The 72,089-nt window shown below is 41.3% G+C and overlaps 2 long non-coding RNA genes across 2 annotated transcripts; both read left to right on the top strand.

Annotated features, from left to right (window-relative positions):
* Positions 1 to 39,343: 39,343 nt before the first annotated feature.
* LOC120532177 lies at positions 39,344 to 40,233 on the top strand. The gene is made up of 3 exons (XR_005634238.1): positions 39,344 to 39,390; positions 39,694 to 39,758; positions 40,184 to 40,233. It is a non-coding gene; the product is annotated as an uncharacterized LOC120532177 (long non-coding RNA).
* Positions 40,234 to 51,823: 11,590 nt separating this feature from the next.
* Positions 51,824 to 55,257, top strand: LOC120532176. The gene is made up of 6 exons (XR_005634237.1): positions 51,824 to 52,148; positions 52,896 to 52,960; positions 53,609 to 53,809; positions 54,188 to 54,276; positions 54,357 to 54,518; positions 55,013 to 55,257. It is a non-coding gene; the product is annotated as an uncharacterized LOC120532176 (long non-coding RNA).
* The last annotated feature ends 16,832 nt before the right edge of the window (positions 55,258 to 72,089 follow it).

The following is a 72,089-nucleotide window of genomic DNA, read 5'->3' as shown; positions in this document are numbered from 1 at the left end:
GGATTCAGAGTGTGGAGAAACTCTAGAGACAGCGTGTGTATTAACTTGTGGATTTTTCTGTGAGTATTTGGTGGCAGCGTCACAAAGTTGGTTCGGCAAGACTTTATTAGCTGCGGAGCTCAGCTCAGAGCGAAATGAGGTGAATGGGAGGGGAGATGATGACGTGACTCCCCCACCCGCCTTAACTGTCAATCCCCCCACAAAGACAGTCTCTCAGAATTTGCATAAGCACAGCCCTTCAACAGCAATTTTAACTTAGTTACAAAGTGATCAAAACTCTCGTTTATATCCTGTGTCCTCTCATTAAACTTGTATCCCGCATTAGCCATGGGCATGACAAACGCCAGCGGCAGCCTGTCTATGAACTTAATTTAAACTTTAGATTTACACCGTGCTTTGTTTCCAAAGTAGCTGCACTCATGAATATGGTTGTATGTGTCAGTCGCTCGCTTCTTATTGTTTCGCTGCCTTCTCAATTGTATAATGCATGTTTTCTTCTGCGCTTTTTGGAGCTCTTCCTTGTTTTCTACGTTGACAGTTCATGTGATTACGTGGGAGGCGTGATGATGTCACACAAAACTCCGCCCCCCACGGCCATCAAGCTCATCTCCATTACAGTATATGAAGAAAATTAGCTTCCAGTTATAACCATTATGCGTAGAATTTCGAAGTGAAACCTTCCCAACTTTTGTAAGTAAGCTGTAAGGAATGAGCCTGCCAAATTTCAGCCTTCTACCTACACGGGAAGATGGAGAATTAGTGATGAGTCAGTGAGTGAGTCAGTCAGTCAGTGAGTCAGTAAGTCAGTGAGGGCTTTGCCTTTTATTAGTATAGATATATATATTGTAAAAGATTCAAAAGCAGACAGCATAAAGGTTTGGGGTTTCCGGCCCCATATACTGTAGAAATATCCACAATTCAATAAACAAACTAAGGTCAAAATATGAACACAAATTGTTCATATGCGCGACACTGAATGATGGCGTCGGCGGCCATTTTATGAAGGAGGAGCCGGAAGTGGAGGAATGCTGGGAAGGAACCGTGCGGGAAGATGGGATCGATGACTTCAGGAACAATGGAGGAGGAAGGGCGGAAGTAACGTGCTGCGGGAAAATGAGGCTTATGGTGGCGGAGCAAAGGAGAAAGGTTAGTCCCCTGCCATTCCCTGCCGGCGAATGTCTTCCCAAGTGTGTTAAGATCTGTCCGCGGTCTCCTACTCGCACATGCGTAACTATATATATATATATATATATATATATATATATATATATATATATATTGTCACAGACGGCTGGGGTTCTTACCTGGCTGGGACGCCTAGAAGGTCCGGAAGGTGGCAGTAAAAGCTTCCGGGTCAGGAGGACACAACCGCCCTGGAGCAGTGTGGTGTTATGGGTCCACAGCTCGTTGAGTAAAGGCCATTTTTAAATAAATAATCATTGTGCTCGCGGCTTAGCGAGGGACGTTATAGTGAGCGCGGACGATCCGTAGGGTGTGGGCGTTTCTCACCTAGTGCACAGGTGAGGAACTGCCCACATTCATGATTGTCCCGTGGCTAATGCTGCAGCTGCTGTGGCCCTCGTCATTTTAAAAAGAAGAGCGAGTCGGTTTTAAGGAGGAAAAAGAAAGAAACGATCGGAGAGGGAAAGGAAAGGAGAGGACGGAGGTTACCGGGAGCAGGAGAGGAAGCAGGTCGGTGAGAGAGAGAGAGAGAGCGAAGAGCGAGCGGACGGGCGAGCCGAATGAGCGCGTGGGCAGTTGCGTTGAAGCTGGGTGTTAGGCCGACACCCAGACGTTTGTGTTGATGTACGCCCCGCTGAGCGATCAGGTAGCGGGAGTGACCAGGGAAGGCGACTGGCCGCGGAGAGGCCATTGAAAGGCAGCGGAAGTCGGGAGACTTGGTGGTGGGAATCCCCAACGTGAGCGACCTGGCCGCTTGTGGGAAATCAAGTTCTCCGGGACTGGGATGAGTGCCATACCGAAGCCAGGGATCGGGAGGTCTCCAGTCTCGTGCGTGTGTTTCAGGAGGGCAGCTGCAGAGAGCGTCTTGCCTGCTGCGATGCCCAAACGGGATTAGCAGGTGAGACGCTAACAAATGATGCACCGGATTTGTTTGTTGTTGGTTTTAAGACTGCTTCCTAAAAGAAGATTTTAACCTCCGATTTTAAGGATTGTTTTTTCTATTTATTGGTTTTACTCCACGTTTTCATTTTGTGGATTATTTATTGTTTGAAACTGCACTATTTATTGGAACACTGTTTTTGTTTTGTTGATTTTTAATAAAAGCACTGTTGCACTTTTTGCACCACCCCTTGCTCAAGTGTTTATTTGCCTCCACTGACTAGCTCACTCGGTAACATTATCGACGGTGTTGGGTTCAAGAGTTCCCAAAATCAGATGGGAGTGTGGAGCCAGAACCCACATCGTCACAAGCAGGAGAGGACCACGGGAGAGGAGGAGAGACTTTCCAACTCGTTGGGACCCGTGGCCACCGCTAGGGGGCATCTTAATGCTTCCTAGAACCTGGGAGAACATTACTTTCGCCACACTTGGCAAGATGGCGGAAGAACCTGCCAGGGACACCCGGAGTGCTTCCGGGGCAAAGGGCAGCCCTTCCGCCACACCAGGTAGTGCTGCCGGAAGATCGTCATCAGCCACCTGGAGCACATCCAGGCGGGAATAAAAGGTGCCACCTCCCAGCAATCTGGGAGCTAGAGTCTGGAGAGGGAGCAGGACGAACCTCCCAGGAGGAGATTGGCGACCAAGGACTGAGAGAAAGAAGGATTGTTGGGTGATTATTGCTGTTTGCATTGTGTGGTGTTTCGGGACTGTGTTTATTTGTGAATGAATAAATGTGTGACTTTTATAAAGATGTGGTCTCCGACTGGTGGTGTCTGGGCAAGTCTCACTATATATATATATATATATATATATATATATATATATATATATATATATATTCAGCCCTGGGAGATAAGAAACAAAAAAAATTAGCCCTAAAAGAGTTAATACCATTGACTGGACCCCCACCCCCCACCCCTCTCACTTGCTTGACCTCAAACTAATAGAACACCTCTGGGTGGAACATTATGTTTCAGTCCATGTGACGCCACTAGGTTGCACCTCAGACTGTCCAGGAGCTGAGTGATGCCCTGGACCAGATCTGGAAGGAGATCCCCCAGGACTCTATCCGTCATCTCATTAGGAGCATGTCCCAACCAGAGGTGGGTAGAGTAGCCAAAAATTGTACTCAAGTAAGAGTAGCATTACTTCAAAATAATATTACTCAAGTAGAAGTAAAAAGTAGTCATCCAAAAAATTACTCAAGTAAGAGTAAAAAGTATTTGGTGAAAAGACTACTCAAGTACTGAGTAACTGTTTGAACATAATAAATTATTTATTTTTAGAAATGTTGTAATAAGACAGACAAAAATATAAAATAATGTGCAAATTCTGCTATTTTCCAAATAATAAAATAAAAAAATGAGTAAAAATAAATAACATCTTTACAAAATAAAGATGCACAAATAAGTTCCAAATCTCAGTTTTTCTCAACAAAGCTTTTGAAGCCAATACCTACAGTAGGTAACACGTATGTTTGAAAAGTGCAAACTACTTACAGTGACAAGATATGCTGTACACTGACAGTATAATATAATATTATAATATTATATTCACTTTGTGGTGTAGTGGGTCCATGGCTTTAAAAAAAAAAAAAAAAAGGCCAGTTTCAAATCCATAAAGCCGTGTCACTCTCTGTGGGCGCAATTGCACGACCGCGGGGAGTTAATGAGGTAGTTGGAGCAAGTTGCACCTGCACGTGTGGGTGTGATCATTCTAAATTGCTTCATTGGCATGTGATTAAGGCCCACGGAGACGGGAGTGTATTGTCACGCTTGGGTCACAGATTTGCACAGAGACACAGGAAGTCGTAGAAACAAGAAGGATTTTTATTCAAACACTGCAAACACATGAGCTTAAACGTGCTCCATGACAAGTCAGAGATGACAGTTCCGCTAGAAGCAGAGAGAGAGAGAGAGATAAAAGCAAACAATCAATTCCAAAATCGACAGGCGCTGCGCAAGGCTTTTAAGTTAGCGGAGTATCGCGTGAGGCTTGTATTACGCGTTATAGCGCAAGTGAGAAGGTAAGGAGCAATGTGAGGGTAGTCTGTGTTTCAGGGGTATTCCCAGGGGCGTCTTTGTCCTCTTGGGGTGCGATCACCCCTCCAGCTTACGCCCTCCCCCTCAGCTTTATTCACATTCTCGTGAATCAAGCAACTCTCTGTACCAGGTTCAGGTTCATGTAGTCGTGATAATATACTGTATCTGCGTTGACGTGTTCAGAGCCTGGTCGATGTTTCACTGTGAAGCTGTAAGGTTGTAAGCCCAGAAACCATCTCATGAGGCGAGAGTTTGTGTCTTTCTGTCTGTACAACCATTGAAGTGGAGCATGATCAGTTACCAAAGTGAAGTTTCGCCCCCACAAGTAATAGTGAAGCGCTTCCACAGCCCACCTAATTGCCAAGCATTCTTTCTCAATTGTAGAATAATTACGCTCCCTAGGAAGTAATTTCCTACTCAAATATGTGATTGGATGTTCTTCTCCATCAAAAATCTGTGACAGGGCTGCGCCTATACCAAATGCACTTGCGTCTGTTTGGAAGACAAAATCCTTTGTGAAATCCAGGTTCCTTAGAACCAGATAAGAAGACAATGCTTCGACACGGGGCATCGGATAAGCATTGAATTTAGAGACCTTATTCAAGCGTCTGAAATCGATACAGAACTGAACTGAACCGTCTTGCTTTGGGACTAATATGACTGGGCTGCACCAGTCACTTTTACTTTCACGAATTACACCCAGTGTCAGCATCTTTTTTACCTCTTTGCGCACAATATTTCGTCACGCTTCCGGAATCCGGAACGGCCGCATCTGTACGCGAACGCCAGGTTCAGTGGTGATTTTATGTTTTGTAATGTTAGTCTTGCCTGGTAAGTCTGAAAAGACATCAGTGTTTCGTTCTATCAAAGTTAACAGTTCTGTCCTTTGCGTGTAAGTAAGATCGTTACCAAGGAAGTGTTAACCTCTTGTCGGTCGTGCCATTCCTTCAAGAGGTTAATGTGTAAAATCTGGAATGGTTTGCGCTGGCCTCGTATTCTAACCTTGTAATTTACCGGACTCACACGCTCCTCAATAATGGCGGGGCCCTGCCATTTAGCTAAGAATTTGTGTGGATCCGAGAGAACCAGTACCAAAACACGTTCGCCAGGTTTGAATTCACGGAGCTTACTGTGCCTATCGTAAAGACGCTTCTGAGTTTCCTGTTCTCGTTGTTGGTGTTCCACAGCAATAGAGGAAAGCATAGAAATTCTGTCTTGCAACGAAATTAGTCGATCTGCAAAGCTTGGGCCTTGGGCTGCTCTCTCGTTCCCTATCCATTCCCCACGTACCACATCCAGGATGCCTCGCGGCTGCCTACCGAATAACAACTCGAAGGGACTCAAGCCAGTGGACGCCTGTGGTGATTCTCGCACCGCATACAAAACAAAAGGTAGGACAGTGTTCCAGGTTGTGGGATCATTATGAGCAACTAGCCTGATCATCTGTTTCAAAGTTTTGTTAAATCGCTCGGTTAAACCATTTGTTTGAGGATGGTAAACAGTAGTACTCAGTTTCTTAATAGCAAAGCTGTCACACAATTGTTTCATCACGCGAGAAGTGAAAGGTGTGCCTTGATCAGTTAAGATTCCTCTAGTGATACTAATACGAGTAAAAGTATCACATAGTGCTTTGGCTACAGTCGAAGAGTTGGCCTTTTTCAGCGCAATCATTTCTGGATATCGTGTAGCATAATCAACCAACACCAGCAAATATTGGTACCCATCCTTAGTCTTAGGTAAAGGTCCCACAATATCTAATCCCACATGCTGAAAGGGAACTTCCAATATGGGCATAGGACAAAGGGGAGCCCGAGGAGGCTTATAGGCAGAGACGATCAGGCAGTCTGGACATGAAGTACAAAACCGTTCAACATTTTTTATTAAGCCAATAAAATTGTTTTGATAACCGGTCTCTAGTTTTGTCGGCACCAAGGTGCCCCCCCAAGATGTGTGAATGTGCCAGATGCAAAACAGTTTCCCTATGTGCTTCAGGTACCACCAGTTGTTCAATAAATTCCCACTATAAATGATCTGAGATCACTCTGAAAAGACAACCGTCCTTTTCTATAAAGTGCGGGGTTTTCACACCCACGGAATCACGCTCTTGGTAATAAGAGTCATTAGCAGAGCGAGCCTGTTTAAATGCATATTCTAATGAGCTATCAGTATGCTGCAAACGCACAAAATCTGATTGTTCGTTAATGTTCGGTTTGTGTTCGGAGGCGTTTGCAATCTGGGAAGATGTAGAAGGACCAGCCCATTCTGGAAGATTGTCGGGGGTGACCTCCTCCGTCTCGCTGGAGAGATCGGGTTCAATATCTAAGTTGGGCTCTAGATTTTCCCCGGCCGCTACCAGTTCTTCGTCTTGGTTTTCTTCTTCTCCCCCCCCCACTAAGTTCATTAGTGGACTGGACTACTGGTCCCTTACATTTATTAATCAGTTTTGGAAAAAGGGCATTTCTCCGTCCTATGAGTAATGGCCAAGGGCACGAGTCTGAAACGGCAGACCAAACCTTAAAGTGGCGACCCCTATAAGTTAAAGGAAGAAGTAAAGTCTGATAATCTTTAACATCACCATGTACACAGCGTATTCTTACAGTCTCACAGTCTCTAAGGCATTGTTCATTAAGACAGTCTCGTCTCACAATACAAAGGTCACTTACCGAGTCTAACAATGCTGAGATTTCTCTGCCCCCCAATTTCACCGGGATCAACAAGCCATCTTTTCCATCCGAAGAATATGTAATAGTTGAGCAACAAACCTCGGCCAGTCCAATCTCCATTGAATGAGCTGGAGACAAGCGACATTCTCTTGCCAAATGGCCGAGTTGATCACACCGGAAACATCTACGGTCGGCTCCGCATCCGAAATATCCTCTGGGACGTCGACGTCCTCTGTAGTGTCCACGGTTTCCTCGGCCCGCTGTTGCCGCTGTCTCCCCAGAAACAGGCGTCTCATCTACGACTGGATTTCCCGGGGACCTACCTGACCCCATTCGATTTTCAGGTCCTGCAGTTTGTCGATCGAAGCGGACTTTCATTCACAGGTTGCAAAGCAGCACAAAATCCACCGCTCTTTCTCCAAACAGACTGTGAACCCTCCAATCGTCTGGACATAATCGTTAATGATTTAATATCATGACGTAGAAATTCATCTCGAAGAACTGCAGGTATGCCGGCCAGTAATACTGTATATTCACAACAACTGTTTCCATCACGTCTCCTTCAAACCAGCAGTGCACTTTATGTATCAAATCTTGAATTTGCAAACGGATTGGGTCATCCATGTTTAGCTTCCAGTCTTAAAGTGCGTAACTTTTAGACCTCTGAAATAAGTCTTCGGCAGCATCCATCTGTGCAACCACTCCTGGTACCACTTGTCACGCTTGTGTCACAGATTTGCACAGAGACACAGGAGGTCGTAGAAACAAGAAGGATTTTTATTCAAACACTGCAAACACATGAGCTTAAACGTGCTCCATGACAAGTCAGAGATGACAGTTCCGCTAGGAGCAGAGAGAGAGAGAGAGATAAAAGCAAACAATCAATTCCAAAATCGCCAGGCGCTGCGCAAGGCTGCGCTGCGCAAGGCTTTTAAGTTAGTATCGCGTGAGGCTTGTATTACGCATTATAGCGCAAGTGAGAAGGTAAGGAGCAATGTGAGGGTAGTCTGTGTTTCAGGGGTATTCCCAGGGGCGTCTTTGTCCTCTTGGGGTGCGATCACCCCTCCAGCTTACAGTATATACGGGTCAGCACAAAAAAAGAAGGAGGAATCAAAGAGAAAAGGAGAAAAGAAAAGAGGTTAAAAGACATGAAAGGCAGGCTTGGGAATGACGATCTGGCCACCTTGAGGGAGGAAGCAGTGTGAGCTAGAGCCCCATGAAAGAGCATTAGCGGTGGCGCTCTAGGGGCTAGTTCGCGCCACTGAACATTCGAGTGGAGTGTGGCGAGCAAGACAGGTGCCCTCCCTAGGCTTCCAAGGTGTGACAATGTGAGTGCGAAGGAAGAAGGGAGGAGAGCCGAGAGTGAACAGGAGCCCCGCATGACTAAAATGTCTCTCACAAGCTGCAGACACAGGAAGTTTGTGTGTGGTCATGTGACTGCATGGCTACATCTGACTGGTGAAACACAGTCATGTGATTATTGTTGCTAAGTCTGATTGGTGAAACGTAGTCATGTAATTATTGTTGCTACATCTGATTGGTGAAATAGTCATGCAGTAGATCCACTGGCGAATTCTCTCTAGCAAAAATATAGTGTAATGTGTAAATGGAAAACAGTAACGAGTCGAGTGTTGCTCAATGTAGCAGAGTAAGTGTAGAGTTTCTTCTTCACAAATGTACTCAAGTAAAAGTAAAAGGTATGGTGCAGTAAAACTACTCTTAGAAGTATAATCAAGTAAATGTAACAGAGTAAATGTAATTCATTACTACCCACCACTGGTCCCGACATTGTCAGGCATGCATACACGCACGTGAGGGCCATACAGACTACTGAGTACAATTTGGAGTTGCTGCAATGAAATTTTGGCAAAATGGACTCGCCTGCCTGCCGCATCATTTTTTCCCTTTGATTTTCGGGGTGTCTTTGAATTCAGCTCTATCTCTATAGGTTGATCATTTTCATTTCCATCCTTTATTTCCTAACACATCACCATATCAGTCCATAGCAGTAGAAATAGCCAGCAGGATTTTTTTCCCATTGAGATCGGATGTGTTTTCAAAGTGTTTGTTTAATATTTTCTGAGCAGAAATATATATATAGTGTGATAGACAGCCAGGAACCCAGACCCGCCAGGATGCCTGGAGGAAAGAGGAACCGGGAGAGCGGCACTTCTTTTCCCTGGGTACCTGGCCTGTCCTTGATCCCTGGGGGACAGCACTTCTGGGACACCAGGAAGTGCTGACAGACCAGTGAATGTTTTATGCCCAGAGTGCTTCCAGGTGCAAGGCCAGCACTTCCGCCACACTGGGGAGTGCTGCCGAAAGTCATAAACGTGTGTGTGGTGGACGCTGCGTTGTTGTGTCTGTCTGTGGCCGGGCTATATATATATATATATATATATATATATATATATATTGTAAAAGATGCAGAAGTAAACAGCATAAAGGTTTGGGGTTTACCGGCCCCGTATATTGTAGACAATCCACAATAATTAAATCAAAAAGCAGGTCAAAATATAAACTAAACAGTTCATATGCGCGACGCCGTATCATTTTATTAGGGAGGAGCCGGAAGTGGAGGAATGCTGGGAAGGAGCGTGAGGGAGGATGGGATTGATGACGTTAGGACAAGATGGCAGAAGAAAGGCGGAAGTACTGTACTGCAGGTTAAAACCTGGGTTATGGTGGAGGAAGGTCTTTTCTCCTATGAGGAAGCAGAGGGAGAAAGTTAGTACCCCGCCATTCCCTGCCGGCGAATGTGTCCCCAGGTGCGTTTGAATCCGTCCGCGATCTCCTACTTGCGCGTCCGTGACATGATCCCCCCCCCTTAGCCCAAGACCGTCAGGTCGGGTGGACCTAACCGAGAGGTCGTGAATACGAGAGAGGGCATCGGCATTGGCCTGAAGGGTGCCTCGCTGATAAGTGACAGTGAACTTATATGGCTGTAGGTCCAGAAACCACCTGGTGACCCGCAGATTCGACTCTTTATGGAGGGACATCCACTGAAGAGCAGCGTGATCAGTCACCAGAGCAAATTAGTGACCCAGCAGGTAATAACGGAGATGGGTCACTGCCCACTTAATGGCCAAGGCCTCCCTCTCCACTGCCGCGTACCTGGTCTCCCGGTCCATCAGTTTCCAGCTTAGATACATTACAGGGTGTTCGACACCATCGACGCTTTGGCTTAACACGGCACCCAGGCCTGTGTCCGAAGCGTCGGTCTGGAGAATAAAAGGGAGCCCAAAATCGGGTGTCCTCAATACAGGTGCCGACGTTAGGGCCTTCTTTAGGTCACTGAATGCGTGTTGCGCCTTATCGGTTCACACCTCGTTTAAGGGAGCGCCCTTCTTTGTCATAGTGGTCAAGGGTGCTGCTCTTTCGGAGAAACGGGGAACGAACCGGCGGTAGTACCCCACTAGCCCCAAGAAAGCCTGCACCTGCCTCTTGGTATTCGGACGGGGCCATTCCAAGATGTCTTTAACTTTTGAACACTGTGGTCTCACCTGTCCCTGTCCCACTAGGTAGCCTAAATACTTGGCCTCCTTTAAGCCAAAATAACACTTCCGAGGATTGATGCAGAGGCCGGCTTTAGCTAGTGTTTTGAGGACAGCTGTGACCTGCAATAGATGCTCCTCCCAGGTGCCGGAATAGATGACGATGTCATCCAGGTAGGCGGCACTATAGGACTGGTGGGGCTTCAGCACTCTATCTACCAGACGTTGAAAAGTCGCCGGGGCCCCGTGCAGCCCAAATGGGAGAACCTTGTACTGCCAGTGCCCGCTAGGGGTGCTAAAGGCCGTTTTTTCTTTCGCGGATGCCGTTAAGGGAATTTGCCAATACCCTTTCGTCATGTCAAGAGTAGTCAAGTATCGAGCTGTACCCAGCCGCTCAAGGAGGTCATCAATGCGGGGCATTGGGTAGGCATCGAATTTGGAGACTTGATTCAGACGTCTAAAGTCATTACAAAATCTCCAGGAGCCGTCTGGCTTGGACACGAGGACGATAGGGCTGGACCAGGGGCTATGGCTTTCCTCAATTATATCCATGTCCAACATTCGCTGCACCTCTAATTCCACCTCCGTGCGTTTTGCCTCCGGGAGTCTATAGGGCCTCTCCCGGACGATTACACCGGGGTCCGTGACTATGTCATGGGCAATCAGCGAGGTCCAGCTGGGCGCCTCGCTCACTACTTCGGGGACGGCTCGGAGTGTTTGGGTTAACTCCTGCCGCTACTTGGGGTTTAGCTCTTCGCTGAGGTTAAGGGCAGTCGTGCATGTGAAGAAGGAGAGGGATCTATGGTAGCCGGGAAGCTCCTCCCGATCTTTCCAAGGTTTTAATAAGTTGACATCGTCGCTCGGTCGACGATTGGGCTGTTTCACCAAATAGTCGACGAGTCCTTTTCTTTCCTTAACCTCGTAAGTCCCTTGCCAGTGAGTGAGCAATTTGGAGTGGGAGGTAGGAACGAGGACCATAACTCGGTCCCCAGGGCGGAACTCCCTGAGGACGGAGTAGCGGTTGTAACACCGGGCCTGCACTGCTTGCGCACGAGTCACGTGTTCCTTTAGGAGGGGTCGGATTTTTGTGAGCCGGTCGCTCAGTTGCACTATGTACTCCAATATGTTGAAGGAGGGGAGGGCCTCAGCCTCCCAGCCTTCTTTTAGGATGTCCAAAATGCCACGGGGTGGTCGCCCATACAACAATTCAAACGGGGAAAAGCCAGTAGAGGTTTGAGGTACCTCCCGGTAAGCAAAAAGCATGAGCGGGAGGAGCTGATCCCAGTTCCTGCCGTCTGCGCTGACTACTTTGTGGAGCAGCTGTTTCAGCGTCTGGTTAAATCGCTCCACCTGCCCGTCAGTCTGCGGGTGATAGACAGACGCTTTCAGGTGCTTTATTCTCAGTAATCTGGCCACTTCCCTGAACGTATCCGAGGTGAAAGGGGTACCCTGGTCCGTGAGGACTTCCTTGGGTATGCCCACTCTGGAAAATAAACTGACTAATTCCCGTGCGATGCTTTTAGTATTAGCGGAGCGCAGGGGAACCACCTCTGGGTACCGGGTGGCATAATCCACCATGACCAATATGTATTTATGGCCACGGGTTGAGGGCTCTAAGGGTCCTACTAAATCAACCCCTATTCTATCAAAAGGGACATCAATCAGGGGAATAGGGACAAGAGGAGCACGGTCCCTTCTAGGAATTTGGCGGGTCTGACACTCCGGACAGGATTGGCAGAAACGCCGGACCTCCTCGTTAATCCCAGGCCAATAAAATCGGAGCTTAATTCTCTCCAGCGTCTTTTCGGCCCCGAGGTGGGCGCCAAGAAGGTGAGCGTGAGCTAACTTGCATATCTCCCGCCGGAAGGTACGTGGAATTAGCAACAACTTCCGCACCTTGCTCTCGTGGGACGCCACTCGGTACAACAGATCGTTTTCGAGGACAAAAAAGGGCTCACGTGGTGTGGAACCGTCGGCTTGTGAGCTGTTTGGCAGAACTACCGCATTCCGGGCAAAGCGCAGGGAATCGTCATTCCACTGTTCCCTCTTAAATGATGCCGGCGTGGACCGAAATTGATGGTCCAGGCCACTGAGAGGGTCTTGTGACCTGGGCCCCGGAAGAGTTCCCTGGCTAGTCCCTTCCCCGGCATAGTCTTCCAGGTCAGGGTCCGTTACTGCGGAAACGTCCACCGAAGCGCCAGTGCCACTAGAGCCTGCCCCTGAGCACGGCGTGGAGACCGCAGGAGGGACGCCTTTCCCCCTCATAACTAGATCCAACGAGGCCCCGGGAGCGGCGGATGTCTTACCGCAATTCTTTTTTGACCAGTCTTGTCCCAGAATCACCGGATAGGGGGGTTCGGGTAACACAGCGACCATCAAGTGAGTTAACTCCCCCTTCCAGGTGATATAGCATTGGGCGGAACGATATGACTTGGTCCCCCCATGTACACAGGTGCTGTTTCAACCACTGTCGCGGCAACACAAAACGGCGAGCCACAATGGTTATGTTGCTGCCAGAGTCAAACAAAGCCACCACCGTGTGTCCATTTAATAACACCACTCCCGTGTTCGGAGTCGCCAAGGGATGCGCCGGGGTACAGTACCTTTCCGTTGTTGTCCAGGTGCAGTCCATGGCTCCGCCGTGGCATTGAGGGGACAGGTTGGCAGCAGCTGTTACAAGTGCGGCGAGACCGGCTTTTCTTTAAGCCTTGAAGACGCTTCCGCAGCGCATCGAGGGGGTTCGGGGTGGGCCGCCCGTCCCTGTCGGTTCCCACGAGCAGACCTTTCTAATCCCCCGACTCGGAGGACCGCGAGCTGATGTTCCAGGACGTCCAGAAGACCCGGCATGTCCTTATAAGGGTGCCCCTGGACCTGCTAGGCGAGGGAACTGGGCATCGCGTTCACCAGGCCTTCACAGGCCATCTGCTCGACTACTCTCCGAGCCTGGGGTCCCTCTGGCCGTACCCAGCGCCCCATCTTGCCCCAGAACTCGAACACCTGGGCACGGGCAGGCTTTTCAGGGTCGAACTGCCAGTTCCGCCACTCTGCCGCCTGCTGGCCCGGGGTGATGCCATAGCGGGCCAGGATCTCTGATTTGAGGAGGTCGTAGTTCGCGGCCTCCTCCTCAGGGAGGTCATAATAGGCCCGCTGCGCGGATCCCTTCAGGTAAGGCGCCAACATGGACACCCACTCGGACCGCTGCCACTCGTTCCGGGTGGCCGTCCGTTTGAAAATGCTGAGGTAAGACTCGACGTCATCTGCCTCTGTCATAGGCACCAGAGGAGGAGGCGTCAGTTTGGGCAGGTCTGGTCTTACTCTTTGGGCCTCTGCCAGCCTGGCCTTCGTAGCCTCCAACTCCCGAGTAGTAGAGGCTTGCGCGTGCTGCAGGGCCTGGAGTTGGGCGTTCATTCCCTACAGCACGGTGTTCAGGTCCTGTCCTTCTGTCATATCCACGGATCTTGTATCCTGCCAGCTATGCCACTCTAAAAGATGCAGAAATAGACAGCATAAAGGTTTGGGGTTTTCCGGCCCAGTATATTGTAGACAATCCACAATAATTAAATCAAAAAGCAGGTCAAAATATAAACTAAACAGTTCATATGCGCGACGCCGTATCATTTTATTAGGGAGGAGCCGGAAGTGGAGGAATGCTGGGAAGGAGCGTGAGGGAGGATGGGATTGATGACGTTAGGACAAGATGGCAGAAGAAAGGCGGAAGTACTGTACTGCAGGTTAAAACCCGGGTTATGGTGGAGGAAGGTCTTTTCTCCTATGAGGAAGCAGAGGGAGAAAGTTAGTACCCCGCCATTCCCTGCCGGCGAATGTGTCCCCAGGTGCGTTTGAATCCGTCCGCAATCTCCTACTCGCGCATGCGTGACAATATATATATTGTAATAAATGAAGAAGAAGACAGCATAAAGGTTTGGGGTTTCAGGCCTCGTATACTGAATTGCTCTCCACAGTAAACAAAAACAGGTCAATACATAAACAAAACAAGTTCACATGCACGATGCCGAAAATGGCGTCGGCGGCCATTTTATGGAGGAGGAGCCAGAAGTGGAGGAATGCTGGGAAGGAACCGTGAGGTAAGATGGGATTGATAATGGGAATGGAGGAGGAAGGGCGGAAGTAACGTGCTTCGGGAAAACGAGGCTTATGGTGGCGGAGCGTCTTCTTTTTCTGCAAGAAAGCAAAGGAGAAAGGTTAGTACCCCGCCACTCCCTTCCGCTAACGCCTTCGAGCGTGTTAAGGTCCGTCCACGGTCTCCTATTTGCGCGTGTGTGACAATATATATATATATATATATATATATATATATATATATATATATATCTATACTAATAAAAGGCAAAGCCCTCACTCACTCACTCACTCACTCACTCATCACTAATTCTCCAACTTCCCGTGTGGGTGGAAGGCTGAAATTTGGCAGGTTCATTCCTTACAGCTTCCTTACAAAAGTTGGGCAGGTTTTATATCGAAATTCTACGCGTAATGGTCATAACTGGAAGCTGTTTTTCTCCATTTACTGTAATGGAGATGAGCTTGAACGCCGTGGGGGCGGAGTTTCGTGTGACATCATCACGCCTCCCACGTAATCACGCAGTACATAGAAAACCAGGAAGACCTCCAAAAGCGCTGAAGAAAACATGCATTATATAATTGAGAAGGCAGCTAAACAATAAGAAGCGAGCGAGTGACATATACAACCATATTCATGAGTTCTGCTGAAACAAAGCACGATGTAAACCTACACTTTAAATTAAGTTCATAGACAGGCTGCCGCTGGCGGTTGTAATTTAGTGCCTGCCCATATAAGGCCGTCCGTCAGCGGCAATCCAATAGCAAACTCCCACTAAATATTCACGGGTGAAGGACTGTGTTTATGGAGAGGAAGATGAGATGGTCAGGGTGGTGTTTGACACAAACTCAGCTTAAACTGCGAGAGAAAGTTTTAAGTGCCAGGACTAAGGTAACATTAAATACAGCCATGGACATAGCACGAGATGGCACCAGCACAGCTGGGAACCTTCGATGCATGTACACCAAGCTGCTCACGTGAACTGACGCAGTGCACAGATAAAAGCAACAGTTCCAAAGAGCCTGAACAAAACCGAATTACACAATTGAAAAGGCAGCAAAAATATGAAGCGTCTGATAAGCATATTCATAAATCCAGCTACTGCGGAAACAAAGCACACGGTGGAAAAAGTCAATGTCCCGCTAAAGGAAGACAGTGTAAAAAAACGTGCATGCAGTGTGTCAGGTCTCAGATAAAGAAGAAGACGAGCTGTTTATTGATGCAGTAAGAAACGAATCGATGAATGAAACCTGTCATCTTTACAACGATTGACAAACACGGAATGTAACTTGAACACAACACATCCTACAAATACGAACCTGATTGAAAGAAATAATGATAATCAAATCCTTGATGACAGCAACACTCAGTAACACTCACAAAACAAATACTGTATATTGACAGTCATGTTACGTTATTTTTAAAATGTTCCCTTTTCTTTTTCTAGCTTTTTTAACACACTACTTCTCCTCTGCGATACGCAGGTATATATATATATATATATATGTATATATATATCCCGATCTACATACTCGAATAATGGATACTTTATTCGCCATCAATGATTGTTTTGGTAAAGCCATACTCAGTGTATTCATTAGATGAACGGTAAAAAGTAAGAGCGAGGGAGGATGCAGGCTGTAGTGCTTGCCAACTCTATCTGAATTGCGATCACATTTCAAAAATATATCTTTTCAAGTTCTATTTAGTCCATATTTGTCAAACTCAAGGGCACGGGCCACATCCGCCCGGCGTAATTATATCCGCCCGAGATCATTTTATATACTGTATTATTGTTATTAATGGCCCAGGTATATGAAGCGCTGGTAACACAATAAACTACAGATCCCATAATGCAGCGCTTCAGCTGCCTTGCCGAACACTTACGCGTTAATCAAGTCTAGCTTATGATGCTGCAAGTTATTGCGAAGCTAGCTCACACGATGCTGAGAGAAAAGTTGATTCTGAAAATAGAGCCTTTAAAACCGATGGGAGGCTGAGTATATGTTTACTGAACCCGTGTGTCTCATTTGTGGAGCTAATGTGGCTGTAATTACAGAATTTAATCTAAGACGGCACTATGAGACAAAACATCAGGGTAACCTGAATGCAATGCAGAAGATACAGAAAGCAGAATAATTAAATAAGAATCTGACACTTCAGCGGACTTTTTACCCGTGCACAATCACAAAGTGATTTCAAGTGAAGCTGCTTTTATGGGAGACACAAATGCACCAGTGCACCTTGCCCCACTTTCCCTGTTGCCAAGTAATGTTAAACCAAGTCGTCACTACGGTGTTCCCAAATACGCACTTTGCTGATAAACTGAGCGCACTGCACTGAGTTTGCACGGCGCTTTGGTGACTTTGAAGAACAAAAAGTCCGTCTACATGCGGCTCGAACCTTGTGCATGTTTGGTAGCACATATCTGTGTGAGAAGCTCTTCTCAGTGATAAAGACTAACAAAACAGCACACAGGAGTCGCCTCACTGATGAGCACCTGCAATCCATCCTGAGAATCTCCACAACACAGAACCTCACACCAAACATAAACGAACCTGTTGCCAAAAAAAGATGCCAGGCGTCCAGCTCTAAAATGACATATGAGCAAAGACAACTGAATGATTTGATTTGTTATTGCTGAAAGGAACACATTTTATTTATATTTCCAGGTTTTGTTATGCAGCATGTTCATATTTGAATTTGTATAATTTTGACAGGATATATTTTTATGGAGAGCAAAATCTTTTGGGATATTTAAAATCTAAGTTTATTTTTATATAAAATTACATAAGAGTAAAGAAATTTGAATGTTTGTTCTTTTAACGTTTACTTTATTTCTAACTTGTATAATTTAGACAGGATATATTTTTATGGAGAGCAAAATATTATAAGTTGTTTAAGGTTTGAGTTGATTTATTCAGAATAATATTCCTGTCTGTTTTACCATTCCTACCAAAGATATTTCTGTCGACTAAATAAAAATTCCTTCTATTTAAAATTTAAATAGAACTTGAACAAATACGATAGTTCATAATATCCACGCAGACTTGCACGTAAGAGCGGAGTTATCCGTTTTAACAAGCAGCGTATTGCACTGATACTGAAATAGCTGTGTGTGTATATATGTAGATATGTATGTATATGTATATATATGTTTATATATGTGTGTGTGTATGTATATATATATATATATGTATTTGTGTGTATATATGTGTGTGTATGTATATATGTATGTGTGTATGTATTTATGTGTGTGTGTATATGTATGTGTATATATGTAGATATATATATGTATGTATATATGTGTATATGTATAGATATGTATATATATATATGTTTATGTGTGTGTGTGTAAATATATATATATATATGACAACAACACTCATCACTCACAACAGTGACAAAACAATTACATTGACAATCATGTTACGTTATTTTCAAAATGTTTCCTTTTCTTTTCATTGCTTCTTTAACACACTACTTCTCCATAAGCTGGTATTTTGCTAGTATATATATATGTACACACACGCGCGCGCACACACACATATATAAACATAGATAATTATACACATATATACATATACAAACATACATACACATACATATATATACATATACATATATATATATAAATATATATATCTATAATAATAAAAGGCAAAGCCCTCACTGACTGACTGACTGACTGACTAACTCACTCACTCACTCACTCACTCACTCACTCACTCACTAAGTCATCACTAATTCTCCAACTTCCCATGTAAGTAGAAGGCTGAAATTTGGCCGGCTTATTCCTTACAGCTCACTTACAAAAGTTAAGCAGGTTTCATTTCGAAATTCTACAAGAAACGGTCATAACGGTCGATAACGGTTGACAATGTCCGCCATGTTGAACTTTCTTATTTATGGCCCCATCTTCACAAAATTTGGTAGGCAGCTTCGCTGCCCTAACCGAAACCGATGTACTTACTTATTTCGGTGGTATGACGCCACTGTCGGCCACCATATTGAATTTTCCAAACATCACTAATTCTCCAACTTCCCGTGTAGGTAGAAGGCTGAAATTTGGCAGGCCCATTCCTTACAGCTTACTTACAAAAGTTAAGCAGGTTTCATTTCGAAATTCAATGCGTTTAAGTCATAACGGTCAACAACGTCCAACATATTGAACTTTCTTATTCATGGCCCCATCTTCATGAAATTTGGTAGGTGGCTTCCTTGTGCTAACCGAAAACAATGTACATACTTATTTCGGTGGTATGACGCCACTGTCAGCCGCCATATTGAACTTTCCAACGTCATTAATTCTCCAACTTCTCGTGTAGGTAGATGGCTGAAATTTTGTACTTATTTCGGTGGTATGATGCCACTGTCGGCCGCCATATTGAACTTTTAACGGAAACCGATATCCGTACTTATTTCGTTGGTATGACACCACTGTCGGCCGCCATATTGAACTTTCCAACGTCACTAATTTTCCAACTTCCCGTGTAGGTAGAAGGCTGAAATTTGGCAGGCTCTTTCCTTACAGCTTACTTACAAAAGTTAAGCAGGTTTCATTTCGAAATTCAACGAGTAATGTTCATAACGGTCAACAACGTCCGCCATGTTGAACTTTCTTATTTATGGCCCCATCTTCACAAAATTTGGTAGGCAGCTTCCCTGCACTAACCGAAACCGATGTACTTACTTATTTCCGTGGTATGACGCCACTGTCGGACGCCATATTGAATTTTCCAAACATCACTAATTCTCCAACTTCCCGTGTAGGTAGAAGGCTGAAATTTGGCAGGCCCATTCCTTAGAGCTTACTTACAAAAGTTAAGCAGGTTTCATTTCGAAATTCAACGTGTAATGTTCATAACGGTCAACAACGTCCGCCATGTTGAACTTTCTTATTTATGGCCCCATCTTCTCGAAATTTGGTAGGCGGCTTCCCTGAACTAACCAAAACCAATGTACGTACTTGTTTCAGTGGTATGATGCCACTGTCGGCCGCCATATTGAACTTTTTAACAGTCTTTGTTACTTATGGGCCTATCTTCAAGAAATTTGGTACACGGGTTCCCAACGCTAACTGAATCCTACTTACGTACATATATACGTCCATAACCTGCACCTCGGTCACCGTGTGAGGTGGCGTTGGGTCCCCATCCCAACGCCTCCCACGTTGTTGGCTGCATGCCTATATAAGGCCGTCCTTCGCTCCGGTCTCTACATTTCCTTCCTTGCTTTGCCACGGGATTCACGTCTCCCTACTGATAACTACAGCCTTTTTGTTTAATACACGGCTTCTCTGCTGTTTTATTGTTTGTTTATTACAATTATAGTTATTGTGTAGGTATTTTAGACTTACTTTACATTGCTCAGGTACTCATTTCCTTTATTGCTCCAACCCCCATTACCACGTTTGTCGAGATGATCACTATCGATCAAAGAACTGTCACTTACCGAGTGGTTTCCATGCCCGGAGATGGCACCTACCTTTTCCATTCTCTTTGTTACATATTGCACGGCCATATTAGGCTCACTCTTGATATCCGGAGGAACATTCTGTCTTATGTATTGAATGACTGGGACAGGTTCAAGGTGTGGACTGATGACGGTACAGGAGATAATTATACTAAACTGGAGCACTATAAGAGTGAAATGCTTAAGCCCTTCACCTATGGTTCTGCATGTGAGTTGATGTCTGCCACTGAATTGTTCGGTTGTCACTTTCAAGTGTACCGAAATGGCCAAATATTTTACACCTTTCGAAACCGCCAATGCCTCTTAAACATCTTAGATTGATAGGTGACGATTTCAGTAGTGGACACTTTGATGTTTATGAATGTTTAAACTCTCAAAAGCTGGATGTGATTTTATCGATGAAACCGGTTGTGTGCTTACAACGCTTGACAGATGCCGAATGTCTCTTCAACACAAGTTCTACAAATACTGTCATAATTGAAACAAACCATGAAACTCAAACCGATTATGACAGCAGCAATCCAAGCTGTGAGATTTGAGACAAGATTACTGTTCACATGGCCAACTGTAAGTTACATGCTCAAGAGTAAGCTCAGCGCACAGCTTGGTCATGTTATAACTGGACGGCCGAACTGACAACATGGTATACAAAGAGATCCTTAACAAATAATTATTGGCATATTTTCCCTCAGTTTAAAAAGGTTTAATTTTCTTCTTAATAAAAATTTTAATGCAGTACTTCACCGTTGCGAAGCGCAGGTATTTTGCTAGTATATATATATATGTATGTGTATATATATATGTAGATATGTATGTATATGTATATATGTATATGTATATATGTTTATTTATGTGTGTGTATGTATGTATGTATGTGTGTATATATGTAGATATGTATATATATGTATATATGTATGTATATATATGTATATATGCAGATATATATGTATATGTATATATGTATATGTACTGTATATAAATGTTTATGTGTGTGTATGTATATATATATATATATATATATGACATTAACACTCATAACAGTGACAAAACAATTACATTCACAATCATGTGACGTTATTTATAAAATATTTCCTTTTCTTTTTCATTACTTCTTTAACACACTACTTCTCCGCTGCGAAGCGCAGGTATTTTGCTAGTATATATATATATATATTATATATACACACACAAATACATATATATCAGTGCTTCCCGATTCATTTTACACTCGCACCCCCTGTGACAGACGATCCCGATTTCGCACCCGCTTGTTTGAGAAGAAGTATGAAAAAATAATAATGGATACTTTATCCGCCCTCAATAATTGTTTTGGTAAAGCCATACTCAGTGTAATCCTCCTTCCATTTTCTAATTTTTTGCGACTAGCCATGATTAAATGAATGGTAAAAAAGTAAGAGCAGAGCGACGGTGACTTATTGAGGCAGGCAAGCGAGAGCACAATAGCACGTGGGCTTGATGTAGTGCACGTCAAATCGATCTAAAATGTGCGATCAGATTCGAAAAAATATATCTTTTCAAGTTCTATTTGGATATAAGTAGGTTCTGTTTAGTCGACAGAAATATCTTTGGTAGTTGAATTTAGTTTTTAAATTTTTATGGTGAAGAAAAATTTATGTAATGATGACTAAATTTAACTTATATTCCGACCAAACATATTTCTGTCGACTAAATAAAAATTATTTATATTTAAAATTTAAATAGAACTTGAACAGATACTATAGTTTATAATACCCACTCCGCACTAAGTGTACGTAAGAGCGGGAGTCATCTGTTTTAACAAGCAGTGTATTGCACTGATACGAAATAGCCTGCACATTTAATTATTTAGGAATGGATAGATAAATTTAGATTTTGTACAAATAATGTTTTTAATTTTTCTTCCTTGATGGATTTTGGCACCCCCAGCAACAGCTGCTCGCACCCCAAAGGGTATATCTATTGAGAAATAACGAAACAACTCGCATTAAGGTTTGGGGTTTTTACACCCCGTATACTATAACAAAACCAAAAAAACACAGGTCTTCTTCTCATACAGGACAAAAATGGCGGATTTGGTGGGACAATATAAATGAGTGGACCGGAAATTAGATGTGATGGCTGCTGGGTAGACGTGGTGGTGGATGGGAGTGTGACGTCATCTTTGGGGGACCAGAGGGAATAAAGGAACCCGGAAGTGGAGACTGTCATTTACTCCGGGCGGTGTTATGGCGGCATCGCTTCGTCCTTTCTGACGGAGAATATATATGTGTGTGTTGTGTGTATATATGTAGATATGTATATATATACACAGTATATATTATATATATACTGTATATATATTTACTAGCAAAATACCGTGCTTCGCAGCGGAGAAGTAGTGTGTTAAAGAAGCAATGAAAAGAAAAGGAAACATTTTGAAAATAACGTAACATGATTGTCAATGTAATTGTTTTGTCACTGTTGTGAGTGATGAGTGTTTGCTATCATATATATATATATATATATATATATATATATATATTTACACACACACACATAAACATATATATATATACATATCTATACATATACACATATATACATACATATATATTTACATATATACACATACATATACACACACACATAAATACATACACACATACATACATACACAAACATATATACACACAAATACATATATATATGCATACATACACACACACATATATAAACATATATATACATATACATACATATCTACATATATACACACACAGCTATTTCAGATCAGTGCAATACGCTGCTTGTTAAAACGGATGACTCCCGCTCTTACGCAAGTCTGCGTGGATATTATGAACTATCAGATTTGTTCAAGTTCTATTTAAATTTTAAATAGAAGGAATTTTTATTTAGTCGACAGAAATATCTTTGGTAGGAATGGTAAAACAGACAGGAATATTATTCGTGAATAAATCAACTCAAACCTTAAACAACTTATAATATTTTGCTCTCCATAAAAATATATCCTGTCTAAATTATACAAGTTAGAAATAAAGTAAACGTTAAAAGAACAAACATTCAAATTTCTTTACTCTTATGTAATTTTATATAAAAAATAAACTTAGATTTTAAATATCCCAAAAGATTTTGCTCTCCATAAAAATATATCCTGTCAAAATTATACAAATTCAAATATGAACATGCTGCATAACAAAACCTGGAAATATAAATAAAATGTGTTCCTTTCAGCAATAACAAATCAAATCATTCAGTTGTCTTTGCTCATATGTCATTTTAAAGCTGGACACCTAGCATCTTTTTTTGGCCACAGGTTCGTTTCTGTTTGGTGTGAGGTTCTGTGTTGTGGAGATTCTCAGGATGGATTGCAGGTGCTCATCAGTGAGGCGACTCCTGTGTGCTGTTTTGTTAGTCTTTATCACTGAGAAGAGCTTCTCACACAGATATGTGCTACCAAACATGCACAAGGTTCGAGCCGCATGTAGACGGACTTTTTGTTCTTCAAAGTCACCAAAGCCGCAAAACTCAGTGCGCCAGTTTATCAGCAAAGTGCGATTTGGGAACACCGTAGTGACGACTTGGTTTAACATTACTTGGCAACAGGGAAAGTGGGGCAAGGTGCACTGGTGCATTTGTGTCTCCCATAAAAGCAGCTTCACTTGAAATCACTTTGTGATTGTGCACGGGTTAAAACGTCCGCTGAAGTGTCAGATTCTTATTTAATTATGCTGCTTTCTGTATCTTCTGCATTGCATTCAGGTTACCCTGATGTTTTGTCTCATAGTGCCGCCTTAGATTAAATTCTGTAATTACAGCCACATTAGCTCCACAAATGAGACACACGGGTTCAGTAAACATATACTCAGCCTCCCATCGGTTTTAAAGGCTCTATTTTCAGAATCAACTTTTCTCTTCAGCATCGTGTGAGCTAGCTTCGCAATAACTTGCAGCATCATAAGGTAGACTTGATTAACGCGTAAGTGTTCGGCAAGGCAGCTGAAGCGCTGCATTATGGGATCTGTAGTTTATTGTGTTACCAGCGCTTCATATACCCGGCTTTAATAACAATAATACAGTATATAAAATGATCTCGGGGCGGATATAATTACACGCCGGGCGGATGTGGCCCGCTGCCCTTGAGTTTGACACATATGGACTAAATAGAACTTGAAAAGATATATTTTTCAAATGTGATCGCAATTCAGATAGAGTTGACGCAAGACTACAGCCTGCATGCCTCAATAAGTCATCCTCCCTCGCTCTTACTTTTTACCGCTCATCTAATGAATACACTGAGTATGGCTTTACCAAAACAATCATTGATGGCTAATAAAGTATCCATTATTCGAGTATGTAGATCGGGATATATATATATACATATATATATACCCGCGATCGCAGCGAGAAGTAGTGTGTTAAAAAGCTAGAAAAGAAAAGGGAACATTTTAAAAATAACGTAACATGACTGTCAATATACAGTATTTGTTTTGTGAGTGTTACTGAGTGTTGCTGTCATCAAGGATTTGATTATCATTATTTCTTTCAATCAGGTTCGTATTTGTAGGATGTGTTGTGTTCAAGTTACATTCCGTGTTTGTCAATCGCTGTAAAGATGACAGGTTTCATTCATCGATTCGCTTCTTACTGCATCAATAAACAGCTCGCCTTCTTCTTTATCTGAGACCTGACACACTGCATGCACGGGTTTTTTACACTGTCTTCCTTTAGCGGACATTGACTTTTTCCAACGTGTGCTTTGTTTCGCAGTAGTTGGATTTATGAATATGCTTGTATGTATCAGACGCTTCATATTTTTGCTGCCTTTTCAATTGTGTAATTCGGTTTTGTTCAGCTCTTTGGAACTGTTGCTTTTATCTGTGCACTGCGCCAGTTCACGTGAGCCACTCGTGTACATGCATCGAAGGTTCCCAGCTGTGCTGGTGCCATCTCGTGCTATGTCCATGGCTGTATTTAATGTTACCTTAGTCCTGGCACTTAAAACTTTCTCTCGCAGTTTCGCTGAGTTTGTGTCAAACACCACCCTGACCATCTCATCTTCCTCTCCATAAGCACAGTCCTTCACCCGTGAATATTTACCCGTGGCAGTTTGCTATTGGATTGCCGCTGACGGACGGCCTTATATGGGCAGGCACTAAATTACAAACGCCAGCGGCAGCCTGTCTATGAACTGAATTTAAAGTGTAGGTTTACATCGTGCTTTGTTTCCGAAGTAGCAGAACTCATGAACATGGTTGTATATGTCACTCGCTCACTTCTTATTGTTTCGCTGCCTTCTCAATTATATAATGCATGTTTTCTTCAGCGCTTTTTTGAGGTCTTCCTGGTTTTCTATGTACTGCGTGATTATGTGGGAGGCGTGATGATGTCACACGAAACTCCGCCCCCATGGCGTTGAAGCTCATCCCCATTACAGTAAATGGAGTAAAACTGCTTCCAGTTATGACCATTACGCGTAGAATTTCGATATAAAACCTGCCCAACTTTTGTAAGGAAGCTGTAAGGAATGAACCTGCCAAATTTCAGCCTTCCACCCACACGGGAAGTTGGAGAATTAGTGATGAGTCAGTGAGTGAGTGAGGGCTTTGCCTTTTATTAGTATAGATATATATACAGGTATGTATATATGTGGATGTATGTGTGTTTATATATATATGTGTATATGTATATATGTATATGTGTATATGTATATATGTATATATATATGTGTGTGTGCGCGCACGCGTGTGTGTACATATATATATATTTAATATATGACAGCACCACTCATAACAGTGACAAAACAATTACATTGACAATCATGTTACGTTATTTTCAAAATGTTTCCTTTTCTTTTTCATTACTTCTTTAACACACTACTTCTCCAGTAGTGTGGGTATTTTGTTAGTATATATATATATATATATATATATATATATACCTGTTGGGGTGCAAGCAGCTGTTGCTGGGGGTGCCAGAATCAATCGAGGAAGAAAAATTAAAAACATTTGTACAAAATCTTATTTTATCTTTCCATTCCTAAATAATTAAATGGGCAGGCTATTTCGTATCAGTGTAATACGGTGCTTGTTAAAACGGATGACTCCTGCTCTTACATGCACTTAGAGCTGCGTGGGTATTATGAACTATCGAATCTGTTCAAATTCTATTTAAATTTTAAATACAAGTAATTTTTATTTAGTCGATAGAAATATGTTTGGTAGGAATGTAAGTTAAATGTGGTCGTCATTGCATAATTTTTTCTTCACCATAGAAATTTAAAGACTAAATTCAACTTACATTCCTAACAAAGATATTTCTGTCGACTAAATAGAACCTACTTGTATCCAAATAGAACTTGAAAAGATATATTTTTTCGAATCTGATCACGCATTTTAGATCGACTTGACGCGCACTACATCGAGCCTGCAAGCTATTGAGCTCTCGCCTCCCTGCTTCAATAAGTCACCCTCGCTTCGCTCTTACTTTTTTACCGTTCATTTAATCATGGCTAGTCGCGAAAAAATTAGAAAATGGAATTAGGATTACACTGAGTATGGCTTTACCAAAACAATTATTGATGGCGAATAAAGTATCCATTGTTCATAAAGCTTCAATTGGTTAATCTTTTTTTCCTGCATTAACCTTATATTTTTTCATACTTCTTCTCAAACCAAGGGGGTACGAGGGTACAAGGAATCGGGAAGCGCTGATATATATATATTGAATACACTGAAATATTTTTTCTGTCACATATATATATATATATATATATATATATATATATATATATATATATATATATATATAAGATAACTCCTGTAGCCACAATAAATGCCTTTATTGAACAGAAAAACCAGGGGTGAACAAGTTCCTTTCTACTGCAGCCACAGCCGTGAAACACATAAAAAAACATCAATAATAACTCATAAACTTGCAATATTATTTAGGAAAATCGCCACATTTTACTCACCAAAAATTCGGATTATTTGTAAACAAAATCCATTCTCCTCTCTTTCCTCAAAAACAGTTCAATTACTCTGTCGTACGGATTATCCGTGCGCTTCAGTTCCATCAAAACGTCCCTTTCTATTGCTATTGAAGCTAATGTTGAAAGGCAAACCCGCCCTGTGGTATTTCTGATATAAGTTTGAATTTGCATTAGGGCTGAAAATGTCCGCTCGACAGAAACAGTGTACACGGGAATGCTCACAACCAAATATACCAATGTGAACAGCTGCCCCATGCTCTCATTCAGATTTTTCTGATGAAGGAAGTCATGGAGATCAGTGGGATTTTCCTGCAAAATCATCCATGGCATACATTACAGTCAGTTCTGTTTTTAGCCGAGACAGATCAAAAAGCGCTCCGTGGCTGTTGTGTTAAACTGGAGAACGCTGCATGCGTGAAATTTTTCTTGTATTCCTGAAACTTCTGGGGCTCGAGGAGCATGACAAACATCAGGTTTTCGTGGTCTTGATATCTGGTCTGTATCTGGCAAATAATATTTACCAGAATCCTGCCATGGAGTTGGCCGTAGTGTGCGCGACGATCTTTTGCTCGGAGCGTTTGCGGTGCGTTCAGTGGCCTCGTAGAGTTCCTCATATCGGCTTCTATTCAATCATTGGGTCTGAATACTGTGATGTTGCCGTACGCCTGCTAGAGGCCCCTACTAACACCAACTCAAAGTCTGATTGGTTGAAGCAACAGGTTAATCAACATTTATTCTGTGCTAGAGTGCCTGCACAATGGATTGTGAAAGCCTCTCTGCCTGGCAACAAATGATGGCTGAAATGTGATTGGTTAAATGCTTTAATACGAAACCCCGCCTCCCACGGCTATCGAGCTGCAGTCTATTATAGTATATGGATGAAAATACATCCCAGTTTATGACCATTACACGTAGAATTTCAAAATGAAACCTTCCCAACTTTTGTAAGGAAGCTGTAAGGAATGAGCCTGCCAAATTTCAGCCTTCTACCTACACGGGAAGTTGGAGAATTAGTGAGTGAGTGAGTGAGTGAGTCACCAGTCAGTCAGTCAGTGAGGGCTTTGCCTTTTATTAGTATATATATATATATATATATATATATATATATATATATATATATATATATAAAAACACTGACACACACTTAATGTCTAGACCTTAGATTAACAAGGTTCTAGTTGTGAGTTATGGTTTTAGAATACCGAGGTTCAAAAGTTTTGACTCTCCATTTATCAAGAGTATACAATCCTTTTCCTTTAATTTTGTTCCTATATATACAAGCTGCATTTTCAGTTAAAGACAATGCAAGTTTTATTGAAAATGTGACTCCTAAATAAAGATAAGTAAGACCCTTATTGTTGTAGACTAAGCTGTTTTATCCTGTGGGATTACCGGCAAGTCCAGCATGCCATTTGTGTTGATTCTAGTTACTCAGTATTGTCACTTACAAAAACAAAATTTTATTAATAATTATTCAGTACAAATTGTACAACAATTTCAAAAAATATTTACAATTAACAATAATGATGGGTCAGTTGAACTGAAAGAAAAATTAATCTTCTTTGTGCATTCTAACAAACAGACTGATCGGGGAATATACTGAAGCACACCCACTTATATATTTTATATATAAATTATATGTAATGGGGTGTTATAATAAGTTTGTTATAATATTAAGAGTTGCGTTACTGCATCTGTTTTAACATTTTTAAATGTATTTTTCATTCTTTTTCTGTGTAACATGCCATGCAGAGCTGAGCCAGATTTAGCATAGAGTGTCAGCATTCAGAATTGCTGGCCCAAGCAAAGCATAAAGACAGACAGGGACAGCTGGAAGGCTGTGTTGTAAGCAGTAAAAAAGACTGAGTTTTATTTGAACCTACTGTTTGATGTTCAGAAATTGTCTGCCTTGTTTGGAATTGTAATGGGAGCCTGGGGCGTGTAGAAACAATATAAAAGAAGCTGGAGCCTTGCCAACTTTGAGAAACTGTGTGGATGAAAGATATTGGTCCAAAATCCACCTCCGTTGTGACAAAAAAAGCAGTTTCTACATGACCGGGTCCCAAAGAGAAATCCTCGGTGAAATGAAGCTTGCCTGTTTCTCCTGTCTGTACAGCAACGTAAGCCGCATTAAACAAGCTAAGTATATTCTGCCTTTTCTGTGACTTTGTCGCCGCCTATCGCTGAAAAGAGGGATATCGCTGTTATTATTTATAATTATTTAAATATAGGTTTATTAAAATGCCGCAATATAAAAGAACATATTTCCAAGGAGCTAACACTCCCATCAGAAACATTCTGCCGTAGTTGGCAGGATTGTGGCTATATTAATAACCAATATTAATATTAATAAATCATAATTTTATGATGAATAATATTTTTAAAAAATATGCTTCGAAAAATGCTGGAAGAGGTGTTCTCAGCTGCTTGCCTGGTTGGTCGTGCGCACTGTCATGGAAAACCGTGGCTGAGTTATTTAATACTTATACAGCCCCAATAGCGTGGCCTGAGTTAGAGGGAGATATTAATCCTTCAAATGTCCAACAGGCGATATTGGCACTCAGGCTAGAATGCAGGGGAAAAAAGGAACAACAAGCTGCCGGTGAAATCGGCTGGCTTTTATTAACTGCATTACATGAGTTGGATCATAAACTGCAGAATATGATTATAGAGTGTGGGGAACTCAAACAAGAAATAGAAAACCTACAAGAAAAGCAACTTATTACTCGAGAATGCATGGAAAATGCAACGTCTCGGGTGAACGAGTGGGAGACTAAATAAACTACACTAGCTGTCCATTTAGTGCATAGTAAGCGCCGTAAACAAGGCAAAACACACCCTGTTTCCTCTTTTAAAATACGAGCCGTAATGCAAGGCGATTGGAACCCAGAAACATGGGATGGCAGTGTACATAACTCGGATAGTGACGAAAATATCTAGGAGGAGGACTATGAGGACGTAGATGCATTAAAATATAATAATGACAAGTGTAAATTATAGATGCAAGACCGGTCGTGCAAAATAAAGCCAAGGGGCACCCCGGTGGACAGCACAGGGTAGCGCGAACCGTACGCGATTTTACACAAGCAGAGTTTCTGGAACTTGGTAAACAATATAGACAGAAACCAGGCGAGAGCTTAATGCAGTGGATATTACGAATGTGGAATGAAGGGGGTGATAGTTGTCAATTGACAGATACAGAGATCAAACATTTAGGCTCTATCACCACAAATCCAAATTTAAGAAATGTGTTACGAGGGGGACAGAATCAAGTGATCATATCAATAGTGGAATGGGTCGTAAATGCTGTGAAACACGCATATCCAGACGCAAGAGACGTGGAAGAAATTGATAGATCTTGGCGCACAGCTTCTGAAGCAATTCAGCAGCTGCGAGAAATGGGTGTGCAATCAGCTATTTATAAAGCTGCACCAGGAGTTGCATTTGCTGGCCCTGATAATGAAGCATTCACTGCTGGAATGCGAAACCATCTAATAAAAAATGCACCGCATCATTTAAAAGGGGCTCTATTATCTATGCTCGCCGGAGTTAATCAGCAGACAGTATGGGATGTGGCTGCATTATTGGGTCAGTTAGATGAATTGGGTGCGACGGTATCGGCTGGGCAGAGACCAGTCAGAGCCATAGCAGGACATACAGTAGAAAGAACAAGCCATACAAAGATGATGCGTGATTTGATACAAGCAGGAATAAATAGAATGGATATCGATGGAAAACCAACAGGGGAACATTTTCGGAGATGGCAAGCTCTGAGAAAGTCTACAACAGGCGAGGACAGAATCACTCCAACCGCACCGCCTAGTGAGGAGGAAAAGAAACACTCCGAACAAAAACCAAACCGCTTTTTTAACTTTCCGCAAGAGTGGCGCACACCCCGACCAACATATTGAGGAGATGGAAAGTCTCCTGTAGGCGGGGAGGTACGGCTCATTCATGCAGGAGACCGACGCCCGTACGTCCTGCTAATCATTTACTGGGCAGTTTTTCAAGGACTGACAGTGTGGATCACAATGTGGAGAAGGGCTGCTTGGACTATTCATGGGAGAGAACTCTGGGGTGGCACAGAACTGTGGGAGCAGCTTTGGACAATGGGCACGAGAGCGGAGACTCTAATTGGTCATGTAGATGCCCATGCCCCACTGATATCCCTTGAGAGAATTTATAACCAACAAGCTGATATAATAGCTGCTGTTCGATAAATCAACCTGGAAGAAGCCTATACAGAGAATGATGACCTGTTTAAATATGCTGAAGTCAATGTAATCGAGCCTTCCTTAATATCATTAGCAAGGTGGGCTCATGAAACTTCAGGACACATGGCAGCAGAAAAAACATATCAATGGTGTCATCAGCGATTTATACCAGTCACTACTGATATTGTTAAACAAATAGTGACTAATTGCTCCACATGTACAGAAGTAAAACAATGGCCCCTACAGAAGAAGGCAACTGGTAAACTAAAGAGAGGAATGGGACCAGGACATATTTGGCAAGTGGATTACATTGGGCCACTGCCACGAGAAAATAAACTACTCTATGCTATAACTGCAGTAGATACTTATTCTAGACTGTTACAAGCTTATCCATCAACAAGAGCTGACCAGAAAGCAACACTTAATGGACTGAGCCATTTAATCCAAGCATATGGAGTGCCTGAAGAAATCCAAAGTGATCAAGGAAGCCACTTTGCTGGGAGAGATGTACAAGAGTGGGCTCAAGGAGCTGGCATTCAGTGGACTCTGCATATCACTTATCACCCACAGGCAGCAGGACTTATTGAGAGAATGAATGGCCTTTTGAAAGAACAAGTTAAAAAACTAACTGGGCACAATCATCTTAAAGGCTGGACTACAGTTTTAAAGCAAGCCTTATTTAATCTCAATAATCGTCCGTTGGCTGGGTTCACACCTTTTATGAGACATCAAAATGTCGGAAGAGAGCCACCTGTGTGTGCCCTCCGCCTGACAACAATTAGTCCACTGGCAAACAATGAATTAACTCCCACAGGGTTGTTGGTTAGGGCACCTAAATCATTTATAATTAAGTTAAACTCCTCAGAAAGACTAAGCTTGGGAATAACAGGTCAGTGGCCAAAGGAATGGGAGGTTAGAATATATGTTGAAACGCTTGTAATAGATGCATGTTTAACAGAGACATTAGATATCTGTTTAAATGAATGGTTTTTAGTATTGGAAAATCAAGGCAGCAAAGACATACACATAGCTGAAGGACAGGCCATATGTAAATTGCACATAAAAAAGTCACCTGTTTTAGTCAGTATTGAACAGTTTAAAGGAGAAATTGGAGGGAAGGTATGGGTTTTAACTCCATGGCAAAAGCCTAGGGCAGGAGAAATAATAGCTGCAGGACCAGGAGACACTAGAATGGTTCTTTTAATGGGCTCTCCGTTGCCCCTCTGCTTTCCCTTACACTGATTATCCTCACGTGTGGAATAATCGGGATAGATGGTTTATGGACCGGATGGAGTCGATGCACCCCCTGTAATAAAGTCTTTTGGGCTGCTGATATGCCAGGAACGGAAAAGTATGTGACCTTGAACTTCACACTTACCAAGAACTGTACCTGGCAGTTACGAGACAAGACATCAACGGCTCCATTCTCATAAGGTAGAAATAAAACGAAGGCCAAAGCGAGACATGTGGGGAGCTATAGGAACTGGTTTAGGAGTAGGAGGTTTAGGTTTAGGGTCTCTTAATACTGCTGACATAGCAACAATATATAACAAAATATCATCTATTGGTATGAAACAAGCCAATAGTTTGCAAACTTTGACTCATTGGGGGCCAGAGTTGGCAGACAGGCATATACAGGAATTGCTATTATGGAACTCACCATGGGTGGTTAAATGAGTCCTTATGGACTGGTTTGCAAAGCCAATGGGCCATAGAGAAGAATCAGCTTACTATTTAAAACAGATTATTGCTATACTGCAGTATTTAAATTTTAAGACAGATTGGGGATTCAAAGTAGTGATGGGAAGTTCGGATCATTTTACCGACTCGGACCTTTGAGTCTCGTTCAGCAAAATGAACAAATCATTTTTCGAGTCATTTCGTTCAATTCTCTTTCCAGCTCAGACAGCATAGGTTAAGCTTATGGGGCTGTCACGTGATGAATGAACGACTCGAACCCGAAGACTCGAGAGATGAACTAATCAATTCTGTTTCTGGCTCAGACTGAGTTGTTTAAGCTTATGGGGCTGTCACGTGATGAACGAACGACTCGAAAAACCCAAAGATTCGAAACAGGTGAATCAATTCCAATACAGAAACTATAGGAATTTGCGCAAATGCGCATGTGCGACTGAACGAATCACTCGTTCTTCCAGAGTCACATTAAAGATTAGTTCAAAATGAACAAATCGTTCAAGAACGACCCATCACTAATTCAAAGACCCCCAACATTAGAGAAAAGAATTAAAATTGCCATTAGACTGGTGGTTGCAGCCAAAGTCCTTCATGTGTGAGGAATCAATATGCCAAGCTGTATTTCAGGCAGCAACCACTGCTGAAGAGGACAACGTATGGTGTCCGTTTCATGTTTTGCCTGTTTTAATAGGAGGAACATGGTGGGCACCCATAGTAGATAGACAATGGATAGATCTGAATAATAATACTGCTGAACCTGCCTTTTGTTATAACTGGCAAGAAGGGTTCGTATGTCAAAGGGTGGGTACATTGCCACACCCCTGTTTGCATACTTTAGCTGGAGACCGTTATTGGCACCAAATAGCAGTAAATTCCACTGAAGTGTTTCAAACTGATACCACTTCTGCATGTGCAGTGACAATAAATAACATCACTTGGAGTGATGGTACCCACTACAAGGGCCCAGGGGTATCCTGTCACACCAATGTTAGTACTATACAAGATGACTATTATGGAAGAACGTTAACTAAATGGGAGAATATACATTGGGAAGCAGAAGCTAACCCATTCCTGCATTTACAATTTGCCTATGAAATAGAACTACCTAAATATAAAGCGATTTTAAAGCATGCTAAACAATATGAACATCTTTTTAATGTAACATTACAAAAAGCAAGGGACCTACTAGTAAGATTGAAAACTGATGAAACGAAAGTAATTACCTCTGCAGAAGAAATTGGAGAGATATCTACACATCACTGATGGGATTTTTTCACTAAGTGGTCACCATCTAGTAACACTATTTTAAATGTACTTGTTCATCTAATTGTACTGTTAATTATTATTATTATCATTTTTACCATTACAAATATTTACTTACATTTCCATATTAGAAGAGTGAAGCGGGGGCTAGATCAGCACTACACCCCACGTCTTTACAAGCATTCTTGAGGAGCTGTTTACATTGTGAAGGGGAAATGAGTACCTTTTGCTTTGTGAATAAAATCCTCAGGGATTGTTTTGTCACAGATCCAATGACAAAGGGTGGTTTGTTATAATATTAAAAATTGTGTCACTGCATCTGTTTTAACTCTTTTTAAATGTATTTTTCATTCTTTTTCTGTGTAACATGCCATGCAGAGCTGAGCCAGATTTAGCATAGAGTGTCAGCATTCAGAATTGCTGGCCCAAGCAAAGCATAAAGACAGACAGGGACAGCTGGAAGGCTGTGTTGTAAGCACTAAAAAGGACTGAGCGTTATTTGAACCTACTGTTTGATGTTCAGCACGAAATTGTCTGCCTTGTTTGGAATTGTAATGGGAGCCTGGGACGTGTAGAAACAATATAAAAGAAGCTGGAGCCTTGCCAACTTTGAGAAACTGTGTGGACGAAAGATATTGGTCCAAAATCCACCTCTGTTGTGAGAAAAAAAGCAGTTTCTACATGACCGTGTCCCCAAGAGAAATCCTCAATGAAATGAAGCTTGCCTGTTTCTCCTGTCTGTACAGCAACGTAAGCCGCATTAAACAAGCTAAGTATATTCTGCCTTTTCTGTGACTTTGTCGCCACCTATCGCTGAAAAGATTGATATCGCCGTTATTATTTATAATTATTTAAATATAGGTTTATTAAAACGTCCTCAATATAAAAGAACATATTTCTAAGGAGCTAACACTCCCATCGGAAACATGGGGATAGACATGTTTACTTGTAATGTTCAAAAAAGTAATAAAACTGTACAATGCAGTTATAAAAATTAAAGAAAAAATGCAGATGGCATGAACTGGCTAAAACAGATACACAGATAATTTCAAATATACAGAACTTAATCAACAAAGTGTCCTTTATTATTTACATCAATAGTTAAGTCAAATATACACAAATCTGTTATGCACAGTCAGTTTAACACTCAGAAATAAAAAACACATTTCAGTTTAACACATTCAGAAATAAAAAAGGCCAAAGACAAACAAAGCAAGTGACATGTTTATTTGAGGAAGGGTTGAGATGGAATCCCAAGTTGAAATGCCTTAGTGATGCTGTCTATCCTCGTATTGCAACAGCTGAAGCACAAGTATGTCAAACTCTTTGCTAACTTAAAAAAAAAAATACTTTTACCAATACTAAAAGTGAACTAATGCATATTTTAAATTTCACTTTAAAAATGTATTTACATTTATATGTATTTAGTTTATATTCTTGTCTAAATTCACTACAAGTAAAATGGTATTCTGATTAACAGAATAATGGTGCTGAAAATAAAAAGAAAGGTCTGTCTGTTCCCCATCACTGACTAGTGGTCCATCAATGAACAGACCTTCTGCTTCTTACTCACACAGACACTTTCTGTACTTAGAGATTCACTGAAGCCAAATGAGTCTCTGGCATCAGCACATCCAGAATTATGTGAACTCTGTCGATCTTTTCAAAAGTGCCTACAGCTCTTGACAGCACTTCATCAGGTAGTTGTAGAGGCCATCTGTCAGCTCCTCATCTTCTACTGTGTAAAGGACATAACCCAGTGACCTTTAGGATCTTCATAATTTTTAAACCATTTGGATGACACTTTTTCAGATACCTTGCCTGTTGGACAAGCAAATACAAGAGTTTGGTGCTATAAAATCATCATAGCTCTTTGCTACAGATTACAATAACAAAGTTTTCTTGTTATCTGAACTAAGTTACCAACAAATTATCATCTGCTCCATGGCCCTTTCTGATGAATTCCAACAGTTTTTCATGCTGAGTCCTCCTGGAGGCCCTGCTGATCTCTGCAGCCACAAAAACCAGAACCCCTGTTCTCCAGTCAGCTGCCCTTCTGCAGCCACACAGCCAGCCTGTTCTCATACACTGTGGACACACACAAATAAAATTATGTACTATGCATGTGTGCAATATTGTTCTAAACCAATTTAGAATAAACATTTAAGCCTATCTAATATTTTTGAACATGTATGTGAAGAAAACGTCAATACATATTCTACACTGAATTATACTATATACTGTATTAATTGCCTTATATAGAACTGCTCTAGTTTTTGTAATTTATTATTGTAAACAATGTGCCATCAGAAGAAAACAAATAAAAATACTAATAAGAACACAATTTATTTATATAGCACCCTGCTCAAAATTCAGAAAGAACAGGACCAATATAACATTGGCTACAAATTATATCTTCACTAAATAAAGATAAATACAAGATATACAAAACATTCAAATAGAATAAAAGACAATAATTCAGGTTAAAATACAACATGTAATACTACAAAAAAATATTTAACAAATAACATAAATTGTGATCAAAATGCAAACCCTGAATACCTGGACAGATAGAGGGGGTAAACTGAAAGCAGGGGCAGAATGTCAGGTCTGTTTAATGTCTTCCTATACGAATGAGTTAAAAAATGAATGGAGTCAGCAGATGCCGTTAATTTTGGGAGGTCATTCCACAGCCTGGGCGCAATACAACGCTTCCAGGTCTGTAACTGCAGGTTTACAACTGCGGGTCTACAACTGCAGTGACGTATGATGCTGTGGCTCTGCAAGTGACTATTATTGGTCAGTCCTGAAGCAACGGAGACGTCAATTCCGGGTCTGTAACTGCGGGTCTACAAATGTGGTGATGTATGGTGCTGTGGCTCTGCTAGTGGATATTATTGGGACTGCGCAGATATCAGTGACGTTATGATGCTAGCGCGTCTCAAAATCACGTGACGGGTGCAATTTCAGCAAACCTCGAAGTGGAGCTTCAAAAGCTTAACCTAGTTTCGTAACATCAGTATCTAGCAGCCCATCACTAGTTTAGAATCAGAGCAGGATAAGGATAGGTGTTGCTATTGTGTGCTTGCGAGAAGGGTTCAGCTGCAGGTCGAAGACTCTGCCTTCCAGAGTCTGTAGAAAAAGAAAGAGAAGAGCAGCTGTACAGTTTTTCCAATCTGAAAAAGAAAGGAACTGAAAACGTTTTCCGACACGGAGCAACGGCACAACAGAATCAGGTATGGACTCACAGAAACAAAAGCTCATTAGATGTAGAGAAACTTTGGATCCATTAAACAAAACAAATGAGATGTACGGTTATATATAGTGACTAGCAAAATACCCGTGCTTCACAGCAGAGAAGTAGTGTGTTAAAGAAGTTATGAAAAAGAAAAGGAAACATTTTAAAAATAACGTAACATGATTGTCAATGTAATTGTTTTGTCACTGTTATGAGTGTTGCTGTCATCAAGGATTTGATTATCATTATTTCTTTCAATCAGGTTCGTATTTGGAGGACGTGTTGTGTTCAAGTTATATTCCGTGTTTGTCAACCGTTTTAGCGATAACAGGTTTCATTCATTGAAGTGTTCACTACCCAAATCGCTACTCGTGAATCTAAGATGTTTAACAGGCATTCCTGGTATTAACTTGTGGATTTGCCTGCAAATATTTAGCAGCAGTGTGTCTATGAACTTGTGGAATCGCCTGCGAGTATTTAGCAACAGCGTCTCTATGAAGTTATGGAATTGCCGGCGAGTGTTTAGCAATAAAGTCTCTATGAACTACTTGTGGATTAGCCCATGAGTATTTAGCGGCAGCGTTTCTATGAACTTGTAGATTTTTCTGCAAGTATTTGGCGGCAGCGTCTTGAAGTTGTTTCTGTCTAGCTGCATCAGAAAATGTACCACGACATCTGACACGCCTCCTTTTTACTGTTTTCTCACAGCTTGGATTGCTGCTGACGGACGACCTTAAATGTGCAGGCAGTCAATTACGTGGGAGGCGTAGGGATGGGGGACGCAATATAGGCAGGCAGCCAACTACATGGGAGGCGTGGTGATGGGGAACGCAACTCCACCTCACACAGTGACCGAGCTGCAGGCTATGGACATATATATGTACGTAAGTAGGATTCAGTTATGACCGTTACGAGTAGAACTGCAAAATGAAACCTGCTTATCTTTTGTAAGTAACCTGTAAGGAACGAGCCTGCCAAATTTCAGCCTTCTACCTAAATGGGAAGTTGGAGAATTTATGATGAGTGAGTGAGTGAGTGAGTGAGTGAGTGAGTGAGTCAGTGAGTGAGTGTGTCAGTCACTCAGTCAGTCAGTCAGTCAGTCAGTCAATGAGGGCTTTGCCTTTTATTAGTATAGATTCCAAATGTTTTGTGTTTATTGTAATTACTGATGTATCCTATTTTTAAGCATATTGTTTTGTTTTTCCTTATTTCTTTTTAATACTTTATTTCATTTATATTTGCCTTTTAATTTGAGATGAAGTGTATCTACAATGTTAGTGTATAATTTGAAAGGTATTTGTTTAGCGTCATCATTAATGTTTGTTAAATCTTGTTTCTGTAGTTAAGTTAGCTATTTGTAAAAACACGATAGTGCTTTCTGCCAAATTAGTAGTACATATTATTTTTGTTTTGATTTCTACAGCCTTGTTTCTTCATAAAGGCAGAGAATATAAAACCAATATGGATTCATTTTAATATTTAATGTAATCAAAGTGCCCTCTTTGTAAAAAGCAGGAAGACCACAGCATCCTACTGCTCAGCTTCGGAGCCATGAAGCACACGTTGTAAAGTAAGCAGGTAATTATGGTAAGTAGTGTATGCGTGTGGGTTTTTATTTAAAAAATGACACTAAGCACCATTACTTGCTAACAATATTGATGTTTAGATTTCTGAACTAGAACTTTTTAAATACAGTTTAAAAAGCTGATGTAATCCTGCATTTTCCATTGTTTGGCAAGTTTTACTATCTACAGATGCCACACAGGGTGTGTCACCAATGCCCATTTAAATTTTTTTTTGTTTAAAAGTCATTGTCAACAGTTTACTGTCAGTATTTAATGTTTTTCTTTGATTTCTTTAGTCCTTGTATTAGGGCATTCCAAATCGGATGAATAGCCATGACTGTGGAATTTTCATGTTAATGATATGTAGTTAGGATATACTGTATCGGGTTGGATAATGGATAGATGGATGAATATGACCATTTCATATTTTAACTATATTTTTGTGTATGTCGGTATTTAATGATATGTCCTGGTTTCCAAATAACCATTTTATGTTTTTTTTCTAGAATGCGCTGTTTATCGTCCTTGAGGCCCCCTTTGATTTTAACAAGGTGTGTCAACTTTAGTCCTTTGTTCTTTCATTGTAGCATTTGTGGAGGGAGGATATCTGTTTGTTGGTTTCCATTTTAGTCACCATCTACAATTTTTGTTGGATATATGTGTTACAGTATGTTTTTATTTCATTATATTTGTATTTTTTTACTTTTAGCATACTGTCCCTAGTGGTTTTGATGTTCCAGAAACAACTACCTTTCAAAATCCAAATCTTAAATGTATGTTTGTAATGGTTTACATAAATATTTTGTAACATTTAAACTCCTTTTAACAACTTGACTCTGCTCACTCCCCTTTAGAATGACACGCTGGCTTCGGGGAAGTGCTGGTGTACAATGTTGCATGCGAACTCCAGCACCAAGAGGTAAATGAAATTGAAATGTAATAACTTTCATTCAGTTCTGCATTGATGTGGTAATTATGCTTAGCCATGTTGTAAAATTTAAAGACAAATAATGAAAATGTTTACCATTATAAACTTAAGGCTAATTTTGGAAATCACTGAAGTAAATGCTCATATCAGACACAGCGAGCAAACACCCTTCTAAATTAAGGCCAAGAACCAAATAAAAATTGGAAGGTACAGAAATGATGTACAGCCTGGACATAGTCACTTTTTTGTTTATTCTTCTGTTTTTTTTATAAATATTTTATTTTTCTTCTGTTTTCATGTTTAGATTCTATTGAGCAATTCATGAAAAGAAAGATGAGTAAAGTCTTGTTCTACATCTGAAGCAAAAAAAAAATGTCTTTCTATTGCATTAATGTAGTTTTCAAATCTTTATTTAGAAGAAACATCCACCTCCCTTCTCCAATATCCAGCACAAGTCATTGAGCAGGTACAGACACATTTTATAAACTTCCATAAGAAAGATGAAATACATTTTGTTGAAGCTGACTTACAATGCCTATTCTATAGTGAATAAAATGTATGAAAAGACTTTTTATGCTTGTCTCAGATGCATACTGTTAATCGTTAACCAGTAGGGGTCAAAGCCCAAAAGACTAAAAGTGCTTTACGTCTTCTGACACAGAAATGCAATTCTTAAAGGCCTTAAATTTTAAATGCATTGTGTACTGTGTTAATAATAGTGTATGGTAAGAAACATTGAAGACTTGTAGAATCTGTGATCGAAAGCAGTAATGTTAATGTATAACAAATTAAGAATATACTGTTTTGCCTTTCTTTTTCTTACATTCCTTGTAAATGTGGAGGAAAGGCTATAAGCTTTATAATGACCATTTAAAGAATTTTTTTTTCTTTTTCATAAAATGTATTACAGCAACACAGAATCCGTCAGCATCTTGCTGAGACAGAGAAGTGGTATACTGATAAACCTGTGCTCAGGGGGCAAGTTTCTCGCTACCTTCATTACTGTCAATGGAGAAAGACAAAATAGAGGTCCTTCAGAAATTTACCTTGCTATCTGAATTTCCAGAAGAAGAAAAGAGGGAATATGTCCTTAGACCCTTCTTTTTAGATAACATAAGAGAAAAAATAACTGTTTTGTAAGAAAATTGAATATAAATATTGTGGAATATAAAGGAAAAAAGAATCTCCATAAAAATAAAGTTTTGGGGACCGTCCCCATATATTGTCCAACGGACAAAAATAAAGCAGAAAAAATTTAAAAAGTACATGAAACAAAATGGCGTTTATATACAGAATGGTAATGGAAACAGGAAGTGGTTGGCAGGAAATGACATCAAATTCAGGAGCTGGAAGTGACGTCATTCTGAACAGACCCAGAAGTGAAGTCATTCATAGTGGTCGGAAGTGGCATCTTGGTGGCCATTTTAGAACCCAGAAATGGAAGGACTTATTTTTCCTTGGTTTTCCTGTTGGGAAATCAAGAGATTCGGGTAAGTACCACATGACAACCCTTCGTCTTGCGATGTTTTCACCCACCTTTAGGCTTTTTGACTGCCTCCTAAATGCAGGTGTGTGACATGACCCCCGCCTCAGCCCAGACCCACCGGGTCGGGCGACCTGCACCAAGAGGTCATGGGCATGGGAGAGGGCATCTGCGTTGGCCTGGAAGGAACCTTTATGATAAACAACACTAAAACGATAAGGTTGAAGGTCCAAAAACCACCTAGTGACACGGGGATTAAACTCCCGGTGAAGGGACATCCACTGTTGAGCAGCATGATCCGTCACCAGTGTAAATTCCCAGCCCAATAGGTAGTAGCTTAAATGCATTATAGCACACTTGATCGCCAAGGCTTCTTGCTTCACCGCGGCATACCTGATCTTCCAGTCCAGCAGTTTCCGGCTGAGGTACATAATGGGGTGCTCAGCACCATTGATGCATTGGCTCAACATGGCCCCTAATCCTGTGTCCGATGCATCAGTCTGGAGTATGAAAGGAAAAGAAAAATCAGGAGATTTTAAAACAGGTGCAGACATAAGGGTCAATTTTAAGTCACTGAATGCCATATCAGCCTCATCATCCAATACCACTTTTAAGGGTGCTCAATTCTTTGTCAAATTAGATAAGGGTGCAGCAATTTCAGAGCAACGAAGTACAAAATAGCAATAGTAGCCTGCTAAGCCCTGAAATGCTTGAACTTGCCTCTTAGTCACCGGACAGGGCCAATTTATGATGGCATCAATTTTGGAGCATTGTGGTTAAACAGTGCCCCCACCCACCAGATAGCCCAAGTCCGGCTCATGCTAGTGTGGAGAGCACAGTTTTGACCTGCAAGACATGTTCCTTCCCAAGTGCCGGAATAAATGACTATGTCATCCAGATAGGCGGCACTCAATGGATTGTGGGACCATAGCAGTGTATCTACCAAACGTTAAAAGGTTGCTGGTGCCCCGTACAAGCCAAAAGGGAGAACAGTGTATTTCTTTAGCGGAGGCCGTTAAAGGAATTTGCCAATACCCTTTAGTCATATCGAGAGTAAGGAATTGAGCATTCCCAAGCCGATCGAGTAGATCATTCACTCGCGGCATTGGATACGCATCAAATTTAGAGACCTGATTAAGTCATTGGAAGTCATTACAAAACCTCCATGACCCATCAGGCGTAGGAACTAAGACAACTGGACTAGACCAGGGGCTATAACTTTCTTCAAAAAACCCTAATTCCAGCATTCATCTAATTTCCAACTCTTCTTCCTCCTTCTTTGCCTCCGGGAACCTATAGGATCTTTCTCTGACAATTACCCCTGGATCAGTAATGATGTCACACTCAATCAGTGCAGTCCGTCCTGGTAGCTCGTTCACTACTTCCAGTAGTGGCAAGATAGCCATCTCTAGGTCCTCTTTTTGTTCCAGGGTTAAATCAGGTCTGAAATTAAGGCGAGACTTTGATATGAAAAGGGAGCGAGGCTCTGTAGCAAGTTCCTCTTAAATTGAATGAGGAGCCCGGCACACACAAAAATCTCCTACTCTTAGGAAAATTAATTCTATTAGGAATGGAAACCGACAGAACCTTAGCCCCAATTTGATGTCCTCAGCTGGAATTGCCTTTTGTGAATTAAAAAAAGGAAATAATCACCCCAACAATTCTTTAAACAATCAAAAAATATACTGTATATATTATAAATCAAACAAAAACAATAAACAGCCTTTAAACAATCTTTAACTAATCTATAACTATACAAATCCTAAATAATATACCCCCTATAAATTTAACTAATCTATAACTATACAAATCCTAAATAATATACCCCCTATGAATAATATACCTTAAACCCTTTATAATATATTACCCAGAAAACGGCAAAAAAGAAAGAAAATGAAAGAAAGCAAGAAAACAGGAAAGAAAGAAAGCAAGGTAAAGAAACGGAAAGAATATCTTATTTATAAATGGCACAAATATATTCACATCTACTTTACCTATATTACATCTATATACACTGAGGAAGAGAAAACATTATTATTTAACTCACAGATATCAAGGACTGTGTTTTCAGTTGATCACGCTGCAGAGAGCTATATGATTTGTTCCTCATTTATGCAGAGCATAAATTCACAGCATTAAGGGACTAACTTTTATCATTTATAAGAAATGCTGACCTCTGATACTAACAGAAGACCCTGTGAAGAATGTAAGCTCTTTATAACTAATGTAATGAACTGTAAGAATGTTTAAATTGGTTCTAAGTGTGCATAATTAGAAGGGTGTATTCCTTAGGAATGCAAATGGCTGTTTGTTCTATGTTTTAGGATACTCCAGTAAATTTAAGATTTAACCTTAAGCTATGTATAACCTCGAAATGAACTGCTAGGGTTTTTTTTTCTTTTCTAGGATATAAAAGAGAGAACGTTTTTACTTTAAATATTCTGCCAAAATCCAAATCAGTTGACTGAGTTGGGAAGAGGCAGTCTCGCAATCTCTCTAGCTCACCAAGAATTAAAAATAAAGAAATTATTTTTTTAATTGGGTTTAAGTTCTTCCGTTGTTTTCCGACTTCAGCGCTCACAACACATATAAATTAGACACACACACCCACAATCCCCATCACGTTCCCCAGTCCCTTTTATCTGAACTTTGTTTTAGAAGTTTAAATTCACACGGTCTGGGAAGTCTGCAGTGAAGCCAGCGACCAATCCTGAAGTGTGCCGCTGACACGTTTACTGAATTTATATGTAAAGAAGCGATCTCACCGGCCTGGCGACAGTTCCTTTATTGAAGGATGAAGTCCATCTCACCCGGGTGACTTGGTGTTAGCGTCCGTCCATGACTGACGCCCGCTCCGAATATCCTTTTAGGTTAGCAGGCACCCCTTCTCCGTGCACCCAACCGTCCTTATTACGGAGTCTTGCTTGCTTTACTGCTGGCTGCTTCTTTCCATTCACCTTCCCAGCTCCTTATTTAAAGTTTTTCTTCTCACTTTTCCACTCCTTCTCTCTCTTCTCCCTTCCTCCTTTTTAAAATAGGTGCCTCCTTGCCTTTTTAAAGTCAGTTCCCCTTACATCACACCAGGGTCCATTTAGCAAGGACCAACAGGTATAGTTTGGCCCCCTACTTTCCTTAAAGAGATATCCCACAGTCAGTTAATTCCTTGGACATAACTTCTAAAAGGAAGCAAGCGGCAGAAACAGTTAAAAGCACACACAAAAAAAATATGTGACAACCGTTACAGCTGGCCGGAGGAGGGATCAATTTCCCTGTCCTTCCACGGCTTCAGCAAGTTAATATGATACACTCGCTCACTCGGTCAACGATTTGGTTGTTTAACCAAATAATCTACAAGTCCTTTTCTTTCCTTAATTTTATAAGGGCCTTGCCAATGTGCCAATAATTTAGAATGGAAACTAGGAATGAGAACCATTACACGATCAACCGGGACAAATTCCCAAAAGGTGGTGTTTCTATTATAATAATGAGACTGTGCTGCTTGAGCATTTTCCAAAAATGCTCCATTTTTTTAATCCATTTTAACAAAATGGTGTTTATATACAGAATGGTAATAAACAACATTTATTTATATAGCACATTTTCATACAAAAAGTAGCTCAAAGTGCTTTACATAATGAAGAAAAGAAAAATAAAAGACAAAATAAGAAATTAAAATAAGACAACATTAGTTAACATAGAAAAGGAGTAAGGTCCGATGGCCAGGGTGGACAGAAAAAACAAAAAAACTCCAGACGGCTGGAGAAAAAAATAAAATTTGCAGGGGTTCCAGGCCACAGGACTGCCCAGTCCCCTCTGGGCATTCTACCTAACATAAATGAAATAGTCCTCTTTGTAGAAAGGGTTTTTAAAGAGTCACTTGATGTTGATGGTCATACAGACTTCTGGCTTTTAATCCATCCATCATTGTTGGAACATTACGGTGCTTTAATTAGCAAAAGGATACCGGAAAAGGAACCAGAAGAGAGTAGGCGTTAGTACAGATTTTAGAGCCACCATGAATAGTTATTATAATGAGTTGGATATACAAAGTATCAGGATTTTAATTACAGTGAAGTTATGAGAAGGCCATGTTAAAGCAATGTGTTTTCAGCAGTTTTTTTAAAGTGCTCCACTGTATTAGCCTGCTGAATTCCTATTGGCAGGCTATTCCTGATTTTAGGTGTATAACAGCAGAAGGCCGCCTCACCACTTTTAAGTTTTGTTCCTGGAATTCTAAGAAGATACTCATTTGAGGATCTGAGGTTACGATTTGGAATATAAGGTGTCAGACATTCTTATATATAAGATTTGGCAAGATTATTTAAGGCTTTATAAACCACTAGCAAAATACCCGCGCTTCGCAGCGGAGAAGTATTGTGTTAAAGAAGTAATGAAAAAGAAAAGGAAACATTTTAATAATAACGTAACATGATTGACAATGTAATTGTGTTGTCATTGTCATGAGTGTTGCTGGCATATATATATATATATATATATATATATATATATATATATATATATATATATATATATATATATATATATATATATATATATATACATACATATATAGTGGTAGTTGACCCGGACACAGACAGGTGGACACGTTCATCTCACCCACAATCAGGTTTATTTACAATTAAAAAGTGAACCACAAAACCCCCAGAAGTCCCCAAAGTACTGGCCACAATGCCTTACTTCTTCAGGCCGCCTCCTTGACTCCTTTCTTCCAGCTCAGCACACTCTGCTCCCGACTCTCACCCTGAATGAAGGGAGGTGGCCCCTTTTATCCGCACCCGGATGAGCTCCAGGTGCTCCCTGGCAATCTACCGCTGACACGCCCCAGTGTGGCGGAAGTGCCAGTTGTTCTCCTGGAAGCTCTCCGGGTGTCCCTGCTTCTCTTCCCCCCAGCACTTCCTGTTGTGGCGGAAGTGCTGAGGTCCAGGGTCCCCAAGGCATTGGGGTGACTCCTGGCGGTGACCATGGGCCCCTACAGGGTGGGGCTTCCATGCCCTGAACCCGTGACCCCCAAAGCAACCAGGAAGGCGGCCCCCACGTGATCCCAGATGGGCACACGCCCACTTCCGGTCCCCGGGAAGTTGGAGAATTAGTGACATGGGAAAGTTCATTATGGCGGCCAACAGTGGCGTCATACCATCGAAATAAGTACGTACACCGGTTTCGGTTAGCGCAGGGAAGCCGCCTACCAAATTTTGTGAAGATGGGGCCATAAATAAGAAAGTTCAACATGGCAGACGTTGTTGACCGTTATGACCGTTACGTGTAGAATTTCGAAATCAAACCTGCTTAACCTTTGTAAGTAAGCTGTAAGGAATAAGCTTGCCAAATTTCAGCCTTCTACCTGTACGGGAAGTTGGAGAATTAGTGACATTGGAAAGTTCAATATGGCGGCCGACAGTGGTGTCATACCACCAAAATAAGTACGTACATCGGTTTTGGTTAGCGCAGGGAAGCCACCTACCAAATTTTGTAAAGATGGGGTCAGCCTTCTACCTACACGGGAAGTTTGGAAAATTAGTGACATGGGAAAGTTCATTATGGCGGCCGACAGTGGCGTAATACCATCGAAATAATAAGTACACCGGTTTCGGTTAGCGCAGGGAAGCCGACTACCAAATTTTGTGAAGATGGGGCCATAAATAATAAAGTTCAACATGGCGGACGTTGTCGACCGTTATCGACCGTTATGACTGTTATGTGTAGAATTTTGAAATGAAACCTGCTTAACTTTTGTAAGTAAGCTGTAAGGAATGAGCCTGCCAAATTCCAGCCTTCTACCTACACGGGAAGTTGGAGAATTAGTGATGAGTGAGTGAGTGAGTGAGTGAGTGAGGGCTTTGCCTTTTATTAGTATAGATTTATACTTGACTAGCAAAATACCCGCGCTTCGCTGAGGTGAAGTAGTGTGTTAATGAAATAATGAAAAAGAACAGGAAACATTTTAAAAATAACGTAACATGATTGTCAATGTAATTGATTTGTGACTGTTATGAGTGTTGCTGTCATCAAGGATTTGATTATCATTATTTCTTTCAATCAGGTTCATATTTGGAGAATGTGTTGTGTTCAAGTTACATTCCGTGATTGTCAACTGTTGTAAAGATAACAGGTTTCATTCATCGAAGTGTTCAGTACCCAAATTGGTACTCGTGAATCTAAGATGTTTAACAGGCATTCCCGGTATTAAGTTGTGGATTTGCCTGCGAATATTTAGTGGCAGCGTGTCTATGAATTTAATTTAAACTTAAGCTTTACACTTTGTTTTCCTATTGATATGTCTACAAAGGCTTGTTCACCTTCAGAGGGTTGTTCCTTTCTTACTGCATCAATAAACAGCTCATCTTCCTCTTTATCTGAGACATCACACACTGCATGCACAGCTTCACCTTTCCCAGTCCTGCAAACTTTAGCGAAGTAGTTCAATTTACCACATTTTTTACACTGTCTTCCTTTAGTTGGACATTGACTTTTTTTCCACCGTGTGCTTTGTTTCCGCAGTAGCTGCACTTATGAATATGCTTGTATGCGTCACTCGCTTCATATTCTTTGGCTGCCTTCTCAATTGTGTAATGCGTTTTTTGTTCAGTGCTCTTTGGAGCTCTTGCTTGTTGTCTGCGTAATGCGTTCACAGTCAATTCACGTGAGCCTCTCGGAGTACATGCATCGAAGGTTCTCAGCTGTGGTTGTGCTATCTCATGCGATTTTGCGATGTCCATGGCTTTATTTAATGTTAGCTCAGACTCGGCAGTTAAAAGTTTCTCTCGCACTTTCGCTGAGTTTGTGCCAAACAATATTCTCTCCGTGACCATCTCATCTTCGTTTTCATAAGCACAGTCCTTCACCAGCAATTTTAACTCCGTTACAAAGTGATCAAAAGTCTTGTTTATACCCTGCGTCTTCTTATTAAACTTGTATCTCGCGAATATCATATTCGTCTTAGGCATGACAAACGCCTCAAAACAGTCGTAATAAGTTTTCAGTACATTGGCTTCCTCCTGGGTGAGAGTCCATGTGTTAAAAATGTCTCTTCCTTTTTCCCCAGTCCACAGGAAAAGAGAGCTGTCCTAATGGAGTGTCATGATAATCCTGGAACCGGCAACCATAACGGTGTGAGAGGAACCAGAAACAGAGCTATTGCTGGCTATTTCTGGTCAGCTCTTACAAACGATGTAGCTAATTGGGTAAGTTTTGCAAATACTCTAGCGTGAATCTTGAGATACATTTAACGATTCTTCCTCAGGCTGTAGATTATCATGACTTATGCTAAGAAACAGAGTAATTGGCTCATATTAAAATGTTGGTCATATGTTTTTGCAAGACCCCTAGAGCTGAGATGTAATTACCAGGCAGTCATACAATTTCCTTAAAGTATCTGTTTCTATACTTCAATTCTTCTTTTGAGGACTGGTGCAGTTTGTTCTGTCTTTCAAAATGATGCCCAATTTTACAGCTCTCCCATGAACCCTTAGTGCATCAAGAAGGATCAAGTGGGCAGGTAACTCTGTGTGTTAAATTTTTTCTAGTAATCCAAAGAGTAGACTAGGTGGTCCTCTGTTCCTTACTTGCCAAGAAGCCAATCGAGTAATAATTACTATATCTGGTAACTAGTTGTTTAGGATGATTTTCCTTCATAAAATGCTTGTTTTTTTGTAGTATTCTTGTCTTCTTGTTATCCTTACTGCTGTCCCTAATTTTTTTGTGAGTTACTAAAGTTATCTCCAAATCTATTGTAGCTTTACAAGTGTTAAATTCTTTCTTATCAACAAAGTAAGCATATGATGCAAAATATCATTCAGTTTGTATCTCTTGTTTTAGGTGAGATGTTGTCACCGCTGCCAGCTTAATGATCCCATCAAGACCATGGCACCAGTCTTGCATTCTATCAAAGTAATGGCTGGCTCAAGGTTTGTGAAATAAAATCAAATGAGGGTAATGATTTAATGGCAAATATTTTATCAGGTGAAAGAAGCTTGGGAGGTGGTAGGTCTGGATCTCTTTGGACCAATGTGTGAAACTGCCAGAAGAAACAAGTATGTGTTGATCATGACTGACCTCTACACAAAGTGGATCGTTGCTGAGCCTCTACAGTCTAAGTCTGCGAGTGAAGTGTCTGCAGCCATCATAGGGAAGCTGTACACATTTGGCATGGTTAGGGAGATCATTAATGACCAAGGCAAAGAGTACTGGTACTCTTGGTACTGTTGAAAAAAAATGCTTTTTATTTTTTAATTAAAACATTTCTTGAAAAAGTCCATTATTTATAAACCGATTTATTATCCCTTGTGTGAACTACTGAAGCAATTCTGTTGATTCTTCATCCACAGCTAAATGAGAATTATGTTTGGAGTCCTAAAAATAAAGCATGCTGTCTCTAGTGCTTACCATCCTCAGACAAATGGGCAGGTAATTGTATGTGTTTAATTCTTTAATTCATGTTGGATGTTGTTGGTAACTGAAAAAAGATTATTTGTTAAATGTTTGTAAATCCTTTTGAAATAAACAGGATGAAAGAACAAATCCAAATATCAAACATGCACTGAGAAAATATGTTAACGAGAGCCACAATGATTGGGACCTCCATCTTCCTGCAGTTGTATATGGCATCAACACGGCTAGGCAGGTTGGTACACATGCCCAGGTTGACAATCTTCTAATGTGTTTGACCTTTCATTAGTTCTAATGCAATGTGCAAATGGTGAATTTTTTATAACTAGTCTTGCTTTTTCACCGACATCCGCGCTTACCAGAAGTTTCAAATGCCTGTCCAATGAGAGAAACTATTGACATTGAAGATCCAGAAGAAGACATTGACACCAGAGTTAAAGAAATGAAAGCTTTGAATGAAAAGGTCCATGCCCTACAAAAGACTTAATTGATATAGCCTATGAAATATTACAGAATTTAAAGTTTAATGCCTGCTTTTGCTGATTCTCAAGAATATTGAGAAGGCGCAGACAAGACAACAGAGATTTTATGGGAACCGTAAAAGGAAGTTGGTGAAAACGTGTACAGTCAATGTTGGGGATTCTGTCCTTGTTTCTGAAAACCCAAAAAAGCAGTGTCTGAAACAGAGCCTTGCCAGCCGTCACCAAGGGCCTTTTACTGTGTCCAGCATCTCTTCAAGAGGTGTCGCTACAGTCATGAAAGATGACAGAAAGCACCATCAGCTCAATGTCTCACGTTTGAGGCTGTACTACAGTTTGGAAAGTAAGGGTGTTACCTGAGTTTCTGATCTGGATAAATGTTTTAACCTCAATGAATGTTGCTATAGAAACTGATCCAAAAGAACAGAAATTTTAAATTCCTGCTATTTGTAACAGTCAGAATGAAATTTAAAAGTTTGTTTTTTAATCTATTGTATCATATCGTGCACCAACTAAGGATTGCCGTCTTCAGGACCATCGATATTGGATGTCTTCTCAAGCGAATGATCATCCCTATGCTTGCTTAGGAGATAAGTGGGTGAAGGATTTGTGGCCTTTTCAGGATGAACTGGCAAGTGCCCTGTCAACTTTACATTATTGTTTGGTTAACGGAAATGTAGTTGTGGTTTTACAGCCAGCTTGCAGAGTGTTTTTACGAACATCTTTTATTAACTTCTACAATAATTACTTCTGTGTTTAGCTGAAGTATGTCCTGGACCCACATTGTCCCTCAGCAGAGCTGATTGTCAATGATGGAAATATTTGCCTTACACGTGAGGACTTCTGGAGTCTTGGGTTAAACCGGTGCATGGATTCCAATGTAAGTGTATTCACTTTTTGGTATTTTTATTTATTAATAGAGCCCTCTAAGAAAATCTTGAATTAAGATTACTTACTTGCATAATTGATTTATTTAATCTGTTAATTTGTTCTAGATTGGAAATGCCTGCTTCAAGATAGTACAAGAAGCAGCCCAAAGACATGTAATTTGTTTTTGTGTCTCATTCACTGACCTTTGTTGGATTAAATATTGTTTCTATATTAATTTATTTCTTTATAATTCTTTAATTCTGTTTTTAACCGGGGAAAGATATTCACATTGTGGATATGTATGTGGTGCCCACGTAGAAAACCAAGAATGTGGACCCACTTGTTGGTTTGCCAGTAAGTTTCTAGTTCATTATTTATTTGTTCATTTATATTCATAATTGTGTGTTAATATTTATATCTCAATAATTATAGGATAACCTGGGTTCGAAAGATGTCATATTGTTTCCTGCTTGGAGCAGGCAACAAGATCAAGTGGACCACTATTTGCTATGTGTTAGATTCTCTTTGCCCTAATGGTTTTGGAGATGAGACCTAAAGAACCATATTCAGGTTTGGAAATAATTGCCATTCTTGTTTAATGGTGGCCATGGTTCAATGGGCGCCAGTTTCAGTCATGGCCTTGTTCTATGGCCAGATGTTCTAGTTCCAGTCTTGTTCTATCACTGCAGGTTTTGGTTGTGATTTTGTTCTGTGGTTACAGGTTAAGGTTGTGGCCTGGTTTTATGGTCTGAGGTTCCAGTTCTGACCTCTTATTATAGTTACAGGTTCCCATTTTGGCCTTGTTCTTTGGCCAGTGGTTTTACTTGCTATCTTATTCTAAGGTTATATTTCTGATTTAATCTGTGGTTACAGGTTCTGGTTGCAGTTTTGTTCTGTAGTTACAGGTTCAGGTTGCACCCTTCTTCTATGGTTAAAGATTACAGTTGCGGCCTTGTTCTTTGGCCATAGGTTCCAGTTTTGGCCGCCTTCTATGGGTATAAGTTTCTTTTAAGGTTTGATCTAGAGACAGTTGTTTAATCAACAGCAGGATTGTAATATTGTGTTTTCATTTAATATTTCAGACAAATAGCACACCGCATTGACCCAGGACCTTGGACTGAGAAGATGGGCAGACATTTAGAAGTAAATGCTTTTATTCTGCGTAACGTTATACATCATCTGTCACATTGACTGGCATTCTTCACAACATTCACTTATGACCTCTATAGATATTCAATATTGTATATTTTCCAGGGGGGCGGCACGGTGGCGCAGTGGTAGCGCTGCTGCCTCGCAGTTAGGAGACCTGGGTTCACTTCCCGGGTCCTCCCTGCGTGGAGTTTGTATGTTCTCCCCGTGTCTGCGTGGGTTTCCTCCGGGCGCTCCGGTTTCCTCCCACAATTCAAAGACATGCAGGTTAGGTGGATTGGCGATTCTAAATTGGCCCTAGTGTGTGCTTGGTGTGGGTGTGTTTGTGTGTGTCCTGCGGTGGTTTGGCACCCTGCCCAGGATTGGTTCCTGCCTTGTGCCCTGTGTTGACTGGGATTGGCTCCAGCAGACCCCCATGACCCTGTTTGGATTCAGCGGGTTAGAAAAGGGATGGATGGATATTTTCCAGGACTTTCCTCAGCAGACCTCTGGAAACTATTGTGGCATCCTCATGCTAATGGTAAGTGTCTGCTTTTCTCAAACATTTTCATCTTTCAAAATCTCTTTCAAAGTTTGAGAAGATGATTTAGACTGTTTGTATTTTACAGTATGCCCTTTGCCTCTGCACAAGTACTAGATTTACGTTCACTGACGTAAATTATTTCTTATTATAAAAAAAAGCTCAGGTATTTGTCCCATTTGTCTAATTATTGCACTATATATTTTCTTTTTCTTTTTCAGAGTGACATACCGTTGATCCACCATTGGTAGTGCATCCTACTGATGGAGAGGTTTCAGATAGAGGGGTATGACATTTCTGCAATGTTGTAGTGTTTCATTGTATTATCTCAATTAAAAACACAAAAAAATAACTTATCTTCATTGTTTACAAGATATGGCCAACGGTTTGCTTACTGGAGCGATGAGGCTGTTGAGTTGTTGCAAGGCACTCTTCAGCCTCTTTTTAGAGTGTCTGGGCGAATCTCTTCAACTGTCCCACCTCACATGCAAGCTGTGAGTTACTGGGTGGCAGATGAGAAGAAGCTGGTAGACTTCATAGTAGAAGCACAAGGCTCCCAGCAGCATTTGTCAGTATGTTACTGAATTATTAGCAAAGTCCATGGTTCAGATTTTATAGAGTTACTACATGTCAACAAATATGCCAAACTGTAATCTAAGGATTGTGTTGGAAGTGGATACCTCACGCTGGACTGCCATTGCCCAAAGTCATCAGTAAAGGTGTGGTGTGCTACTCATGTGGTACAGGGACAGAACTTAGTACCTGGTCTTGTAATATTTCATTTACTTTTTACTTAAGTGATTGGTGTGAGACCATTTAAGGGTAGATAAAGTTAACTTAAAAATAAGGGGAAAAAGGGTGATCTTTAATAACAACTTATCACTTAATGCATTTACAAGCAACATTGGCCTTTTTTTTTGTTTCTTGAACACAGAGGATACTCCGTGGTAATGAGCCTTCCAAGTGGCTAGATAGATTTCAGGAAAAGTCATCTTTCCGAGTACCTGTGTACCTGGAGTCTGACGAACAACAGGATGCCCTTTTCTCATATATTCAGAGATTTCTGAGAACTGTACAAACAGCATTCCCTATTAGAGATTGTGTGCAGTTCATTCTGGATGTCTTATTCCCTGAGGTATGACTGCTGGGGTGGCCTGTTATGTAAACAATTTGTGCACCAGATGATCTGTAGTCTTCTTCCCACTTCAATATAGCTATGTGTTTTTCTTATGCAATAGACTATGCAATTTTTTTTCTCCCCAACATTAGACAACAATATCTTAGTCTGTGTGTGAATCCTCACAATCACAGTAACTGTTGTTTTTCTCATTGTAAGAGTTTCAATAGAAACAAAACCTGGCTGTTTCATTTGCAAAATAAAGCACACATTCTTAGGGGTAGTATGCTTTGTTACTAGCTAATTGATGTATGCCTTCACTTATAATGTGATGTAGTCATATTTCAGTTACATGCAAGCAACTTTTGTATTCTGTTCTTTCTTACTTTTGGATAGTCCATCATCCATGCCCTGGCTGCTCTACAGGGTGTATCAGGACAGGAGGCAGACGACTTATTTCTTGATGGCCCAGAATACAGTATCAGGTAAAAGTTAAGTCTCTGAATGTTTGAAGTAAGTGTTTGAACATTTCCTGTTTATTATTTTTATATTTTACTTGCCTTAGTGACGTGGAAGAATTTAACTGAAAGATACGGCAGCAATTAAAGAAGGAGGGAATGCTGTGATATCTGTTGGAATAGAAGATGATGCTATTGCCCAGTGCTTCCAGGATCCTTCATTTGAGTCTTGGGTCTGAATCTACTGCGTCATTGCCAAGTATTATGAGGTAATGTATCTTGTTTTGTTTACGTTTTGTTTTTCTCCATATTCCAAGCTCATTTACTTGACATTAGCTCTAATAAATTCGATGCCTGTCTCCTTCACAATTGATTTTAAAATACTATACTATTTATTACATAAAAAGCTCTGAACAATTTAGTCCTTTCCTGTATTTGGTACTGCCTCTCCCCCAACACTCCTCAGTGTAATCACTAATCCACAACCACTAATTTGCTTATGAAAGAACTGGTGAAGCAGCTTGCACATGTATACCAAAAATATAGAATGCCAGCTATAAATGAAAAACCTTTCAAAATACTTTTAAAACCCCATTTTTAAACTTCACCTCTGCTTAATTCCTACTTCTATCAGTTATAATGGTTTATGAATGGAACTGCATACACTTTGAAAGATTTACACCAGATAATAACTATTGTTTTTTTTTTTGCTGTTTTCTTTTTTTTTGTCTGGTGATGCCCTTTGTCATGCACCCTGGTCAAGTCTTGTGCAACTGACAGGGGTGCTGAAGATTTCTGAAGACCCTCTTGAAATGGAGTTGCAATTGGATTAATGCTACAACAATATCCTTGCTGAGAATGTCCACAGGGCCCTGGGGAGTCTGTGACCATGTGACCCTGAGAAGTTGTTTTGTCAAAAATCCTGACCAACTAGACCTTTTTGTGTTCTTCTTCAACAGGGCCATCTGACCATTAGATATATTTAAAGAGAAGGACCTTTCAATTTTCCTCTTGTGTACTTTTTAATTGTATATATAAATTCTCGTTTTCAGTAAGTTATATATATTTGTTAAGCAGTTTAGCAGTTTGGGCTTTATTAGTATTAAAATATGTTAGAGAAGTTATTTGTGGAATAATTTTAATGATCAAAATAGCATAAAATGTAACTTTAAATTTTCTGTGTATCTGTTATATGTTAAATCTATGTGGTGTTTATGTGGTGAATAAAAGCTATTTAAATTTGAGTACAAGATGAGCAATTGTATCACAGAAGATGGTGATAGATTTTCTTGAAAAAGACTGTTTATGCAATCCACTAGTATCACCAAAACAGTTTTGTAAACCATGATGCCCTATGACAAATGTGTATTTAATTAATAATAATAATAATATGTCAAGTTATTTTTAAAGAAAGTTTTTCCATAGATGAAAAGTGCATCAACAGTTCATTTTTACATATATACACACTTATTTTGACTGACTGCATGACAGCCTGGTACAACAGCTGCACCAAACCTGCCAAAAAAACCCTGTAGCAGATCATAAAAACATGACAGGATGTTTAATGGAACTGAACTGCCATTACTTGATCATCTATACAAGATACCCTGTGCAAGAAGGACTAAAAACATCATCAAGGAGAACACTCATCTTGGACAGAACTTATTTGAGCTTCTCCCGTCACGCAGGCATTTCAGACCAATCTGTATGCTACAAATAGACAAAAAAAAAACCAAAAAAACTTGTTGAACTTGTATATCTCCTCAGTCTGAAATCGTTTTCATTGATCATATACAATTAATGTAGGCAGTGTAGGTAATGTGTAATGACTGTTTACTAAACTGCAATAATAATCTATACTGCTGTGCATTTATGCAATAATAATCCATCCTGGTTACTTTAACATTATATATTGCATCTTGCCAATATTTTGAACATATTTTGTATGATTACTCAGTTTTTAGTTCACACTTTATTTTTGTATTGTACAGTAATCCCTCACTATATCGCGCTTCGACTTTCGCGGCTTCACTCTATCGCAGATTTTATATGTAAGCATATCTAAATATATAACGCAGATTTTTCGCGGCTTTCTGTGGACAATTTACTTCTGGTACATGCTTCCTCAGTTGGTTTACCCAGTTGATTTCATACACTATTAGCAGATGGCTGAGAAACTACCCAATCAGAGCACGCAGTTAAGTTCCTGTGTGCTGAGTGAATGAATTTAATTCGGCTGCATTAACCATGAAGTCTCGTCTCGCTCATTCAGCATCAACGTGTTTTGCTGTGTAAAGAGTTAATTAACTGTTGTGTTTATCTTTGTGCATAGTCAAGCCCTTCGTTATGGCTCCAAAACGATCTGCTCTTGCTACTGCTTCAGGAGCCGTGCCCAGGCACCAACGGAAGATGCTAACAATTGCCGAAAAGGTAAACGTTTTGGATATGTTGAAGTAAGGGAACAGCTACACCACTGCAGGACGCCATTACGGCATCAATGAGTCCACGATTCTTTTTATTTAAAAAGTAGGAAAAGAATATAAGATCTACGGCCGCAGTGTTCTTTAACCAGAGAGCAAAACGAGTTGTAAGTGGATGTAACAAGGTGGTAGCCCAGACGGAATCTGCTTTAGGGATTTGGATTGAAGACTGCCGGAAGAAGAACAACGGCGGTGCTACACAAATCGCCTGAAGAGGCTCCTTTAGAAGAGCTCTCCTTCGTTGTACAGTAAAATTAAACTCATCGTTATTGGACAAGTCGTCGTGTCATTGTTGGTGAGCACCCATAATTAATTTTCTACGTACTTAGTGCATGTACGTACATTTATTGTAACTACACACATTTTATACAATTTTTCTTGCATTGTAGGTATTTATTGTCGGTGGCCTGTCTATCTTAATGGCTGTAACATACTGTATGTAATATCGGAGACGCTCCACAGTATCTTTAAAATAACATTTTGGTTTTATGTACAGCATTTACATGTTATAGATTTTTCACTTATTTTTATATTACTTAATCAATTACAATATGTTTAAAACTGTATTACGTATTAAATAAAACTCAATGATATACGATACGTATGTTTGTGAGTAGTATATAAACAGTGTGTTTACATACATAATTTCAACGAATCTTACCTAATAACTAAGAGAATATAAAGGGTTTATGCGGTATAACTGTGCGGGGAATATTTATAAACAGTGTGGGAGAGTTTATAAGGGCTTAAAATATATAAAAATAACCATACAAACATATGGTTTTTCACCTATCGTGGGGTGTTCTGGAACGCAACCCCTGCGATCGAGGAAGGATTACTGTATTGTAATATATATGAACTATTTGACATTGGAATTTAAATGCAACGTGGGGTTGACCCGAGTAATTTTGTTGCGTTACTCAATGACAATAAAGTACTTGATCACATCTATTTTTAAAACCGTTATTTATTTTTTATATGTAGACTATAATGACATATGCAATGGTTAAATACTTCTTTGTACAATGGGAACTGAAAAAAGAAGTGCTATGTAAACTAAACAAAGCAATCTCAGTGATAAACAATTAACGTTTATAACGAGGAGTATGACAAGCTTAATTCAGCCCTGAAAACAGAACGTACATTGAATATTTAATAATATTATCATTATGGTCAACTACTACAATATTGAACCGAAAATACTGTACTGCCAGTTGTGTATCGACATGCACAGTTGAGATCGATTTGTGCTGTAGAGCAAAATGTTTAGTATATATTTTTTCTTCATTAAGCGCATGCAGAGTGTTTTATTACATATGTATTGAATGAATACGTCATCGCTCACTTTACGGTGCTGCCCAATCTGTTTAACACATGCATAAACACTTTACAGCATGCTAGGCTTTCAATATGCCTGCGTGTGCAAATTGGGTAGGCATGCAGATCGGGTAGCGACAGTGGCCGGAAGTGGCATCTAGGTGGCCATTTTGGAACCCGGAAATGGAAGGACTTAATTTTCTTCGGTTTTCCTGTTGGGAGATCAAGAGATTCAGGCAAGTACCATGTGACAACCCTTCGTCTCGCAATGTTTCACTCACCTTTAGGCTTTTTGACTGCCTCCTAAATGCACGCGTATGACAACATACATGTCCCTCAATGTTAAGTTACAACTTCCAATTCTTGTTCTATGTTTTATATATTTAACTTTTTTGTAATGTTGCAAACCAACTTCATCCTTGCATACCATTGTCTCAGATCTGCACTTCTTAATGTTATGTATTAAAATGTTTTACAAGACATGCCAAGGCAATTTTTATTTATAAAGGAAATTTATAACAGCCAGAACGGAACCAAAGTGCTGTACAAGAAAAGTTAAAAGAAGCGGTTAAAATATACAGTATGTACACATCACTAAACTGCAAGCAGCCAACCCATTACAAAAAAGAAGCTCAAAATACCTACAGTGGTCAAATGGCAGCAAGAATAAATAAGACTTTAATAATGACTTAAAAATGGCCTGTGTTGGAACAGACCTAATAGAATAAGGCGAGCAATTCAAGATAAAAGGAACAGCCACCACAAACACTCAATTGCTCCATTGTTTCAGCCACAGCCTCAGCACTGCTAAGAGCATCTGGCAAGTAGTGCTCTTGTTGGCACATACAAGTGAAAAGGTTCCAAGAGGCAAGATGGGGCTGTTCCATTCAAACATTTGAAAACAAGCAATAGAATTTTAAAATCAATTCTAAAATGGACCAGAAGCCAATGAAGCAAGGTCAGTATTGGTGAAATATGGCCACACTTACAAGAGCCATTCAATAAGCGAACAGCAAAGTTGTGGAATAGTTGTAGGTGCCGTAACAGGACCTGATCAACACCTGTCTACAAAGAATTGCAATAGTCCTGTCAGAGGGGGACATTTTATGTCATTCCATTTCTCTCTTAGGAAAAGAAACTTGTCAATATTATATTTAAAACCCAGCAGATGAACAGGCAATAGACACCAATTGTTGGCACGGGGGTGAGAAGTTAAAAGGCTGTCTGCAGATTGTAGGTATTTGCTGTTGCAAAGGAGTCACCACTTTGAAGTTTTTGGCTGGTTGAGATTACAAACAATACCAAGTTGTGATAACAGAAATGCTTCTTCCCTGGAGAAGCATTTGTATTTACCTGACTTGAAAATTAACATGTTTGACAATATTGGTTGCTAATCAGCAGATCTGTACTTATTAATGGTTGGTAACAATACATTTTGTTAACTTGTGTTTTCATTAATTGTTAAACCCAGGAAATTTAGATGTGCCATTGTTTAATCAGTTTGTCCAGAACTGATAATGGCAGGAACTGAAGGAGATTTAAACTTCTGGGCAGGAGAAGGCAACAGAGGGACAGTCCACTGAGAACGCTGCCAAGATTCACAGAGAGCACAGGGGCTCACTGGCAGACTGGGGTACATGGCTGGTGCAACGTGAGGGACACGGACGGCAACACTTACCCCGAGGGAGGAAGAGACAGCTCCACAAGAAGACGATTGTGGGTCCAGTGAGTGAGGAAAGCTGCATGAAAGGACCGAGCAAAGCTGGCAGACGAGAAGTGAGGCATGCCTAGGTTACAGCAACACAAGGAGCCCAGAATGTAGAAAAAGAATAACGAGGAGATGATGACAGGGATTCAACGATTGGACAAAACTTCTGTTGTGAAACGAGTGTCCGGTGAACAGAGTGCATCCATGGACAGTTGAACGATTAAGTGTTAGGGTAACACAGTGCAGAAACTGGACTCTGCACCATTAAAGGCTGTATCCTCCAATTCTGTTTTTGACAGACTTTTAGAGTGTGGACTGTGTGTTTTCCTTAAAAAAAAGGAAATTCGTTCTTGATATCGTTAGATTTTGTTTATGTTCATTTATCTTTTTCATGTACTTATTATTGTCTAGTGTAATAGAAGTTACTGTTGCTTTTCCTGAAATTACTGTTGTGTCTTTCATTGTGTGTTTACTCACCGCCCAATTTAAAGAAACCTGTTTGCTATTATTGGTAAACTTCAGGAGTTCCCAGTCTCTTAATAAAACTGGGTAGCGTAGTCGGATATTTAAATGGTGTCTAAGTTAGATTACCTGTAAGTGTGACCAGACACCTATCACAGTCCAAATGAGATGATATTAAAGCTTGGATGGCCTTTTCAAGATCAAGAAACAAAAGCCTTTACATTAAAATCTCAGCTGGAAAAAGCTTCATTTATCTTCATAATTTATGTGTTTGTCAAGTATGAATGAGCTGTCACAGATCACACCTGGGTTCCTAACTAAAGCTTTATGATACTTACTGTATATGACAAGGGGTTCAAGAGCAACATCAGAGACACTCAGACTTTCTTAACGTTTGGACATGATGATCACAGTTTTATTATCATTTAGTTTAAGAAGACGCATTGCCATTCAGGTTTTAATATTGTAGCGACCCGTGGTGGAGTCTTTAAAGATTTTAGAGCCGAACTCTGCCGTGCACCTCTCCCAAGCTGTCGGCTAGCGGATAGCCAGCGTTATGCACGCAGCTGCACCCAGCTCTTTAGATAACGAGCACTCGTGTCCCATACACCGCACGACTCCGAGTGTCTCGGCAATAATTGCTTAGATAGAATCTTAGCAATGATACAGCTCTGTCCTGTTGTATCTTTTTATTAACAGATAGCCAGTAAAACAAAGCTTAAAACTCATTGAATAGCCATGGTCAAGGTCATTTACAGAGCCATCTTTCTCATTGATGGTGACTATTTACATTTACACAACCCCAGACGGCGATAACCCAACCCACCCCACCGGTTGAGCACAAACACATTTACAACAGGAAAGACAATTACGTACTTAGTTAATTTTGACACCACAATAAGCTTTTACATAAATTACCCATAAATTCCCCACAAACTATTTACGTAAATTACCCATGAGGCGTCACTCCGCCAGCGCTTGCTGCCGGGTCGTTACACAGCCCCCTCCCAAGAGGGTTAGTGTCCCCACAACCCTACTCATCACAGACAAAATCGAGCAAGTGTCCTGGCCGGCGACGGATACGCTTCGGCCTGCCGGATGTGCCATTACGTGTGTCAGGCTCAGTCCTGAGACTGTCAATGTCTGTCTCGGCGCCGGGGGTGGAGGTTGGAGAGCCGCTTGTATTCTCGAGTCGTTCTTGTTCTGGGGCCAGTGGGTGGTATGGTGCCAACCGGTCCTTGTGCAGCACCACCCGCCTGCCCGCCCAGGCATTCGGACTCGAAAACTACCTCCAAATTTTGTCCAAAATTTCTCCAGGTCCTGCCAATGATGAGTTAATTTTGGAGACAATCCCGCTTCCGCTATGGGCAAAATACCCACACTTTGTCCCTGGTTTCAGCGCCGGGCCATGAGCCCGTGTCGTAAGCCCGCTTCTGGCAGCTCCAGCTCCCTCCAAGGCCTCCCTGGCCAGTCGATGAACGGTGTCCAGCCGCTCTTTTAACCATCTAAAATAATCCATTTCGGGCCCACCAACAATCTCAGGCTCAGGGGGCGAGCCAAACACCAAATCCACTGGCGCGGTTCCCTCCCAAACATCAGCCTCGCTGGTGTGCATTGGCTCGATTCTTGCACTGCTGTCCGATATGCCCACAGGACCAGAGGCAAATGTTGGTCCCAGTCCCGCTGGTGTTGACTGGTCAGGATTGCCAGTTGAGTGGCCAGGGTGCGATTAAATCGCTTGACTAATCCATCACTTTGCGGGTGAAGGGGGGGGTCCTGGTCTTTTCACCCCAGTCGCTGACACACCCCTGAACAAACGGCTCTCGTTTCCGCCCTGATCGCTGTGGAGCTCGTCCGAACTCCAAATCGAGTGAACATTTCATCCACTAGTTTTGAGCAGCTGTGGAGGCACTCTGATCCGAACTGCATACGCCTCTGGCCATTTGGTGAAGTAATCCATTGCTACCAAAACGAAGCGATTTCCGGCTTCCGTTACAGGAAAAGGACCCAGTACCTCCACTCCAATTCTCTCCATGGGTGCCCCGACAAGGTATTGCTGCAATGGCGCGTGAGAACGTTGACCAGGTCCTTTTTGCGCAGTGCAGATGTCACAGCAGTGGACGTGCAGCTCCGCGTCTTGCCGACACCCGGGCCAATAAAACCGCTGCCGTAGTCGACGCACTGTCTTAGCGCCGTAGTGTCCGGATCCAGCTGCTCCGTGGACCCATCGGAGGACCTGGCACGCAAAGCCTGGGGAACCAGCAGTTGTAGTCGGTCAATTCCCCCCCCGGGTGCTTGCCACCGTCTGTAGATTACGCCATCGTGCAACTCCAAGTTGCCCCACTGGGAGTGTAGTAGTTTGAGTTCAGGCCCCTGTGACGACACGGTTTGCCAGTCGGGACATTCTTGTGTCTCCAACCAGCTCTTTACCTTTTCTAGCGCTTGGTCGTTCGCCTGTAACTGCCTCAATTGGTCAATAGTGAACGGCTCCCCTACTCCAACAGTGTCATCTATCCTGCGGATGCTGACGATGGCCCCAGCCCCCTTTCTTCCTGTCGGCGGCAATATCGACATTCATTGCTGAGGCATGGACGCCTGGAGAGGGCATCAGCGTTGGCATGCTGCGTCCCGTCGGTGCTGTATCTCAAAGTCATATTCCTGTAGAATCTCCATCCACCTTGCCACCTGGCCCTCTGGTTGCCGGAAATTCAACATCCAGGTGAGGCTAGCATGGTCAGTCCGCAGCGTGAACCTAGTGCCCAATAGGTAGGGCCGAAAGTGCCGGATCGCTAGGATCACTGCCAACAGTTCCCGCCGAGTGACACAGTAATTCCTCTCCGTCGACTGAGGCTGCAGCTGTAATAAGCTACCACTCTCTCTCCAGCCTCCCCCTTCTGTGAGAGTACGGCCCCAATCCCCACATTGCTAGCGTCAGTGTCCACCACAAAAGGTTGGTTGGGGTCAGGGTACGCCAGGACAGGCGCGCTGACGAGGGCAGCCTTTAATTGTTGGAAAGCGGCTGTGCAGTCCTCCGTCCACCCAAACTGTTGGCCCTTACTCGTCAGTCGGTGCAAGGGGCTGGCAATGGTTGCAAAGTTTTTTACAAACCTCCTGTAATATGAGGCTAAACCCAGGAAGCTCCGCAGTTCGGTGATGTTGGCTGGTGGGGGCCAGTTGCTCACGGCAGCCACCTTTGCTGGGTCTGTAGCCACCCCACTCGCTGATTACGTGCCCTAGAAACTGGGTCTGTCGGGCGAGAAGATTGCATTTCTCAGGGTTCAACCGCACCCGGCGCTACTTAATGGCGGTCAGGACCTCCCTTAAATTGTGCACAGCCTGGTCAAAGTCTCTGGCATGAATCAACAGATCATCTAAATAGACCACACAACGGGTTCGGGGAATGTCTTTTAGGACCCACTCCATTAGTCTTTCAAAGTGGCCGGTGCATTACAAAGTCCAAACGGCATTACCTTAAACTGCCACAGCCCTTGTCCGATGGTGAATGCAGTTTTGGGTCGGTCCTCTGCTGCCAGTTCTACCTGCCAATATCCACTGCGCAAGTCCAAGGTGCTGAACCAACGGGATCCAGCCACATAGTCCAATGCATCATCGATGCGGGGCAGTGGGTAAGAGTCTTTTCGAGTGACTGCATTTAATTTACGAAAGTCCACACAAGGGCGCCAACCCCCCGTTTTCTTCCGCACCATGACCATGGGTGCGCCCAGGACTGTCCGAAGGCTCAATGATGTCGTTGGTTACCATCTCGCGAATCAATTCTTCGCAGCTTGGCGTTTTGCAAGAGGCAATCGGTGGGGCGCAAACGAATGGCGGCGTGGCCAGTGTCAATGTGGTGTTTTACTAACGAGGTTCTGGTGCAGTCCTCCTCTCGAGCCACAAAATGTCCACAAAGTCGCTCAGTAATTTCTGGAGTTGCTCCTGCTGTGGCGTGCTCAGATGTTCACCACTTCGATGGCCCAGTTCCTCCACAGCGGCAACCGCCTCAGCTGATGGGGGTCGTGCGATATTTTGACTGTCCAGCAATACTCTCCTGGGGGTTCTCTTGAACCCTTGCCACTTCCAAACAATGGTTGGGAGCCGGTGAGCAGTGGTGTCCAGGTGAATCCACTCTGGCAGTCCTTCCAGGACGGTTCCAGCCCGACCGAGCGCACAGTCTCATTACCCAAACAAAGGACGGCCCTTGACACATCAACACGTGCTCCCCAGTGGGCCAACAAGTCCAACCCAATAATGCACTGGTCTTTAATGTCCATAAGCCAGAATTCGTGGTTGGTCTGGCTCGTCCCTACCAACACAGATAACAGTTTCTTTCCGGCATTACTGTCCGTTCACCCGTAACAGTGCGTAGTTCGCTATTTGTGGGGGTCCAGCCCTCTGGAAGAAGACCAGCGGTTTCGGGCAACACTCCTTTTCGTAGCAAACAAATAGTGGACCCCGTGTCCACTAAAGCACTGCATGGCCGTCCGTCAATAGTGCAGTCTAGGTATAGTCCAGTGGAAAATCCACAGCGCCCAACTTTAAAGCAGTCATTGTGGAGGGGTGCTGAAAAACGGAGCGAGGGTCCTCTCACGGCCTCACCTCGTTGTCTCTGTCGGGGGGTTGATGTTGGTTGGGCGCGACTGACCTCCACTACCTCAGACGGGTCCCCTTCCGCCCTTCGTTCAACTGCTCTTGTTAGTCGACTCGGGTGTGGCGTTCGTCTTGTCGGTGACTCAGCCTGTAGTACCTCTTCAGCCCGCGCAGCCTCTCGTAGTGCCTCGCTCAAATCTCGGGGTGACGATAGACAGACATGCTGGCGAAGACGTTCTGGTGTGAGGCCCGCAGGAAAGCATGAAGACTGAGTTCCTCCTCGCTGCTGTCGAGAAAGTAGGGTAACCTTTTCGTATATACCCTGATGTCAGCGGCCAAGGCTCCTACACTCTCACCTTCACGCCGACGTCGGCTAGTCAGCTTTTCTCTGCTGCATTCTGCTGAGGTCCTTTGTCCAAAGCGACGGGTGGGAGCAGCGGTGAGAGCCTGAAGATCACGACACTCTTCCGATGGCAGATCAATGAGTACCTGAAGTGCGGGACCATCCAAGGCCAGGGCCAAGTGTGTCGCAGCTTCCTCGCGGTTCCACTCATTGTGTATCGCGGCCAGATCCACTTGTGCAAGGTATGGCTCTAAGGCGCAATCCGCTGTATCGCGGCAGCTTAGCAGGTGACCGTGAGAAGAGGACCGGCCGACTGGTAACCTGGGGTATCGCTGCGGCAGCCGACGGCCCACTCTGGCCGTGCTTCGAAGATCGGAACACTGGCACCATCAGACCGGTCTGCCTCTTTTCTCCGCACAGCTCCGCTGATCAGGCGCTCTAACGTAACGCTGTTCTCTAAGATGGCATGCTCTAATTCTTCAAGACTCTGTTCCATAACGGCGTCTTCTAAACAGCCTGGTCTCCCACTTCTGACACCAATGTAGCGACCCGTGGTGGAGTCTTTAAAGATTTTAGAGCCGAACTCTGCCGTGCACCTCTCCCAAGCTGTTGGCTAGCGGATTGCCAGCGTTATGCACGCAGCTGCACCCAGCTCTTTAGATAACGAGCACTCGTGTCCCATACACCGCACGACTCCGAGTGTCTCGGCAATAATTGCTTAGATAGAATCTTAGCAATGATACAACTCTGTCCTGTTGTATCTTTTTATTAACAGATAGCCAGTAAAACAAAGCTTAAAACTAATTGAATAGCCATGGTCAAGGTCATTTACAGAACCATCTTTCTCATTGATAGTGACTATTTACATTTACACAACCCCAGACGGCGATAACCCAACCCACCCCACCGGTTGAGCACAAACACATATAACACTTACAACAGGAAAGACAATTACGTACTTAGTTAATTTTGACACCACAATAAGCTTTTACATAAATTACCCATAAATTCCCCACAAACTATTTACATAAATTACCCATGAGGCGTCACTCCGCCAGCGCTTGCTGCCGGGTCGTTACAATATCATTCAAGCATGCAGGGAGGGTCTGTATTTTCTCACTTTGACTTTAGTGGCAAATATATATCAGGGTTATCAGCATAGCAGTGAAAGGATAAGCCATACTTGTTAACAATGGAGCCTAAAGGTAACATGCAGCAGTAAAAGAATGACAAAATTTTCATCATTAGTAGTTAGGAGGAGGTCATTGTAAACCTTTAACAAGGCTGTTTCAGTGCTGTAAGAATATCTGTATCTGGATTCGAATTTTTCCAGAATATAATTTTCATCCAGAAATGTTTGGGTTACGACAACTTTTTCTAGGACTTTAGATAAAAAAGGCAGTTTACAAATTAGCCTGAAACTTGACAGATTAGAGGGTCCAGATTTTGTTTTTTTCTGTTTCTGCACCACATCATGTTTCAAGGCAGCACGAACACAACCAGAAGTCAAGCTAGCATTTATTAAGATAATAACACTTGGTCCGACAGAATCAAAAATCCCCTGACACTGTCTAGGGGGCAATTTGTAGGATTCAGGAGTTGCACCAAATCAGACAACAGAGACAAAGATACAGGCTCAGAGTGGTCAAAGACAGCTGAATGTACTAAGGGAAGAGATGAATCCTGAGCAGGCAGTGTGACTGATGACCTAATAATGGTAATCTTATTTAGAAAAAAATGATATCTCTATTTGCACAGCATGTTGGGTATGAGAGAAATCACAAATTTCTAATACAAGAAATTGTACTTGCTGATTAAAGGATTTAAAATCACAAAAAAAAAGATTTGTAATTATTGCATCTACCCAAACAAAACATTTTTAAAGTTAAGTTTAAATCTGAATCAATGTGTTAGTTCAGTTCCACAATAAATGAAAGACAGTCTATGGAAGTAAGGCACAGAGGGTGCAACTTTCAATAATGCAAATTTCTTCAGAAAAACAAATGATAATATCTATTAAGCAATTTAAGAGATTTGCTTCAGTCTTTTAATAAGTGCATTTATAAGTTAGGGTTCCAGGGAGAACAATTATGCATTAAAATTAGAAACTTTTGAAAGTTTAATAACTCCACTGGAAATTTATCAGCATTATATCTGCAGCGTAGAACAAAATAAAGAAAACACATTTCAAGACCAACAATACAAATGAAGGTCCCCATGTACTGTAGTAAGCTGGATCATTTCAAACATTGCTCAATACAAACAATTTTAAAAGTTTCTTTTACTGAGAACTCAAAAGTTTAGACCTTCATTATCATGCTTGTTGACCATCATTTATTTTGTAACATAATAAATTGATAACATTAATGGAACTTTCCCTTTTATTGAACGAGGTTCCAGAAATAGTGTTAAAATAATTAAAAATATTTTGAATGGTAGAATTCACTATAATAGCAGTTAGAACAACTACATTCATATTTAGTGTGATGTTTCCTTAATCTAAAAATATGTTATGTCCTCATTCTTTTAACTATTGAATCCTGAAACATAAATTATAAAACTGTTTTTTTGTTTCTAAAAAGAAATACGACAGTAATACCAATAAGAGAAATGCAGATTCTTACCTTGTGATCAGAGGAAGGCATATTAATATCATCTTTTAGAGTTACAGGGTTAATCAATGTTATCAGTTTTGCAACAAAGTGATGTGACAGAGTGCTGAAGCGAATGCATGGTTTGGAAGGCTAGGGGTGTGTAGGGCGGGAGCGTGGAAGGATGAATCTTTGACCTGCAGCTGGATACAATTGGTACTTTCGAAGTGGTTTTCCCAAGCCGCCACCCACACCCAACCCATATCTTCCCTCTGGCTCGCCTCTAGCCGTTCCCCAGTGTTTATTTTATTTGTGTCGTATCACAGCTACACAGGTTATACTGAGAAAGCAGAGAATTACAGCTTACAGTACAGTATACAGCTCCCAGCCCTGGGAGATATTTATAGCACATGCTACTACAGGAAAGCCACCGCCATTAATTCCACTCACCCATGCCGCAGTTTATTTGAACTTCTCCTATCCGGAAAACGCTTCAGAGCCTTTCTTGCATGGTCCTTAAGGCAAAGAAACAGTTACATCTCAAGAGCAATAAATGCATTCAATCAGTCCATCAATTCTTCCTGGTTGAGCTGTTTCTACTTAAAATTACAATTACCTCACTCTCAACTTGCACTACAACTGTAATATTGCAAAATCTTTCTGAACCATTTGCACTATATGTAAATGTACTGTATATTGTACTTACACTTTCAGATTGTATATTTTTCATTTTTTATTGTATTATTATTATTATTACTTTATAGGAAAATAAGTTTATGGAGGAGTTACCTATTGAATCTCATTGTACCATACAATGACAATAAAGTAATACAAATCTGTTCAATCGAAGGGAGTTTTTTTTACAAATGATTATGACTGACTTCTAAGTTGATTTAGATTTCCAAGAGCTATCCTCTTGGAGCTGTGTGCTGTTAGAATACTAGAATGTATACTTGATGTCATTTTTATGATGAAATGCATTAAAGTATGTATATTACATTTTACTGATAAGTTATTATCTTCATTTAAATAATGTATAATGTTAATGATTAAACATATTGGGGGTATGGTGGTGCCGCTGTAGCAACAAGCTGGTGCCCCATCCAGGGATTGCTCCTGCCTCGTGCTGTATGTTTGCTGGGACTGGTGTTACCCTGGATGGACAGATGGATGGAATGATTAAACATGAATAATTAAGAATTTTCAATGTTCCCTAAAAGTTTTGAAGAATTGGCGCTCTTAGCTTACAGGTGATTTTAGATTTATTACAGATGCTTATCATGTGGCGATTGGTTACATGGAGAAAGAAAATGGAAGACAGGCATTGGGGGTTGGCACGTTTGACAGACACAATAATGCTGCAATAAATTACTCCACCATGGGTCAAGCGCAATCCAGCAAGCCTCTTGCAGGAGGCAAGAACAATCCCTGGAAGGGGGTGCAAGCTCATTGCTACCACTGTGCCACCGTGTCCCCATATGTTTAGTACAAGTTTTAATGCCTTTCATCATGAAAATTATATCAAGCATACATTTTAGTATTATAAAATGTTCAGAGATCTGTAATAGCATGAATGTAATGTATTCTGTGTGGCAATCACTGCCCGCGCATGCCTGTAGGCTTAAGAGAAAGTTTGTTTAAGAAGCACGTAGTGATTAACGACTAGGTTGAGGAACACATAGAATATGAAGCATTTAACATACTACTTTAGTTACGACGGGATTTTCACGAACTCTAGTAAATTAAATATCAATTTTAAGATGAAGTTTACAACATTCTACTTTAAAGGCAAAATATGAGATCAAAGCGGACATTTCAACTTTAAACCTTGTAGACCTTTTTTTTACTTTACTGTATCCCTATTTTTAATGCACTTCCATATGACATTCAGACACGTACCTTTTATGTCAACTTTGACATCTGACCACTTCTTAATCATTTTGGAGACTGTACGATTTTCTGAATTTGAACTTTTGTGTGCCACGCCGTCAAATTTCCTTTTGTTGCTCCTATCACCACCTAAGCCACCAAATAGTAAGTTTTTCCTTGCCCCCAGTTCACTGAGCAGGACCTCCACTTTGTATTTGGTAAATGTTGACGCATAGAAAATTATTACCATTATATGCGTGAGAATAAGGCAAAAATACACAGAGGATATATGCAGAATAATATACTGATGGAGAAAAAAATAACTGCAATACTCTTTTGAAAATTCTCAACCGGGAAACACCCCAGGCTTGCAACCTCTTTTTATTATTATAAACACATACACAGTTCACACACACATGCTTGCCACCATGCATCAAAGTCATGTTACCATTAAACATGGTAACTTATCTTGCAATTTAGAGCATTTTACAGTCATACTGTATGTTAGCACCCCCACCTGCCCTCATATTGCAATACATCCCTCTCACAACAGTCTTCCAGACCTTATAAGACTTTGACCTTTCCTGGACAATTTGCCTATATGTCACCACTAAAGGTGGCATATGTGGGTTGGATAACAGGTCAACCTCAAATTGACCTTGGACACCTTCCTGCGATACTGATAGGTTAAGTAATATAGCTTACATATTATCAACAAAATGACAGTGAGAAACAGACAAGGTGAAATTAACTGCATTAAACCAATCTTATAAAAAACTATACAAACATAAATGGCAGCAACCAAATTCGAGAATGCACCTCCCTCCCCCACAACCCAATAAATACAGTATGCAAATGACTTAAAAGAAAGAAAAATGTTCGACAGACAAACCCCAAAGTCCAGGCAGTTTTCAAACACCTATGATAATATTAGGCCATTTATAACAGAGTCTCCAAATCGCTACCCCAGATAAGTAAGGATCACTCTTAGCTCACCCATGTTAATTTCTCCTGACTGTCACATCTGTTTCTGCTTCAGAGTGGGTCAGCTGGCTGTTTTGGTACCTTTCACAGCCTTTTTTAACTGTATCCCGGCATTCTTTCTCCATGACAACCCCTGGAAACTACAGCAACAGACGATGCCCCCCAGGTCTTCTTTACTACCATCTAACTCTGATCCCCCTTTCTGCCCACATATTAAGGGTGCTTGGGCAGCAACCAGATTTACATTGAGGATGGCGAATAGACAAAATCCAATCAGACAGTGTTTATGTGACAGTGCCACAACCTTCCATGAAAATAAAACAGACTTTTCAATTTATTTGCCAAATATAAATCCTTTGAACTTTTCCAATTTCATCTGTTACAGGTTTTGTCATAATGTCAGCAACCTTTTCTTCCATTGGACTGTGCTTCAGAATAATTTTTCCATCATTTAAAATCGCTCTGATAAAGTGGTACCTAATGTCCACATGTTTACACCTCTGTCTGCTTACAGGGTTATTTGCTAGAGCAATTGCACCTTGATTATCCTCATTGATTTCCACTGGTTCATGGTGAATTTCACCATCTATCACACCTAATACATACATACTTTCCTGTACTGTGGCGTTAACTGCCATATACTCAGCTTCACATGTAGATAATAATTTTACTTTGTTTGAAACAATATCCAGTCATGCTGTGTCTATCATCTGCATCTGCTGCTTAATCTGCATCACTATAGGCCTGTAGTTTTAATTGATCTCCATATTTCTGTAACATATAGCATAATCAGCAGGTCCTTTCAAATATCAAAACACGTTTTGCTGTCGCCCACTGTTGAGTACATGGTTTAGGCAAGTATTGTGACAGTTTACTGATTAAAAAACTTATGTCTGGTCTAGGACATGTCATTACATTGATCAAACTGACAACTAGTTCTGTAAATATTCTGGGATCAACTGACTTATCATATTCCTAGTTGTCATCTAGCTTCTGCTCACAAGGTGTCACTCTTTTAATATCATATCTATATAGTTTTCAGTTACTTAAAACGCTGCAGTTAGAAAAGAACTTATTCCAACTAGGGAGCTATCGCCCCCTAAAGGAACACATACCAACTTTTCTCCTTTCTCAGATTCAACCTCAAATTCTTCTGACTGTTCCATATACACTTCACAATTTATCGGCACATGCAGGTATGTAGATTTTACATCGTTCTGGTGTAACAACATACCATCCCGTAGAGTTATTTTAATCAAAACACTTATGTTTGTCATATTTGTGGTTGGAGAAAAAAGTCTCTTTATAATCTAATCCTGACTGTACCCTTTAGCTACATATCTCGCTTGATACCCCACCCCCGCATTTTTATCCTCAGGTAAGGTGGTTAACATGAAAGTCTTGTTTTTTTTTTTCAATGAGCACATTTCTTCCTTCATTTCATTCTTCCACTCATTGGATTGATTAGCATTCGTGACTTCTGTAAATGTTTGTGGCAC

The sequence above is a fragment of the Polypterus senegalus genome, chromosome 7 (assembly GCF_016835505.1).
Source record: "Polypterus senegalus isolate Bchr_013 chromosome 7, ASM1683550v1, whole genome shotgun sequence".
In the NCBI taxonomy this organism is placed as follows: domain Eukaryota; kingdom Metazoa; phylum Chordata; class Cladistia; order Polypteriformes; family Polypteridae; genus Polypterus; species Polypterus senegalus.
The sequence above is the reverse complement of the archived record's forward strand: the minus strand, read 5'-3'. Positions and strand labels throughout refer to the sequence as shown.